Here is a 72089-nt window from a genome sequence, read left to right on the forward strand (position 1 = left end):
CCTAGATGCACCCAGAAGTAACCTTTAGCCAGCTCTGGTTAACTGGGCTCCTTGGGGCCACTGCTGTTGGCACACATGATCGCCCGTCACCGCATGGCTCACCTGCTTCCAGGGTGTGCCTCCCTTAAAGGCGTGATGGAATCATTGGCTGGTGAAGTCATGAACTGTAAGCTACCTGTGAGGAGGAATTTAGCACTTTATCTTCACAAAGCCCTTTACAAGTAACGGCATGCCCCTCCCTGGGACTCCCCGGTGAATCCACACACACCTGGATTCAGTTCAGACCAAGCTAAATTTGCCCTGAGTGAAAATTGACTGGAGGCTGGCCTCCCCAGGCATGGGACTCTTATTTGTCTAGCATTGTTTTCATGAAAAAGAAATCTTACAGAAGTCCCTCTGTACTTGGAGAGCTCTTTGAGAAACCTGCCTGGAAACCGGACGTGGTGGCGCAGGCTTGTAATCCCAACATTTGGGAGACTGAGACTGGAGGATCGCGGTTTGCAGACAGCCTCAGCAACATAGTGAGGCCTTCTGTAACTTAGCGAAACCCTGTTTCAAAATAAAGAATAGAAAACAGGGCAGGGGGTGTAGCTCAGAGGTCGAATGCCTCTGGATTTCATCCCCAGACCCATAAGAAAAAAAAAAAAGAAAGCAAGTAATCTTCCCGGAAGACCAGGGATGCTGACAAGCGCCATCTTGGTCTAGTACAGAGAGCCTGAAGGAGGCACAGCCTGGGTCCTTTGTGCTTGTAGAACAGAATACATATCTTTCTCAAATCAGGCTGCCAGCTGAGAAGCTTGGAGAAAATGGGAAAGAGTTATTGGCAACTTTGGTTTAAAACAAAAATCACTTCCCCATGCAGGGGTGTACACATATAATCCCAGTACTTGGGAAGCAGAGACAGGGGAAATCACAGTTTGAAGGCCAGCCTCAGCAACTTATCAAGGCCCTCTACAATTTAGTGAGACCTTATTTCAAAAATAAATAAATAAAACAGGGTTAGAATGCCTCCGAGTTCAAACCTCAGTACCATACATACATAAATACATAAATAAAATAAAAACGTTAAAAATCAGGTTTTTCTCAGCTGTCTACATATGCTGTCTACGATATTCTGTCTACATTATAATATATTTTTGGGGTCAATAGGATTAGAAACTAGGTTTTGAAGCCAGGCGTGGTGGCACACACTTGTAATCCCAGTACTTGGGAGGTTGACACAGGAGGATTGCAGGTTCGTAACCAGCCTCAGCAATTGAGTGAGGCACTCTGCAACTTAGCGAGGCCCTGTTTCAAAATAAAAGAATAAAATAGGGCTTTGGGTGAATCTCAGGGGTAGAATGCTCCTGGGTTCCAACACCAGTACTACAAAACAAACAAAAAACCAAAAAAACCTAGATTTTTAGTTTATCAACGGGCAATAAATTAGAGATGGGCGCTTCTATTTATAGAGATCTCATTGTGTCCAGGCAGTGTTATAAGCGTTTTTTTTTTAAAGGGGAAAAAAAAAGCTGGGCGTGGTGGCTCACGCTTGTAATCCCAGCATTCGGGTGGCTAAGACAGGAGGATCGAGGTTCGTGAATAGCCTCAGCTACTCAGGGAGGCCCTTTGCAACTTAGTGAGACCCTGTTTCAAAATAAAGAATAAAAAAATAGGGCTGGGGGTGTAGCTCAGAGGTAGAATGTCCCTGGGTTCCATCCCCAGTACCGCAAAAAAAAAAAAAAAAAAAAACCCAGAACCTAGCAATAATCCCAATCTCTGAGTGCACGCTGGCAACAGACTTACTTAGCTCTGTGATTGAAGGTATTTCCTTCACAGACCACCAGGCACTTAGCTGCTGGGGGAGTGAGAATTCAAACAAGGAGAATTCGTTTTGCTCAAGGAGTCTCCTCCTTACGGTTGAGGCAGGCCTCACAGCCTGTCTCTTGTCTCTGGATAACTGACGTCAGTGATTAGAATCGAGGCTCCTGCCCTGCCCTGGCTGACGTCACACGAGCACATTCTTAGTCTGGGTCTCTCCTTTTGCTAGAAGCCTCCTCTGGTGCTGTGCGCCCATGGTTTCCTTCTCTGGTGGTTGTGTGGGGCGGATGCGTCACGCAGCTTGGGTGCAGGACGTTTAACCGCAGGGGTATGGCTGGGCGAGTTCTAACACGGCAAACTGGAACCATCCCAGCCTCTTGCTTAGGTTGCCATTATGCAGGTTCTCACTGGCCGCACACAATTGTGACTGGACCTAGCAGAGCCGAGGGGGACAGACGGAGCTGTGGGCGTGGAGCCGGGGACACAGAGGCTTTGTCTGGGTGGCTGGCAGCCCCGCCGCCGTGTCACACTCCTCTGTTTACCATTGAAAGTGGGAGCCGTGGGGCTGCAAATCCTAAGGGCAAGGTTAAGGGCCCCAAGCGGACAGACTGACACTGGAAGTAAAGGTTGACGCGCAAAGGAGGAGCGATTCAGACTCGCTTTTGGCAGATATGGTAAAAAAAATAAAAAACAAAAAGCAATTCATTCTTATTTACCTTCCAATAATTAAAAATGGTTTCATAGTGGTTGTGAAGCACAACACTCGGTTTTATTATATCTACATGGCAAAATAGCACTGTTGCTGAAAATCTCTGGCCTAACTTTATGTTATTGTACCAGGGATTGCGCTCAGTAGCCCTCTATCTCTTAGCTACACCCAGCCTGTTTCTTTTTCTTTTCAAATTTTGAAACAGAGTCTTACCAAGTTGCTGAGGGGCTTACTAAGTAGACTCAAGCCTGTAGTTCTTCTAGCTCAACCTACCGAGTAATGGGACTGCGTGCATGCTCCCTTCCTATCTCTCTATCTCTGTTTCTCCCTCTCCTCTCCTCTCCTCTCCTCTCCTCTCCTCTCCTCTCCTCTCCTCTCCTCTCCTCTCCTCTCCTCTCCTCTCCTCTCCTCTCCTCTCCCCTCCTCTCTCCTCTCCTCCTCTCCTCTCCTCCTCTCCTCTCCTCTCCTCTCCTCTCCTCTCCTCTCCTCTCCTCTCCTCTCCTCTCCTCTCCTCCTCTCCTCTCCTCTCCTCCTCTCTCCTCCTCTCCTCTCCTCTCCTCTCCTCTCCTCTCCCCTCCTCTCCTCTCCTCTCCTCTCCTCTCCCCTCCTCTCCCCTCCCCTCCCCTCCCCTCCTCTCATCTTCTCTTTCCTCCTTTCCTTCTTTCCTGGAAGTTGAACCCAGGGCGCTCTACCACTGTGCCCTTTTTATTTAACAGGGTCTCCTTAAGTTGTCCAAGCTTGCCTGGAACTGAGGCTCCTCCAGCCTCAGCCTTCCGGGGCACTGAGATTATAGGTGTGCACTGCTGCGCCCGGCTCCACAGAAGTTATTTTGATAAATATAAGAACAAAAGGCCGGGCGTGGTGGCACACGCTTGTAATCCCCACTCTTGGGAGGTGGAGACAGGAGGATAGTGCAGGTTCGAAGCCAGCCGTGCTGGCTTAAGAGACCCTGTTTCCACATATAAAAAATATAAAATAGGTCTGGGAGTGTAGCCCGTGGGAGTGTAGCTGGAGGTAGAAGGGCTTCCAGGAACCCCAGTATCACCAAAAATAAAAAATAAAAACAAATGAAAATAGTACCTGTTGGTATTTGTGGTGGTTTGATTGCTAGCGCCGCTCTAACAAATACAAGTCAGGTGGCTAAAACAACAGGAATGTATTTTCTCACAGTTCTTCAAGTTTGAAGTCTGAGATCGGGTTTTCAGCAGAACTGCTTCCTTCCTTCCTTCCTTCCTTCCTTCCCTTCTTTCTTTCTCTTTTTCCTTCATATTGAACCCAGAGGCATTTTATCTCCAAGCCACATCCCCAACCTAATTTATTTCTTATTTGGAAACAGGGTCTCACTAGGTTGCTGCGAGCCTCCCTCAGTTGCCTAGGCTGGACTTGAGCCTGTGATCCACCTGTCTCAGCCTCCCAAGTAGTGGGATTACAAGAATGCACTACCATGCCTGTATAGCAGGATTGGCTCTTTGGGAGGCCTGCAGGAAGCTTCTGTCCCAGGCTTCTCTCCTTGGCTACTAGATGACCAGCTTCTTTTTTCTTCTTCTTCTTCTTCTTCTTCTTCTTCTTCTTCTTCTTCTTCTTCTTCTTCTTCTTCTTCTTCTTCTTCATTTATTTATTTATTTAATTTATTTTGTGGTACTAAGGATTGAACCCAGGGGCATTCTACCTCTGAACTACACCCCCAGCCCTGTTTTCTATTCTTTATTTTGAAACTAGGTCTCACTGAGTTGCAAAGGACCTCACTAAGTAGCAGAGGCTGTCCTCGAATCGCGATCCTCCTGTCTCAGCTTCCCAGATGCCGGGGTGACAAGCGTGCCCACCACGCCCGGCTTAGATGGCCATTCTCTTCTCTCTTCAGACTATCTTCCCCTATGTGGCCTCAGTGTGCAAATTACTCCGTTGTATACAGACAGGCTTCAGATTATGGCCCACCTTAATGATACATTTTTAAAAATTAGTTAATTAATGTTTGCGGTGCTGAGGATGGAACCCAGAGGTGTTCTACCTCTGTGCTACAACCCCAGCCTTGTTTTATTTCTTTTATTTTGAAACAGGGTTTCACTAAGTTACTGAGGGCCTCACTAAGTTGCCGAGGCTGGTCTCAAATGTGCAAACCTCCTGTCTTGTCCTCCCATGTCCTGGGGCTGCAGGCATGTACCACCACCCCCGGCTAGTGATGTATTTTAACTTGACCTCCATAAAGACTCTCCGTTGGTAAGGTCACCGACGTGGGGGCCCTGGGGTTAGGTCTCACTCAGCAATTTAGAGACCAAAAGGACACGACCCAACCTTAGCCTGTGGACTGTCAGCTGTAGTCAAAGTCTCCGTGAGGACATACTTAGTAATGTCAGCAATTTGCAGCACTTACTTTTGGCTAAGTCCACCTGGAGTCCTGGGGAGTCTTCTCTTTGTGGAGTAAAAGGCTGCCATTTCAACAGGAGTGACCTGGACCCAGATGTGGCTTCTCAAGCCATCTTTCTGGGGCCAAGAAAGCTGGTGCATGAAGGGCAGACACTGAAATTAGATTGGAACAAAGAGAGATGCACAAACCGGGCGCGGTGGGCACAAGCCGGGCGCGGTGGGCACAAACCGGGCGCGGTGGGCACAAGCCGGGCGCGGTGGGCACGCTTGTCATCCCAGCATTCGGGAGGCTGAGACCGGAGGATCGCGGTTTGTGGACAGCCTCCGCTACTTGGCGAGGCCCTTTGCAACTCAGTGAGACCCGGTTTCAAATATAAGGAATAAGAAATAGGGCTGGGGGTGTAGCTCAGAGGCAGAATGCCCCTGGGTTCCATCCCCAGACCCGCAAAAAAAAAAAAAAAAAAAAAGGACCTTTGTTGGAAAGGTTTGGTTGCAGAGGTTGCATATCACCTCATATATTATGGAGGTCAAAGATGGGGATTCACAAATATTTTCCATTTAAGGACCTTTGTTGGGAAGCTTTGGGAAGCAGAGGGGTCCTTTAGTAAAGATCCATCTTTGCAGTCTCCCCACAGATGTCGCATTTTAAAAATGCTCCTCAGTTGTTTTGTGAACAGAAAGCAAATCTTCGCAAGTGTCCGTCAGCCTGTTTGGGAGCCTCTCAAGGGTGGAGCCACAGGAGCTTACTAATACAGCGCTCACTGCGAGCAAGGCGTCTCCAACTAGCGTAACCTCTGAACTGATTCAGTCTTCCCTGTGCGCCTGTAGGTGGGTCCTGTGATGGCCCCAGCAGGCAGGGCCTCTCAAGTCCATGCTCTGAACCTTATTCTGTTCCCATACGTCAGCCACATTCCCCCCAGCACAAGCAAGACGCCAGCCCCAGAGCAGGGGAGAATCAATCAGTATGCGTGTAATTCACTGCTCAGAGAAAGATGTGTAATTAGCCATGAAGTCGGTGCACCATAGCATTTGTATTGAGTGTTTGCCGTCTCCTTGGGTTGCCTTTGAAAAGTTCTCTGGATGATCCTTTTTTTGCATATACTAAGAGTCTAATAGGAAATTTGGTGACAACATTGACATGTGTGTTTCATTGTTTTGCAGGGAATTCTGGGACTTCAAAAGGCAAGGCTGCTGCTGTTGGTTGGATTGGTTTTAGAAGTGTTCTTTTATACTTCAGATCATTAGTGGGCAGTCCTACATATGTAAAATAAAATTTAAATCTGGGCATGGTAGCTCATGCTTGTAATCCTAGTACTTGGGAGGCTGAGACAGGGAGATCACAGGTTTGAGGACAGCCCCAGCGTGTAGTGAGACTCTCATCGACCTAGTGAGACCCTGTTTCAAAATAAAAATTAAATAGATCCGGGGGTGTAGCTCAGAGAGAGGATGGCCCTTTTTTTACAACTCTTAGTACCACAAAAACAAACAAACCAACAAACAAATAACAAAATTTAGCAGAAACATAGAAAACCATGAAATTTAACAGAGGTCGAATGCACGTGTGTGTGAGTGTGTGCACATGGTGTGGCCGCAGCTCAGCCTGGCTTTTGTTTAGATTTTTCTTTTGCCCTTGTTTTTGTCCTTGTTTTGCCCTTTGTTTGGGCCTTTGTTTTGCCCTTTGTTCAAGCTTTCTTTGGCTTTTGTTGGGTTTTTCTTTAGCCTTTTGTCCAAACTGTTGTGTGGCTTTTTTGTAGTCTTTGTGAAGCTTTTGTTTTAAAGTGGATCTTGGCTGAGCACCCATCAAAAACACCTGTGTAATAAAAACCCCAGATATATAATCTCTCGCTATATATTCTGCACGCATTGAGGCGGCCTCCAACCCGTCTGGACCTTGGTGTAGACGAGGAGGAACCCGTCAGCACACCTACTGGTAGAAGGTAAGAAGGTTCCGCCGGCTTTCAACTGACTTCACTTTGTATTTTCTTGTCAAACGGCCAGTGTATGAGTCGAGAGCGCATGTTTGACGGGCCGTTCTGCCATCCTGGGCTGTAACAGCAGTCGAGGTTGGCCGAACGTAAGAGCACGGAGAAGATGAGAGGAAGGGCAGCCAGTTGTTCTGATGTGGGCCGAGGGGCCCCCTGGAATGCTCCTGCTAATTTGGGGGATTTTTCGGAGCCTGGGGAGAGATTCCAAAGCCTCTGACATTTTCTCAGGTTTCAGGGAGGTGCTCCCTGTTTCTGGAGCACCATCAGTGTAGCTACGGGCTTCCCCCCTCCCTCCCCCATTTTCTTCTTTTATCTTGTGCCATGATTTGAAAATGGCTTTTTTCTTCTTATCTGGGAACCGTTGGATTTGGGATACTGGGGATGGAACCCAGGGGAATTCTACCTCTGTTGGATTTGGGATACATTGCATGCGGGACACTCGTGGAACAAGAGGCCAAACCTCAGCACTCTGCTCCCTGTTGCCCAGCAAGCTGAAGTGGGAAGACATTAGAGCTTTGTCTTATGTAGGATCTCTCAGAATCACTGGGAGTTTTCAGTTCTGTGGCTGACCGAAAAGGAAAAGAAAACATTATTTGCCAGGGGATTCAAGTTACCGTCTTCGCTAGAGTACTAAGAAGAAGATGGAAGAAATTTTGATGCTCTGTGAATAAGACAGGGAGGCAGAAACCAGACTGCAGCCAGATGTGCAGATGTGCTAGCTGATGATTATTTAGAATGGGAGGAGAATTACTGCAGGGCGGGTTTCATGGAATTGCTTCAGAATTACAGAAAATTCACAAATAGTACAAAAAATCCCAGGTGCGCACAGTTACCCACATGTTAACATTTTACCAGACTTCCTTAGTCCTTCTCTTTCTGTATCTGCATATATAATACCTATTTACTTATTATTTTTTTTTTGCAAGAAAGAATGGACAGAAGGCTAAGCACAGCCATAAAAATCTTCGCTCTGCATAGGAAAACGAGGCTGACATCTGTCAGAGTTCTCACATCCCTCTACTCAGAGCTCCGAGGCAGGACAACGTGCCTTTCATTCCTTTCTTGGAGTGACTCATTTGATTATGAATATTTGCATTTTTTAAGGGCAGATTCTAAAATTTTCTTCATTAGTGTTATAAGCAAAAAATCAGGCTTGAGGAGCTCAGATTTAGTAGGAGAAATGGAAAAGTAAAAAAAAAAAAAAATGAAAGACACTTTATTTAATGACAGTCAATTAACTGGGCAGGTGGCATTTTCCCTCCATATTGCTAGGTGAGCTTTAAAAAGTCCGCGGGCTATTTGTGATGATATTCTTCCCGCCTCCCCCACCGTGAACTCAGATAGAATTTAGATCAGACACCAGGACCCTTCCTAAGGTTGTCAGGATGAAGTTCCATGTAAGTCTCACTTGAATTAATTACAACCTACTCAAGAGCTCATTAACCAGAACACACTCTGCTGCTTCGTTTTTAGGGGGAAAAAAGAAGCAAATGATACCAAGACACGCTCACAACAGAGATCTCATCACCAGATGTGTGCGGATGAAAATACAGGTACCCGAGAACCTCCTAGACCCTTTGGACCTGCGCCTAAACCGTTGCATAATGATGAGTCGTATTCAGAATGTCACAGTAGGATGAGAATTCACAAAAGACCGAGCAATCCAGCTTTTAATATGAACTAAACGTTGTTTTTTTTTTTAAGTATATCCAGGTGTCTCATAGTGGATTTGGGGCGCAGACATATAAAAGATGTTTTTCTCTTTATCAGACAGATTCCGAGGAGCCAAGCCGCCATTTATGTTCATGCTTGGTACACTAATCTACCATGGGTGATAAAAGAGCCATTGCATCGAAATAGAAAGTGAAAAACAGATTTCCTTTCCCTGTAACCTCAAATTCTACTCAGGAGATTCCTTTCATCTCTTCGTCTTACCTGAATCTAGCCAGTCTTCTGAGACAGGGCTGCACCTGCTAGTGTCTCAACGGGGCCACTTTATACTCCAAGGCGCTCCAGGTTTGAGGGGCAGCAGTGCCCCCGACCCCCTTTTCAGGCCGCTTTGCCTTCGCTTGCTGGTTAAGTCTCTTCGTTTGAAGCCTGTGTTCCTCCGCAACTTATGGCTCTCTTCCCCAGATCTCTTGGCACCCCTCCTCCCCCAGCACAGAGTTTGGCTACGGGCTCCCTTCCTGCCCCAACTCCATCCATCAACTTGGAGGACTTTAATACTCATGTGAATGAACTGTCCACTCCTCCAGAGAATCACACTCGGCTTCATCCATCTCTCCTCATGCCGTGAGTGTTGTCAATACTCGAAACTACTGCATCCATCAAATAGCGTGAACATCTAGCTCCTCTTTCCCAGCCTTCCTCTCTTTCAAATTGCTCTAATAGCCCACTACACCCATTCTCCCACTCGGTGCTTCTAATCGACTTGCCATCCGGCTCCCCGTCCATTGATTCATCACTGTCCATTCACCCATCACCCTTTTAGTCCATTGATTCATCACCGTCCATTCACCCATCACCCTTTATACCTTCTATGCTCTTCATGTTACTGAGAGAGTCAAAGAGCCTTTGTCTCAATTATCCTCTTGCAAATTCAGTGGCACATCTCGCCCCTGGGTGAAACTCTCCGTCTTCTCCATGTTTATGGCCAAGCTGCACAGAACAGTTGGTGAAAATGCAAAGGGGCGGATTGGTCCCGCTGCAAATGAATGGCTCTGATCTCATCTGTAATATTAAACCATTTTTAAAAATTGTCTGGTGTGCTGGAGGTTGAACCCAGGCGCTCTGTGTGCTGGGCCATTGCTCTAGCACTGAGCCAACCCCTACACTGACTTTATCTAGACCCTCAAGACTGCCCGATAGTGTGGTCTTCAGATTCCTACCAAATCTCTTTCTACCATTCTTCTCTCAAATCTCCACCTCTATTATTCTCGGCTGTTACCCTTCAGTCCTCAAACCTGTGATCTCCCTGTCTCAGCCTCCCAAGTACTAGGATTACAAGCATGAGCTACCATGCCCAGATTTAAATTTTATTTTACATATGTAGGACTGCCCACTAATGATCTGAAGTATAAAAGAACACTTCTAAAACCAATCCAACCAACAGCCAGGCGTCTCTGAGCTGTCACGTGACGTCTCCATCAGGATGCCTTAAACCACCTCTGATGGCCCCTTCCACCTGCTGAACTTGTAGCAATTTATGGGATTATTCATTCACATACAATGCCAACAGAAATCCAGGTGCTCATAAGTTAAAACCAGATGCCCCGTAATTTTAGATATAAGAAAACAAAGGCTGTCACATGATCTGTATAACATTTGGAAGATTACTCGAGTTCTTGTATATCTATCTGGCTCCGCTGCAATACCTGGGTGTGTGTGTGTGTGTGTGTGTGTGTGTTTGGTACTAGGGATGGAACCCAGGGGCACTGTACCTCCAAGCTACACCCCAGCCTTATTTTTTATTCTTTATTTTGAAACAGGGTCTCACTAAGTTGCAGAGGGTCTCATGAAGTAGCTGAGGCTGGCTGTAAACCTGTGATCCTTCTGTATCAGCCTCCCTCCAGGTACTGGGATTACAAGCATGCACTACCATGCCTGGCTAATACCTGGATTTTTACTCCTTAAAACATTTACTAGCTGGGCGTGGTGGCGCATGCTTGTAATCCCTGCGCTTGGGAGGCGGAGATAGGAGGATCTCGCAGGTTTGAAGCCCCTTGCTGGCTTAACAGACCTTGTTTCCAAATAAAAATATTAAATAGGTCTGGGAGTGTAGCCGGGAGGTAGAAGGGTTCCATCACCAGTAACACACACACACACACACACACACAAAAACAAAACAAAACAAAACAAAAAAAACACTTACTAAACAGATTTTGTGTGCTTGAGATACCAATCTTGGATCTGCTGTTCCATTCTCTAGAATAGCCAGGGTCAGGCAGGTGTTGTTCAACAGAAAAGGCTCCTGCCAGCTCCGTGAGGTCCTTGTCTGTGGGCAGTGGGTCCTTGGACCACTTCACTCTGTCCTTGTTGCCTAGAACGAAACAACGTGAGCACCCAACACACATTTTTTGGGTTTTGTCCCCAAATGGGCAACTACCCCCAAATAACGAGAGCCCTCATTATTCCATTATTCTTCATAGCCTTGGCAGGGCCCCATACCACTCTTGGACTTGGCATCTTGCTGTTCTAGCTGAAAAACCACCCTGCTTCAAATTAAATGTTTGCATGAATTTTTCCAATACGGGGCCCTGTCTTCTCACCAAGGGTCTACAGTTCAGTTTCGCTGAAGGGTCTACTGTTCAGTTTCGCTGTGCTAGTTTGTAAACATAACCATTGCCAACGAGACAAGAGGATAAACAAAGACAAAGAGAATTACCTTTAGGGAACCGGGCGTGGTGGCACATGCTTGTAATCCCAGCATTTGGGAGGCTGAGACAGGAGGATCGTGGTTCGCAGACAGCCTCAGCTACTACTTAGTGAGGCCCTTTGCAACTCAGTGAGACCCTGTTTCAAAATAAAAATAAATAAATAAATAAATAAATAAATAAATAAATAAATAAATAAAGCTAGGTGTGGTGACTCACACTTGTAATCCCAGCATTCGGGAGGCTGAGACAGGAGGATCGAGGTTCGTGGACAGCCTCAGCTACTTAGGCCCTCTGCAACTCAGTGAGACCCTGTTTCAAAATAAAGAATTAAAAAAAAAAATAGGGCCGGGGGTGTAGCTCGGAAGTAGAATGCCCCTGAGTTTCATCCCCATTACTGAAGAAGAAGAAAAAAAGTTCCCTTTACGGATTCAGAACCGTGTTCATGTCCTGCATTTCTGCTACTGTGGACTGATTAACACAGAACCACTGTCTCTGCTGGGTTAGTCTGCACGCAGACAGATTAGCCTGATTTTAGCAAGAACCTGAGAACTTCAACGGAGCTGGCTAGCGAAAGCTCAAAACTCGGCTTTTTGAGCCGGGTGTTGGGGCTGTGGGGTGGGGCGGGGCGACGCTTGCCCCTCTCCAGCGCCTCTGATTGGCTGCTCTTTCCCCTCCTTTGTTGCCAATCAGGAAGCACACAAAATGACTTTTCCCTGCCGCCTGCTGTCTTTTGGATATCTCTGAGTTAGGCACATCTGTATATGAATACTAGCTATTAAAGGTTCCTCTTTTTCATTATTTGCCTGTTTTTTTGTTTTTGATTTGTAGTTGTTTTTGACTTAAACATCCTGATTACTAAGTTGGAATATTTTCTTCTAAAGCCGGGCGTGGTGGTGCACGCTTGTAATCCCAGCATTTGGGAGGCTGAGACCTGAGGATCGCAGTTCGCAGACAGCCTCAGCTACTTAGTGAGGCCCTCTGCAACTCAGTGAGACCCGGTTTCAAAATAAAGAATTAAAAAAAAAAAAATAGGGCAGGAGGTGTATGTAGCTCAGAGGTTGAATGCCCTGGGTTCCACCCCCAGGCCCGCATTAAAATAAATAAATAAATAAAAATTAAAAAAAAATATATATATATATATTTTTCTGTACCAGTACAGACCTTTTAGCTTGTAACTTCAAGTTATTGCATAAAACAATAACTTTATTCTATAAGTAATGTTGATGGTTTTCTTTTCATGTTTACTGTGCTAGATGGTGTCAAGGTTAGGAATCGGCTCTAGTCTGCCTTGGTTGGGGTTCTGGGGCCCCGCTTCCTGGTTTTATACTCTCAGGGAAGTTTTCTGACTTCCTTGTCTCTTATTTGCAAAATGGGGCTATTGTGAGATTATGTTGTCCCATGTCTCTTTTTGGGGGGCAGGGTATTGGAATGGAACCCAGAGGCATTTTACCTCTGAGCTACATGCCCAGCCCTATTTTTTTTATTCTTTTTAATTTGAAACAAGGTCTCACTAAGTTGCAGAGGGCCTCACTAAGTAGCTGAGGTTGGCCGTGAACCCACAATCCTCCTGTTTTGGCCTCTCAAGTGCTGGGATGACGAGTGTGCGCCACCCCGCCCGGCTTTTCTCACCTTTTGCTGGTATCATTAACTTAGTATGACTATACTAAAATCTTTGGTATAATTTCACTTTGTCTTTCTTTTAAGTAGTTTATCCATTTTCCCACTTTTTAAAAATTGAGACAGGCATGGAGGCACAATCGTGTAATCCCTTTACTCGGGAGACTGAGACAAGAGGATTGCAGGTTCAAAGCCAGCCTCAGTAACGTAATGACGCCCATAGCAACTCAGTGACATGCTGTCTCAAAATAAAAAAATCAAAAGCTCAGAGGTAGAATGTGCCTGGGTTCAATTCTCAGTACTGAAAAAAAAAGATACCTCTATTATGAAACATGGTATTATGCTTTATACGCACGTGGGTCTCTCTCTGAGCTCTCTATCCTGTGCCATTGATCAGCTGGTCTTATTCCAAGCCACTACGCTACTATTTTAGTTATGCCTTGATACTTGGTAGGACAAGAATCTCTTGTTATTCAATATTGCTTCTGGCAATCTGGCCTTTCATCCTCCCATAAGAACCCTGAGATTGTCCTTTCAGCTATGTGAAAATCTGATATTACTTGAAATTACATCAAACGTGTAGATTTGCTTGGAGTTATCCAGCATACTTATGGTTTTGAATATTTCTTTTTTATCCTTCAAAAAGACTGTAAATTTCTTTATGAAGGCTTTGCATTTTTTATTTTTAATCTGCTGAATTCGTACTGGTGGGCGTCTGTCACTTTATGAATAAGTGTGAATGGCCCTTTTTATTTTTATTTTCTAATCAGTTCTTCCTGATCTTTGAAAATGTTTTTTATTTTTTGTGTGTGTCTGTGTGGTACTGGGGATGGAACCCAGGGGCATCCTACCACCAAGCTGCACCCCAGCCCTATTTTTTTCATTCTTTAGTTTCATACAGGGTCTCACTGAGTTGCAAAGGGCCTTGCTAAGTAGCTGAGGTTGTCCTCAGCTCATCCTGTCTCAGCCTCCCAAATGCTGGGATTACAAGTGTGTACCATAATGCCCGGCAATTTTTTTTAACTATTTTTTTAATTTATTTTTATTTTTTTTACTTATTTATTTATTTTTTTTTTTTTGGTGGTACTGGGGTTCCTGGAAGCCCTTCTATCTCCGGGCTACACTCCCAGACCTATTTTTACATTTTTATTTGGAAACAGGGTCTCCTAAACCAGCGTGCGCGGCTAGCTTCGAACCTGCGCGGTCCTCCTGTCTCTGCCTCCCAAGCGCGGGGATTACAAGCGTGCGCCACCACGCCCGGCCATGCCCGGCAATTTTTAAAAATATTTATCTCGCCGGGCATGGTGGCGCACGCTTGTAATCCCCGCGTTTGGGAGGCAGAGACAGGAGGATCGCTCAGGTTCGAAGCCAGCCGCGTGCGCTGGCTTAGGAGACCCTGTTTCCAAATAAAAATGTAAAAAATAGGTCTGGGAGTGTAGCCCGGAGGTAGAAGGGCTTCCAGGAACCCCAGTACCACCAAAAAAAAAAAAAAAAAAAAAAAAAAAAAAAAAAAAAAAAAAAATTATCTCAGTCCAGAAATCTTGTGGGACTCTTTCTTTGAATTCCAGTGGTTTGTAGAATTCCAGTGTGTGTGTGTGTGTGTGTGTGTGTTGGCTAGGATTTCAGGTACAATATTGACTACTAGTACTGAGAGATGGTTTGCTTGTTGAGTTTCCGATTTGGATGACATCATTTTTCTCGGTCTTGACCAGCAGAAAACTTTCCCTTCCTCTTACGCTGAGTGTTCATCATAAATGGATATTGAGTTTCATCAAATGCCCTTTTAGTAGCTACTTAGGATCATATTTTTCTTCTCATTTATTAATATTCTCATTATATCAATATGGTAAATTATGCTTATAGACTTCAAACTGAAGCCATTCTGAGACCTCTCAACACCCCAATGCGCCTCCCCTTAGCTTCACCCCTTACCTCACCCTTAGCTCACCTTCAAGGCCTGGCACGTTCTTGTTCATAACTCGCCTCCAGCTCCCCTGCCCGGGATTCTCCAGCACATCTAGGCTCGGGGGCTTTGTCTGGCACCCTCTCCTCCCCCACATACGAATGGCTCCTACCTCTTCCGTGGATCTCAAATTAAATGTCACTTCTTTGAGAACCCTTCCGTAGCCCCTTGATCTAAATTTGCACTCTCCTGTGTTTTTCTGGACCCCAGTTTCTGTCTTGCAGTGTGCTAAATATATTTCAGTCATACACGCAAAACATTAGTCATAAGAGTTGAGCTGTTGTCTCTCCTTTTTGATACTCTACGGTCCAGGAGTACAGAATTCGGCGCCGAGACGTCCTCAATACATCTTCTGACCAACGGCCGGGTGTTAGTACTGTATTTGTCTGCATTGACTTTCAGCCATTTTACGTGAATATACTTTACCTACGTAGTTGATGTCATCTGGCCTTTGCTCTCGGTGGGGTCCATTGTGGTCATAAGTACATTGTCCCAATAGCTTCTACCTACAGCTCCAAGGACACCCCCCCCCAGCCTTAAAATCAGCACCGAGAACTGCAATCCTCGGCACTAACATCTCTGTTCAAGGCAGTATGTGGGTAAGAATGCCAATATTTAAATCAAGGTCAAATCCTTACTGACTACATTACATTTTTATAAAATTGAAAATATTCCCTCATTCATTATCTCTTCTTTTTTTTTTTTTTTTGGTGGTACTGGGGTTCCTGGAAGCCCTTCTACCTCCGGGCTACACTCCCAGACCTGTTTTTACATTTTTATTTGGAAACAGGGTCTCCTAAGCCAGCGCATGGCTGGCTTCGAACCTGCGCGATCCTCCTGTCTCTGCCTTTCAAGCGCGGGTCTGACAAGGGTGCGCCACCACGCCCAGCCATTATCTCTTCTTTAATAAACCAGGGTTGACTTTAGAAAAAGGAATAGCCAGGCGTGGAGGCGCACGCTTGTAATCCCCGCGCTTGGGAGGCAGAGACAGGAGGATCGCACAGGTTCGAAGCCAGAGACCCTGTTTCCAAATAAAAATATAATATAGGTCTGGGAGTGTAGCCCAGACATAGAAGGGCTTCCAGGAACCCCAGTACCACCAAAAAAAGAAAAAAGAAAAAAAAAGAAAAGATAAGGAATGATTAAAAAAAAAAAAAAACCTTCCTTTTTCTGTTCTGCCAATTTCTTTATCACCTCTGTCTCTGGGGGAATAGGAAGCTTGGAATTTCCCTACCAGCCTCCCCACGTCCCCATCAGTAAGTATAATTCCACTTACTATTTCCCATGCATATTCTTTCATGATTACTGGAAGGATATTTTATTTTCATGTCCCTTTGAAAAATGAAAGGTTAAAGGATTTTATTGCTTTCAAGGGCATTGATTTTTTTCAGAAAGTAAGTATTACATTGCAAAGTGGAGACAAGGTTTACTAAAAATTCATTTGAAATTTATTAATACTTTAAGCACTTGAAATTAATTCTGCACACTTTGAAATGGTTTGGCATTTTAGTCTTTTTTTTAATGTGTGTGTGTGGCACTGGGGGATAGAACCCAGGGGCTTTTCTACCTCCGGGCTATCCTCTCAGACCTAGTTTTATACTTTATTTGGAAACACTAAGTTGTTGAGAGCCTCACTAAGTAGCTGAGGCTGGCTTTGAACCTGTGCGATCCTCCTGTCTCAGCCTCCCAAGTGCAGGGATTACAAGCGTGCACCACCACGTCCGGCTTGGTTTGGTATTTTAAACATAGGCAGCAGATGGGCGTGGTGGTGCACGCTTGCAATCTCTGTATTTGGGAGGCTCAGAGGAGGATCGTAGGTTTGAGGACAGCCTCAGCAAGTAGCGAGACTCTCCTCAACTTAGCAAGACTATGTTTCCAAATAAGAAATAAAATCAGGCTGGGGACGTAGCTTGAAGGTAGAATGCCTCTGGGTTCAATCCCCAGTACAACACACACAAAAACAAACAAACAAACAAAACCTCATAGAGATCAGCGTGTTCCTGAAACCAGTTGTGAAGATTGCTGTCCTTGGTTTCTTCCCAATCGTGTGAAGAACTCAGAGGGTGGTGATGTGGGCTTTCAAGAGAAGTCTCAGCTCCGTACAGGAAAGGGAAGAGAAGGACTAGGAAGAACAAGATCCCGTCTGCTCAAGTTTTACCAACCTCGTGCATTTCTGGGGGGCTCTGTTTACTGTGGACACATTTTCAGGCTGTTGGCAGGAGCTCCTTCCCATCTGTCCTTAGCATGGAGACAAAGGTGGAATCCGGGCAGAGCATTTCTCAGCACCGTCTTCACCTGCAGTACTGGGTTCTGTGCGGCTGCCTCCATCTGGACTCTGGATGGCCGGCTGAGGATGCCACCGGGGCCCCTCTGCCCTGCACGATTGGGGCGTCTCCATCAGTGCAGATGCCTGGTCTCACTGACCCCCCCCATGAGTGGTGCAGCTCTGATTTTCCTGTCTTCTCTGGGCCCCAGACTCCTCATCTGTCAAATAAGGATAAATGTCAACCTATCAACCTCCAAGGACTATTTTGAGGGTTAAATGGATTAATAAATGTCACTCACAGAGAAGAATGGCTGACTCACAGTGAGCTGTCAATCAATAGTGCTATTATTAGCCGCTATTAGTAACTCCTGTTCGCCAATGGGTGTGATTTAGGGAATGTTAAAAATAAAGGATTTTTTCGTGTATGGCATTTGGGGATTGACCCCAGGAACATTCTACCTCTGAGCTACATCCCCAGTCCTATTGTTTACTTTTTATTTTGAGATAGGGTCTTACTAAGTTGCAGAGGGCCTAAGTAGCTGAGGTTGGCCATGAACCTGTGATCCTCCTGTCTCAGCCTCCCAAGTACCGGATAGTGGGCTCTTTTTGTTTGGTTGTTTTTGGTTGTTTTTGTTTATTATCCTTAGTTCCAAATAGCCTGAGAGCTCTCATACCAAGAATCCTGTCAAACAACCCGAGTCATAGTTTCCATCGGGGTGTATATGGAGAAGGGTACACGTATTATTTCCTTCCGCTAGGAAAGCTGGGCCTTAGGTTTGTTGCCCTTGGGTACACAAAGGATAGGGTAGAGAAGAGTTTCTGGCAGTGAGAAGGGGGTAGTGGAAATATCCTTCTAGGCCAGAGGAGAGTGAGAAGGAGGAGCTTAAGGAGGCTGACATGCACCTTCTCTTTTCCCTCTATACAAAACCTTAAAACCATAGTTTTACTTATTTTATTTTATTTTTGTGGTACTGAGGATTGAACCCAGGGACATTCTACCTCTGAGCTACACCCACAGGCTATTTTATTTTTTATTTTAAAACAGGATCTGGCTAAGTTGTGGAGGATCTTGATAAGTATCTGAGGCTGGCCATGAACCTGTGATTCTCTGTGTCTCGGTCTCCTAAATACTGTGATTACAAGTGTGCATCATTAAACACGCACAAACCACAGTTCAGCAATTTATGCATGGGTGTCCATAATCTATGCATGTATCTGGTTATCTTGGATCATGGCTTAACTTTACAGATGAAGGAAAAATTTCCCCTCGAGTATTAAAACCTTAAAACCGTGCAGTATGGTGTGCTATGGGGCCGATAGCCGCCTCTTCTAGAGGCTTGCAACCTGCTCCTGCTATTCCGTCAAAACAGATGGGTTTGAAATCGTGCGTATGTGTGTGTGAAGGGTAGTGACACTCTTTAGTGGAATAGCAGGGGCAGGCTTCAAACTCCACCCAGCACGCCCAAGAATGAGTGCACAGCTTGGCTGGGTGCTTCCTTGCCAGTGCCCCCAAGATAGGGTTCCCGATTCCCTACAAACAGTGAATGGCATGCGGTGGAACCAGAAGTCTCCTAGTGGAATGCAGAGGAGCCTAAAGAATAGCTGGATCAGAGCGGGAAGCTGCTGAGCAGAAAGCTATTGGCCAGTGGCGTTGGTCAGGTCCAGGGTCAGCAAGATGTATTATTTATGCCAAGGAGCCAGTGAGACAAGATGAGGCAGCCACGAAAGAGAAAGATACCAACCAGACCAGCCATCCTTTCTCTTGTTGACATGGGAATCCCAGCAATCTTCAGACTCTTGCATTTTGAGAAGGAGTGAAGAGAGGTGAGAGATGGGCCTACTAGGAAACAGAGGTCTAACCAACTACTTACTAGGAAGAGATGGTTTAAACCAGCAGTGACCAAGGTGCTGAAAATTCACAGACCCAGGTGATCTGGGTCTTTTCTTTTTCCCTTTCTTTTTCCACAGAACATAAGCATTTTACTTAGGGAAGAGGAAAAGAACTCTTTTAAGAGCTGGGTGAAGCCAGGTGTGGTGGTGCACACTTGTTATCCCAGTATGTGGGAGGCTAAGACAGGAAGATTGTGGCTCAAATAAAGAATAAAAAATAGAGCTGGGGTGTAGCTCAGAGGTAGAACGCCCCTGGGTTTAATCCCCATTTCTATACACACATACACAAAAAGCTGGGCAAAATTTCACCTGGTTGTCCTAGGACAATAGCAGGGAGGGTTCTTCCAGGTAAGAAGAATTACTTTGTGCGTGAGGATTCTGCATTGGTGGATGGTAAGAGGAGGGGCTGCCTCCTTCTGGACATGTGGGTAGTGCAGGGATGAAGGACATCCTGGAGTAAGAGATGGAGTACATATCCCTGATATGAAAGAAGAGATGATATAGTGGGCCTAGACATCATCTCAGCTGGGAACTGAGCCTTCAACCGGAGCAGGAATCTGGAATTCCTCTTCTCCTACACCAGTCATTTCCCAGAAAGTTGGAACCAGTCCTAGATCCTCTGTTTTGTGCCAAGTGCCTGAGCCATTTGGGAAAAGGTCACTCCAGGAAGGCTGGGAGGATTGAGGACGCCTGGGTGGCCCACGACAAGCAGTGGTATAGTCTCCCTGGTGCCTGAGGAAATCCCTCCCGCTGTTGGACGGGAAGTGTTTGATGTCGGCAATTCCGTGGGCAATTGAGCTCAACTCTGTAGCATGTGTAGGATTTGGGGAGGTGTTTGATGACCTCTGGGGTCTTCACCATGCTTCAGACTCTGCAAACCAGCTATTGTTTTGCGCTGATCTATCTATAAATACATGTGTGGGTAAAGAGCTTTCTGGATATTGCCCGTTAGCTCCTCTACCTGCAAACGTGGAGATTTCTGTCTGAGAGGTTGTTACTCATCCTGCCTCTCTGATTCCCCCTGCAGCTCCTGATTCCTTGGCTCCTCTCCCCACATTTCGATGGCTGACTCATTGCTCCCCCAGGGAGCCTTCCCTTGCCTGTCTTCTCACTCTATCTGGCATCTAATTCCCCCCAATGTCGTGCCTCCTTCCATGGGGTGATTAACCCTCTAGATGAGAGCTCTACCTCTGGAGTTTGGGATGCCCACTTCCTTGCGCACATCCTGGGCACCTTACGATCAGGGTGGCCCAGACCGATGAGATGATGTTCCTTCCTCTCCGCTGTTTATCCCTCTAGCTAGCTGATGGCACGAACATGCCACCGTCACTGGGGCCAGACACTTCATAGTGACAGGCGAGTCCGGTTCTCCCTCCTCGCTGCATCGTGGCCCCACTCCGCACTGGAAGCGGAGTGAGACTCTCAAAGGCATGGTAGTTCCCCCTGAGTCTCTTTGCTGAAGTATCAGCCATTCCCATCCCCGTACAAGCTCTTATCGCCGGCTTGCCAAATCTTCAGATAAAATAAATACTTCTTTCTGGGAAGTTATATCTGATTCCCCAGTCCAACATACTGCCCCTAGCTTGTGCACATTTTATCAGCATGATCCCATGTTTGGGAGCTGTCTTGTATTGGAGAAACATGTGACATGTTTCTCCATCAACGTTGTGAGTTCGTTGTGAGCAGGCTGTTCCTCTCGGTGACCTGTGTATATTTGGGCTCAGGAAATAGGCTTGTGGCCCTCAGCACTCTATGGGTTTCTCAGACACATACGTATCTGTCTCTCCAGCTGGGGGGGAAGTTGCTCGAGGGCTGGGCTAGGTTTGACCTAATGACCCGAGCGTGAGTCTGCTGTATCAACTGAGCACTCTCCCTGGCACACCTAAGGATAGTATGAAGGGCGCTCCACTAATAATTGAGTATTTATTGTACCTTGAAGAATCGGAACACTCAAAGTTTTGGTAAGGTAGGTGAGTCTATCAGAGACAGTGAGGAGGAGGGGCTGGGAGAGGGAATGTAGAAGAATGTGTGTTTTAGTCAGTCTTGTCATCCTCGTGATCAAAATGCTAACAAGCACAACTCAGAGGAAGAAAGACTTATTGGAGTTTATGGTTTCAGAGGTTTTGCTCCATGTCAGCTGGCTTCAAGGCAGAATGGCGGTAGCAGGGTGTGTGGCTAAAGAAAGTGGCTCTCGGTCCTGGTTATGGGCAGCAGAGAAAGGAGAGGACTGAGGACAGTTATAGTTCCTCTTCTAGCCATGCCCCACTTCTGAACCTTCCTGCACTGGAGGCCATGCCTTCAACACATGAGCTTTCAGGAGAGCATTCTAAACACAAACCCTAACGTGTAGTGCCACAAGAAAGGGAAGGGTCTACCTAGAGAGGGGCCCGAGTAAGAAGACAGCTGGCTTAGCAGCATGCAGGTCTCTGCACAAGCATGCAGGTCTTGGAGAGCCACTTTTCTTTGGGATGGATCAGAAGCCAGATCGGTGTGCACTGAGAAGTGAATGAGCCCTAGAGAGGTCTCTGATGGGCGATTTGTGAAGAAAAGAAGCATCGATAAGTTTCAAGAACTATGCCTACTGAGGGGAAGAACCACAGGAAAGAAAATTGTTGTGGGAATTGGGTCCAGAGATAGCCCAAGCTTATAATCCCAGTACTTGGAAGGCTGAGACAGGAGGATGGCAGGTTTGCAGCAGCCTCAGCTACCCAGGGAGGCCATCTGCAGCTTAGACTCTGTTTCAATATATATATAATAAAACAGTAAACAGTGCTGGGGGTGTAGCTTAGAAGTAGAATTCCCTGGGTTCAATTGGCATTCAGTAGTCACACACACACACACACACACACACACACACACACACACACACACACAGGGATTATATGTATGTTCTTAAAGGCTTAGAGAGGAAAGACTTTTCTATGAGAAATATAAGACCCTGAATAAGAACTAGGAAATTTAATTATATAAAGTTAATTATTTTTCAGGGTAAAGAGCTTTCACAACACTCCCAACAGATGCTTGTAATACTGGGATTACAAGCGTGCGCTACCACGCCCGGCTTCCGTCTGACTTCTTTTGAACATCACTATACCAGTGAGATTCAAACGTCACATGAGGACTGTAGCATGCCCTTTTTCATTGGTTTTCATAACAAATCATTCTTTGCTTTTTAGAGAAAATAACTTTTCCAAGTCTAGAATATTATTTATCTCAAGCTATGTTCGGTTTTGTAACATTTTCCTATCCTATACAGAGCCCTAAAACATATGGAATGAACAAGTCCCATAGTCCGCTCTCTTTTAGAAAACATGACTTAAAAATATAGATTAAGCTGGGTGTGGTGGCGCAGGCTTGTAATCCCAGCATTTGAGAGAGTGAGACAGGAGAATCGCGGTTTGCGCCCAGCCTCAGCTACTACTTAGTGAGGCCCTTTGCAACTCAGTGAGACCCTGTTTCAAAATAAAGAATAAAAAGTAAGGCTGGAGATAGAATGGAGATAGCTTGGAGATAGAATGCCCCTGGGTTTCATCCCCAGTAACACACACACACACACACACACACACACACACACACACGATTAAAAACTTAAAAAAGCCTTACATAGTTTCCTTCTGCAGAGTGGCCAGGACATGAAGATTCTAGACTCTTGTCCTGCAGGGCAAACCCCGAATGGTAACTGGGACCGAGGGCCACAGGGAGGGGTCCCCTGCAGCGGGAAGCTCCCTTGCCTGATATGGTGTTTTCCATCTCTCCATCTCTCCCACAATGATGGCTTCCAGTGAGATGAGTCAGAAAACAAGTAAGGAGGGTCCCAGACTCTCCAAGAACCAGAAGTTCTCGGAGCACTTCAGCATCCACTGCTGCCCGCCTTTCACCTTCCTCAACTCCAAGCGCGAGATCGTGGACCGCAAGTACAGCCTCTGTAGGAGTGGCTGCTTCTACCAGAAGAAGGAGGAGGACTGGATCTGCTGTGCCTGCCAGAAGACCAGGTGAGCGCTGGTGGTGGCCCTGGGCGCGGCTGTGATGCTGGCCCTGGGCTCTGCAGACCACTCTCCCCCACTCCTGACATAGTTCCCTGCTAGGTTCCGACACTGGAAGGCGTTCAGGGCGAGTGGAAGGTGGGAGGGGGAGCAGGGCCTGCCCTGTTCTCAGCTCCTGCGGCCTTCTTAAGCAGCGGGGCTCCCCAGCTCCAGCCTCCAGCTTCTTTTGGCCCTCTCAGAACCAGCCGCCGCTCCACGTCCCCTCAGAGGCCCAAGCAACAGCCAGCGGCGCCCCCCGCGGTGGTCAGAGCACCGGCCAAGCCACGGTCCCCTCCAGTCAAGCCACGGTCCCCTCCGGCCAAGCCAAGGTCCCCTCCAAGGTCTGAGCGCCAGCCACGTCCCCGCCCAGAGGTCCGGCCATCACCAGCCAAGCAGCGCCCCCCTCAGAAGTCCAAGCAACCGACACGCAGCAGCCCGCTCAGAGGGCCAGGCGCCAGCCGTGGGGGGTCTCCCGTCAAAGCCTCTAGGTTCTGGTAACACCATCTTCCCTTTTGCCCCCCCAGCCGTAAGGTTAGTAGCTGTTTCCTGCATTTACTAACACGCGGGCTCTCTTTCAGCCTTCCCGAATCTGTGTACGAAATATTCTGCATTAAGTCCCTCTGTTGAAATACCCAATGTGGCTTCTGTTTTCCCTCCTGGACACTGTTGGTCCACACTTCAGGTGGCCATGTCTATTGCTTTCTTTGTCTAATAGAACTGGAGGTCATTACTGACCACAGCAACAGATTGAATAAATGCCCCCCCCCATTCCTGTGTGCCAGAGAGAGGAGGGGCTAATTTCTGTGACTTAAGTGGAAAATCTATGTGTGTGTAAGATAGGAGGCTCGGCATTTCCTTCTCCCATCCTCTCGGCACACTGAATCCGATGTTCTCCCGATTGCAATACCACTCCTTCAGTCGTTTCTGCTGTGGTGGGGGAGGAAGGATGGTAGTGAATAGGCATGCGGCTTGTGATTTGTTAGGACCCAGTAAGAAAAGAATTGGGCACCGTGTACAGCATTCATGCTCCAGTAACCCTACAATCAGGATATGAATTGGACCACGGCAGCCCTGAGCAGGGAAGTATTGGCTCTGCCACGGGAATCTGGGGCTTTGCAGAGGTAACTGGGCTAGGATGAGTAGGGGGCTAGAGGGAGGCAATCCACGAGGAGAGAAAAAGGAAAGGGTGGAGGCACATGTTCACCTGCACCATCTTTGTGGGCCAGCCTTTTCTTTTCTAAATAGACTTTAATTACAGTTACGTGTGGTAGTGCACACTTGTAATCCCAGTATCTGGGAGGCTGAGACAGGAGGATCACAGGTTTGAGGACACTCCTCAGCAAGTAGTGAGACTCTCATTAATCTAGCAAAACCCTGTTTTAAAATAAAAATAAGATAGAGCTGAGGAGGTAGGTCAGAAGTAGAATGTCTCTGGGTTTAATCCTCAGTACCAAGATAGATAAATAAGTCAGTAAATAAATAGATAGATAGACATGACTTCTTAGAGCAGTTTTAGGTTCACAGTAGAATTGAGAAGAAGACAGGTTTCCTTCGTATCCTGGCTCATATCCAGGGCTGGCCAACTTTGGAGCCCTTTTAATATTGGGAAATTAATTAATTAAAATGAATCTCTTTTGTAAGCTAATAGTGGGTGCTAATTGTATTTGACATTCTCATATCTATCCTGATATCCAGCACCTGTATGGCACATTACCACGTGTGGAGAGGTCACAGGATGTTTACTGATTCCATAGGGAGAAGAATCAGTTGGGGAGCGTGTTAAAGGTGGAGAATCTTATCCACTGGGTCACCCACGAGGCCTGGGGATCTGTGGTTTCCATAAGCATCCCTTCCCCAGAGCAAGTAACCCAAGAGGTACCCAGACTACACAGTGAACACCCTGTGTAAATCACCCACAAATAATTCACCCATATAAAAACAATACAATCTGTCATATATAGTAAAAAAAAAAATGAGTGGGAAGTGCCAAATTTATGGTCCCCAAAGCAAAAGCATTAAAAAAAAAAGTGTAAGATCAGGCAAGCTTAAGTTACAAAGCAAGAGACATACACTGGTCATTAAGAATTCAGTAGCAAGTTAGATGCACCTTATCTAGTCATTAATCTGGTTCCTCCAAGGGACTATATTGGAGTAAAAGAGGAGAGGCCAGGTGAATATTGATATACAGAATTACTAAACTGGTTAAAAATGTGGGGAAGGCTTAATTAATTTTATAAGAGTCATGCCATCTATGGTGAGTGGAGTGGTAGCTTTGTGGGTGGCTAGAGTTCGGGCAGGATGTGGACAAGGGATACAGACTATGAAAGCAGATGCCAGCTCGGCCACACATCTGCCTGGACCCAGCCTTGCTTGCTGTGTGCATCTGACCCCAGACAGCCTGGTGTTGACATGTCTGGACTCCTTTAGTTAACCTGTCCCAGTGGGTGCCAGAGAAGGCATCTTAATGGGCCACTGTCGTTTCCCCTGCTTTATATTCATTGCCCTTTACATGGGCACAGAGCCCCCACAAGGCTACCTTCATAAGGCCCACCTGAGATACTGATTTTTTCTTCTCAGAACCTCAGAGGTTCTAAGGTAATATATTAGAGCTGTTTTGTTACCATATTGTCTATTTCCTTTATTGATACCAATGAAATGTTCCAAATTAAAGGAGCAGGAGGCAGGTTAATGGAAAAAAGTTACTCTTAAGCAAAGCTACTAAGTCATGTGTTGCCGACTAATCTCAGTTGGGTCGTTATTGTCAGCTCCCGGTCAAATCCTCAGAAAGATGGGGCAAAAGGCAGGTGGAGTTCTGCAGAAGGCTATCTGCAGCAATTCTTTCCCCTCTATGAATTCCCTAAGTTTTTAGGTACGGCGCTTGGGAAAGAATTTGAGGTGGACAAAGGCTTCTTGAGCCAATGACAATTTATTACAGGAACCCAGAGAAATTTATACCCTTCACCAGTGAGATTAATAATAGGAGAAAAAGGAAAGGGAAGGGGGGCAATCACAGCAAAACAAGAGTAAATTACATATAAACAAAGTAAATGGCTAGTCCAGCATTTAGGAGATTAACTCCTCCGATATCGCAGCAGGGCAGGTCCAAAGGTAAATTCCAAAGGCAATACAGGCACGCCCAAGGCCCAGGGCTTGGAGAATACGCCTTCTCATGGAATCTTCTTTTGCTTTCTTTTTTGAAGTTTCCATCTATATCCAAATGACAAGCATGGGGAGATGTGGCGTCCAGGGAGATGCGATGGGCGTCTCTCAGATCTCATCCGCCTTGCCTTCTGAAGTCTGAAAGCTTACAAAAACTCACAACACAGCTTGGCAAATAAGACACCACAAATAACACTGTGAAGTTCTTGGATTTAGTTGTCAGATGTATTTCCTTGACTGCTGAACACTCTTTTTTAGACAAAAAGCCTATTAAAGGCCTATTGGTCTCTAATAATCCATTTCCTTATCACAAATCCTCTGCAACCTGCTTCTAACTTTCTAATTCCTTTCTTTCCCAGTCGGGACGTTCTTATGATAAGCTCTTCTTCATGAAAAAGTGCTTTCTTACTCTTACGGTATTTCCTTTCCTTCATACATATATATTTAGAATATCTGTCCTTTATTTTGTCATTTTCATTTCTAGCCATGCGGCATTCTCCCTGTTTTGGGGAACGCTCACACTGGGCGTGAAGGTCAACAATCTTTCTCCTTGGCTCTATTGTATTTTGGCAATTAAGCTGTCCTTCAGTCAAATTGCTTTGAAGTCACACCCAAAGTTTCTAGGCAGGGTCTCAAGGGTAAACAAAGTTTCCTTAAACTGAGCTATCGGTTACCGAGTTAATAGCTTAACCTAGTGATAGGAGTGAGGATCGGAGACCCTTTGTGATTGCTGCAGCTGGAATGCTTATCACAGCATCTGAGTTCTGGCCAGTTTTTTCCTTACTATTGAGCAAAGCCAAGGACGTTTATTTCCACGGACTCAATTTCTGATCTCACATCATCAGAGCAATTCGTGTAGAGAGTTAAAAGAATACCAAGAGAATAATAGTTATGAAGGATATCTAAAGTGGGGGATATTTTTTGCCAGAGACGATACCTCTTTCTCGGGGCTTTTTGCCGAGTTTTACTATGTGGAGTGGGGTCTTCAACACATAGATGCCGAGGCAGCAGGATGTCTTGGCATTTCCCCTTTCTTTATTTTTAGAATAAGGGCATAGGTTTCACTTTGAATGGTAGAGATAGAACGGCAGATTAGGCGAAAGACAATTGGAAATATGAGAAGTATGAAAAATAAAATTGCTCCAATGACTGCAAAGCCAATTATATTATGTGTCCAATTGAAAGGATTAAGTTCTTTTAAACCTGTCAATAAAGAATCAGCCAAAGTTTTAATATTTTTCACATCCAGATGCGCTTTGCTCATAGTAGTGATTTCAGACCGTAAAAGCTGCAAATTATGTGTAATATCTGTATCCTTCCAAATACCTAACAGATGATTTCTAGTATTATTCCAATCAAGTGAAGAATTGTATGGCATAGGGGTAACACAAATATACTTAAAACTGGCATGGCAGCGTGTGGACAATAAGATTTTTATATTCTGTATTTCCTGTCCCAGCCCGAGAACCGCTTGTTCCAGAGCATCGACTTTTGTTTCTAGTTTCCTATCAATAATCTCTTGCTGTGCTAAGGCTAGAGAGACATTCTTATTTAAGTCATTTACATAATTGGCAGTTTGTACTTCCTGAACTAAAGCCACTGTTGACATTGCTAATGATGTTAAAATCATGATCAAAGCACTCACACCTAAAAATACAGCAGTGACAAAACGTTTAGGTCGCAATAAATATTGCAGTTCTTTAAGTGTCTGTAAAGCTGGATTCTCAAACCAAGGATCATCCTTTAAATCCACTGGTAGCATTACATATTGTGGTCTTTTAAGAATCATAATTACAGAGTACTGCTTATTTAATTCTGATGTTAAACAGTTTGTAAATATACAATTTTTGCATGAAATATGATAAGATCTTTCAAATCTATTTATGGCTAAACTTTCTGGTTTACTGACTAAAATTCCCATAGGATATTCTATGCATGTTTTGACTCCAATTGGAGCAGAATTAGTTTCTTTAGGCTTCTTTAAAAGAATCATGTTTGAGGCCGCAAAGAGACGAAACAATTCAGGTTGAATGACTGTCTTATTGTAAATGGGAGAGTAGCTTATAAACACCGGTGCCACCCAGCCTGGAGTAAACCATCTCCGCAGTGGCTCCCCTAGAGTATGTGGCTGATAATTATTGAATTTTTTAGAATTATTCCTTAAGTACTGAGTATAATCATAAGATGGATTTGACACTGAGAAATCTAGAATTTGATCTTGTGATTTCTTGGTTATGAAAACGGCGGCCTTATTAAAGCTACATTGAAGCCATTTTGGTCTAGTATTAAGAGCATTCCAGAACTGATCTGGATCTTTATAAGTGTGCGCACAGTTGGGTAAGTGCGATTTCCTTTCCAAATATTTGTCATTAAAGTTATGATGTCCTAACGTCATCATTTCCAGTTCCCAAATTAGACGCTTTGTCCGCTCCTTATCAGCATAATCAGGAGCATCAGTCAAAAATGTTCTATAATTTAAGGGAAGGCACCCTGCAGGCGACCTTCCTGACATGGTGACACAAATTGGAGTAGTATCAGACATTCCTTCATAATTTATTATTTCTGATACCAGTGGGATAGAATTATCCTCTACACCTCCTAAGATATAACTATTATTAGTTGTAACCTTTATAATATCACTGTCTCCCCATCCCACAGGATGTAGGATAGGGGGATCGGGTACATATGTCCAGTAGCTGACTCCTTCCACATTAGGTACCTGCAGATAAATTATTGTTAACATTGCTAAAAACATATTTTCCACTGTAACAACCTTTCCTGCCGAAATTACGGCTTCTTCTGCTCTCTTAGTGAGAGTCTGAAGTTGACCCCAGGTGGGGGGGATGTGCCTCCTTTGTAGCTCTTGCCTGGGTAGGGGAAAGTTTGAACTGTTTGAATGTCAGCATCATCCTCCTTTGCTGTCTCCTTCTCTCGCTGTCGCTCTCATCTGGAAAGGCTTCGTGAGCCAGTCTGGAATCCAGATGGGTGATTCTGCATTCTGTGGAAAAAACACACGCACATCCTTCTCCCCGAGGTTATCAGGCCTTTTCCAGGCCCCATGGAGGTCTTTTAAAGCACTTGTGGCTGTTTAGCCAAAAGACATTTCCTCCCAATGTCTCTGCATGGGAGTGTGATTTTGATAATATGCCAATCTTCCAAAATCAGGTACATGGGTTACATCCATCTGCCAAACCATTCGAGGCTTTAAGCCCCTTGGGTTGACTCCCATTTTCTGCACCTTATGAGTAAGTGGACATTGTTCACAGACTTTAACAATTTGTCTAGCCTGTTCTCTGGTAATACGAAACATTCTTTTTAGAGCTAAAGCATTTTGATGATGCAATGCATGGCTTCGTTGTGCCTGCTCTATGACATTATTTATTGAGATTTCCCTGGTAAGCAAATCAGCCATAGCGTTTCCATGAGCTAATGGCCCAGGTAAATTGGAATGTCCAGCAATATGCGATATAAAAATTTTATTTTTACGCCCTTGAATGATTTTTTGTAATTGTTCCAACAAGGTAATAATTTTTGAATGTCCAGACAATAAAGCTGTTTCTATAGCAGGAAATATTGAAACCACATACTTTGAATCTGTATACAAATTAATATTTTGTTTCCAATGTGTTAAAGCTAATATTACAGCATAAATTTCTGCTTGCTGAGCAGAAAACTCTGCACTATAATGAATTATGGGTGGGTGGTCTGGTGTATATGCCACAGACCTTCCATTTGAAGATCCATCAGTAAATACAGTAACAGCCTCACTTAAAGGTTCCACAGATATAGTGTTTGGAAAAATAAATGCATTTCTCTTCCAAACATTTCTCTTGATCTATTTCTGGCTTTAATAATTAATTGACTACACAACAAAACATAAGAAGCCACCATTCTTACTTGTCCATTCTAGCACACCTTCCTGCCACAAACACCCCGTAGGAGTATAAGTGGTAGGGAATATCAAAAAATCCCATTGCTTTTCATAATTTATTTGCTTGACTTTAGCTTCCTGCAACCTCTCTTCTACCAAGGCCAATGCCTGTAACATTTCTGGAGTTAATTTCTACAAATCTTTTGCACAAGGTCGGAGAATTTTACATTTCTCGTGGCAGAACATTTCACTGAAATTATTTCATAGGCTAAACATTATTTAAAAGAGGGAAGAATAAAAACAAATCTTTGACAAACTTTGAGGAGATACAATTTTTAAGATCAATTATAAAAATTTTCTAATCTTGGAGTATAATGCCTTCATGAGTCTAAAATCTTAGTAACATTTCTTAGATTAATTAACATTTTCTATTATTTATTTATTTACTGTTTAAGGAATTTTTATTAAAGCAAGAATTTTATAATCCAAATTATGTTATTAATTTTATTACTTGGAACAAAACTGATATTCTGAGCTATTTCTCAGTAAGGTTATAAAATTAAAGAAAGAAATGCTTTAAATTTCTGTATTTTGCTTTAAAATCTTTTCTCCAGGGTCTATAAGACATTAATTTGTTTTTATATTTCACTATTTTTATGGGTTTTTGTTATTTTTGGTGGGAAAGATTAGCAATTAAGTGATATTTTTCTTTATCTTTATACTATTGGAAACATATCATGACAGAAATTACTTTTTGTTGCTGCTACAACCAGAGTTTAACCCTACAGTATTTTTTGGAATAAGGCCCACATTTTTAGGATTATTAATAACTGATAATTGTTGAGAATGAGGAGCTGGTAAATCTATAGCAGCACTCCCTTGCCTGGACACAGTGAGTGTCGGTTTGTCTGACAAAGTTGCAGGAGAGGACTATATTTCTTTAAACTCCTGTTTTAGAAAATTATCTCTCATCTTACTTATGGCTGAGAGAACACTCGCCTATTAGTTTTTCTGATTTTTGTAATTTGCTTTCGTCCTTACCAAATTTAGATCACATTTATTTTTTATTCATATATTTATTCAAATATTTCCCCAATTTATGACTAGGGCTTATTCTAGGGAGTGACTGTTTTTTCTCCCTTCTGTCCATCTTATTTTATTTGCATTTCTTTTATTGAACTTTATATATTTTATATATCTTAGCTTCCCATAATTAGAACACTTTTGTTTATACCATAATTAGAACACTTTTGTTTATTCATGCGAATAGTTTTGCATACCTTTCTTATTTTAATCACGCCTGTCTAGGCATTATGTCTTACTACTTCTATGTTGTTTCATACTTTCATATAATTTAAATTTCTGCTTTTATTAATAAGCTGAATAGTCACTTGACAATATTTATTAATGTTATTGAAAACTAGTTGTCTAACATTTCTGACAATTTTGCATTCTTTTTTAGTTTTTTATTTTGTTTTGCTCTTTTTATTTATTTTTTATTTATAATAGAATCTTGCAGTTTCTAATTAAAAGAACTATATTCTTCAGTGGGTCTCTGTAAAATTTTTGTAGACGGCTTTCCTGTTTCTATCTCAGTTATTTTGCCAATTCATAACAGCAGCTTCTCGAATCCAATACGGCTGCTGCAGTTGTACATTTCTGACCTGAGTCTCTATGTTTAATTAGACTCCAATTTCAGTAAAATAATTTATTTTGCCTTCTTACTGAGGCACATTTGCCATTGCAAATATTGTTGTCCTGTAAGGACCTGTTGCTGTACAGAAATCACAAAGGATCCATTTCTCTGCTCAAGAGTGTAAGAATTCAGTGCAGTAATTAGAAATAAGCCCATGAAGCATGCATGTCTTTTTTGAAAGAAGAAATAGTATCAAAGTTAGACCCTCTCCAAAGAGTTTGCTGCAGCAGATCAGGATTAAAAGCAATAGGAAAGGTGAAAGCTAGTCCCAAGATTTAGAAAAGACCAAAGTTTTGGCAGGACTGGATCCACTCTTTGTTCAAAAGGTTGTATGGTTATTTTTTATATTTTTTCTTTCTGCCACAGGGGCAAAAGTTGGAAGTGAGCGCTGGCGCCACGGCACTCATCCCAATTTCATTTCCTGGGCTTTTTGATGCAAATATAGCTTTCTGATTTTTAGCATGATCTAGATTTTCCTCTGACAATTTATATACATGAAGCAATTTTTCGGTTTCACTTTCCTATATCAAAATTCGTGCCGTCAATTTGTTGAATGGTAATTCTAATTAAAGACTAAATGACCCACTACTAGGGGGAGGTGTTTCCCCTCTTGCCAACAGGCTTTCATAATAGATATGTATGTTCCATATTTCTTTCTTTAGAGTTCCTTCCTCTGGAATCCAGAGAATGCATATTATTGATACTTTATAGCAATTTTGTAGTTCTTTTGATGACATCTTTATCTTATATTGCTTTAAAAGATGATACACTAATTTTGTAAAAGGATTCTTACTCACTTGATTTCCCATACTGTTTACTGTTGCTTTCTTAGCACTACTCCTATTAGCTTTTATACATGAATTAAATGTTCGACCCTTCATGACTACAGCATATGTCATTTCCTGAATGACTGCTGGTGAGACATTTTTTATGAATGTCTCATGTTTTTGTGAATGCCCCATAATTTTCTTTCTAACTTTCTGGTCTTTTTCTACTCGTACTTAACCGATGTCCTTTATCGGCGAGTCTGCACCACTCTGACGAGGACCTATCCTTTTGCCTGAAATTTTTAAAGAAATAAAGAGGAGAGATAGCTTACCTTTCTGGGTGAGACCTTAAAATCCGCGAGAATCCACGTTGGGGGCCACTTGTTGCCGACTAATCTCAGTTGGGTCGTTATTGTCAGCTCCCGGTCAAATCCTCAGAAAGATGGGGCAAAAGGCAGGTGGAGTTCTGCAGAAGGCTATCTGCAGCAATTCTTTCCCCTCTATGAATTCCCTAAGTTTTTAGGTACGGCGCTTGGGAAAGAATTTGAGGTGGACAAAGGCTTCTTGAGCCAATGACAATTTATTACAGGAACCCAGAGAAATTTATACCCTTCACCAGTGAGATTAATAATAGGAGAAAAAGGAAAGGGAAGGGGGGCAATCACAGCAAAACAAGAGTAAATTACATATAAACAAAGTAAATGGCTAGTCCAGCATTTAGGAGATTAACTCCTCCGATATCGCAGCAGGGCAGGTCCAAAGGTAAATTCCAAAGGCAATACAGGCACGCCCAAGGCCCAGGGCTTGGAGAATACGCCTTCTCATGGAATCTTCTTTTGCTTTCTTTTTTGAAGTTTCCATCTATATCCAAATGACAAGCATGGGGAGATGTGGCGTCCAGGGAGATGCGATGGGCGTCTCTCAGATCTCATCCGCCTTGCCTTCTGAAGTCTGAAAGCTTACAAAAACTCACAACACAGCTTGGCAAATAAGACACCACAAATAACACTGTGAAGTTCTTGGATTTAGTTGTCAGATGTATTTCCTTGACTGCTGAACACTCTTTTTTAGACAAAAAGCCTATTAAAGGCCTATTGGTCTCTAATAATCCATTTCCTTATCACAAATCCTCTGCAACCTGCTTCTAACTTTCTAATTCCTTTCTTTCCCAGTCGGGACGTTCTTATGATAAGCTCTTCTTCATGAAAAAGTGCTTTCTTACTCTTACGGTATTTCCTTTCCTTCATACATATATATTTAGAATATCTGTCCTTTATTTTGTCATTTTCATTTCTAGCCATGCGGCATTCTCCCTGTTTTGGGGAACGCTCACACTGGGCGTGAAGGTCAACAATCTTTCTCCTTGGCTCTATTGTATTTTGGCAATTAAGCTGTCCTTCAGTCAAATTGCTTTGAAGTCACACCCAAAGTTTCTAGGCAGGGTCTCAAGGGTAAACAAAGTTTCCTTAAACTGAGCTATCGGTTACCGGAGTTAATAGCTTAACCTAGTGATAGGAGTGAGGATCGGAGACCCTTTGTGATTGCTGCAGCTGGAATGCTTATCACAGCATCTGAGTTCTGGCCAGTTTTTTCCTTACTATTGAGCAAAGCCAAGGACGTTTATTTCCACGGACTCAATTTCTGATCTCACATCATCAGAGCAATTCGTGTAGAGAGTTAAAAGAATACCAAGAGAATAATAGTTATGAAGGATATCTAAAGTGGGGGATATTTTTTGCCAGAGACGATACCTCTTTCTCGGGGCTTTTTGCCGAGTTTTACTATGTGGAGTGGGGTCTTCAACACATAGATGCCGAGGCAGCAGGATGTCTTGGCAGTCATGTTTTTAAAAACATCAAGAAGCCAGGTATGGTGGTGCATGCCTATAATCCCAGTTTTGGGGATGCTGAGTCAGGAATCACAGGCTCTTGGGTAGCCTTAGCTACGTAGCAAGACCAGAGCAACTTAGTGAGACCCTGTTTCCAAATGAGAAGGACTGAGGGTGGAGCTCAGAGGTAGAATGCTCCTGGATTCGGTCCTCAGTGCCAAACAACCAAACAAACCAACCACCCAAAACAAAAACCAAGAGAAGGTTTTATGAACCTGACTTTCTTTCTGAAATACTGCCATCCCTAGGGTTTTGCCTCGAGAAGTAAAACAATTCTGACAGAGACTTTTTGGGTCTGTAAAAACTCCCTTGGATAGGTGTTTTTAAAAACCCAGGCATAATTTAATCTTAGAAACCAACAGGAATGATCCCAGCATCCTGGTTGAATATGGTAGTAGCAGGTTCATATTTGATAAGAGGACACCCTGGCATTTCTATGTAGCGTATCTGCTCTCTCAGTTCTTTAAGGAAAGTTTTAAAACCTCACAAGGGTAAGACTGCCCTTGCCTGTGGGGTCAATGTATTTCCTGGGCTGAGCCACTCGTTTCCCCAGGGAGCTGGGGGATCTTTGAAAACCACCATGACTACAAATGATGACATACTGGGCGGTGCTGTGTGCCTGAGACGCTCCCTGTCACAGTCTGTCTCATGGTGCGCCAAGCTGTCCCTTGCACACTGAGGCCTGGTATCTCTGCATACTTATCAAGCCCGTTCCTCTTAACCATGTGCATAGAATGGCAGCCGGCTCTGGGAATCAAGGGAAATGAAGCAGGTGCTGGGGCCGGAGCTGCTCAAAGGATACTATGAATGGCCCATCCCCCACGGATGCTGAGGATGCCCCCATGCTCGGCCTATACCCAGCGAGTTTATCTCCGTGGTCTTTCTCCTATAGTGGCTTATTCATTTCCTCATCTTGCTCTATCAGATGATAAAGGCAAATCCCAGGCAAGGTAACTGTTGGAAGGAAAGAAAAGTAGCTTCAGGTTTCCCATCAGATTTGTTCTGCTCTAGTGCTGGGTCTCCAACTGATACAAGCCCAGGGTTGGTGACTGTCGGCCGCCCACCATCCTGAGCCAGGCACGGCAGCACAGCGCTTCTGAGGTTCAGGACCAGCACCTGCAGCGGAATACTTCCACGCAGGCTACTTAGCACTCGAGTGGAAGCCACTCCACTGTCCTTCTGCAGCAGTAGAAGGAAAGATTCATGTATGTACAAGAGTGTATAGGGCATGATCAGGTGCTCCAACAGAGAGTGAAATTATACGTGGTTTATAATTGTTGATTATAGTTGACAAACTAGAAGTTACTTCAGAAGAATGTTGACACTGAGCACTTACTGTTCAGCGCCCAAGCGTGTGTGCTGGGAGTACCAGGCAGCAGTACGGGGGAGGGGTGGGAGGGGAGGACTGAGGCTTTTGCTCTCTGTCCAGGGCTTTCCCACCCTGCCTCCCCAGGCTGCATTATTGCTTTTATGAGCTCTTGGGTCCGGCTTTACCTAAGCCATGTGATCTTCCCGTGGGGAGCTGGCCTTTCTGCATCCGAGTGGTCTCTAAAACCCAGTGTCTCTGAGAAGCGGGAGCTGGTGCCGAGGCTTGGATAGCCAGGGAACCTTTCTGTCCCAGCAGACAGACCTGACTGGTCTAGCCCACGTGGTCAACCCCTTCCTTCTCATAGCCTTTACTCTCTTCTTCCCCACCCTCCCATAACACTCACTCCTAAATTCTCAGTTCTAGAGCAAGCTCACCGCCACCCATACTCTCTGATCTCCCAGAGCACAACTATGTTTGCACAGAGCTGCTGAGCAGAGCTGAGAAAGCTGGAAGGCTCCAAGGGTTGGTACCACGATAGATGGGTGAGCCCCAGCCTCGGGCTCACCCTGCTCCACCAGACCCCGCACATTTATCAGGTGATATGCCCTTTAAGATCCTTCCTCTCAGTCTCAGAGGTTGAAGCATTTGTTCTCTGATAATCAGGCCAGGTACCCTTCTTGTCCCTCACATACCTGTGATCTTTTCCCCCTATTCCTGTCCCTTGCAGGGTCTCAGCCCTTGTGTTTTCAGCCTTTTAATATTGTCTATTTCCATTCAACCTTTAAGTATATTTAGTGGTCTTCTAGTGACTATGAGTTCCCTTTTAGCTTCCTCCCAGATGTTTTTTTTTTTTTCTCTTCTCTGACAAACTTAAAAAAAAAAAAATAACATAGCTGGGAGTGGTGGCCCATACCCGTAATCCTAACACTTGGCAGGCTGAGACAGGAGGATTACAGGTTCAAGGCCAGCCTCAGCAACTTAGCAAGACTATTTCAAAATAAAAAATAAAAAGGGCTGGGAGTGTAGCTCAGAGGTAGAATGTCCCTTAGTTCAATCTGAGTATCAAAATCAAAATCAAAATAATAATGTAAACTTATCATTATTACTTCCTCAAATTCCATGTACTCTTCAATTGACTGTGCTCTGAGATATTCCCATAGTCCTACTTGCAGGAATTTCTCCTGTGGAGACTTCTCTAGAAGTTTCTATACATGGGAAGCAGTTTGTTTGGGAGGTGAATCAAATGCAGGAGGACCTGGGGCGTAAGATAAAGAAAGAAAGCCAATTAGAAAAGCACTGCTCCCCTGGCTGCCTCTCTAGGAAGCTGAGAGTCTTTTAATGAGCCTGTAAGTCGTCTACCAAGGACACTTATTTACTGGTTTGCTAAAATAGTTTTACATTTTAAAAACTGGGTCATCATTTTTAAATTATTGTTTTTGGACAGGCTTAAAAAAGACAAGTCTTTTATGTTAAAAAGTAATGCTTTTCAAATATATTCTCTAAGCCTGTGACTTCCATTTTCAACTTCTTAAGAGTGTTTAAGAAAGAAGCAAAGTTTTAAGTTTTGACAAAGATACATGAAATTCTTTCACTTTTTGTACTGTAAGTAAAAGATGTTTCCCTAACCCAGGGTCAGATAGGTTTTATCCTATGTTTTGTTATAGAGATTTAAAATTTTATGTGTTGCATTTACATTGTTAACCATTTGGAGTTAAGTTTTTTTTGTTTTTTGTAAATGGTGTGAGGTAGGGATTAAGGTGCATTTTTTTTTGCATCTGTTTATCTAGTTCTTCCAGCATTATTTGTTAAAAAATTCTCCACTGAATTATCTTTGTAACTGCCAAAAATCAGTTGATTGCCAGTGTGGGTTTATTTCTGGACTTTCTATTCTGTTAATTTATGTATCTTTGCTGTTGTTACCAATGATGCACTTAATTACCATTACTAAGTAATATTCAAATCAGTCAGTATAAATTTCCAAGATTGTTCTTAATTTTTAAAGATGTTTTGGCTAAGCTGGGTATATCTGTAATCTTAGTACTTGGAAGACTGAGACAGGAGGATTTCAGGTTCAAAGCAAGCCTCAGCAACTTAGTGAGGCTATCATTTTGAGTCTTTTTTTTTTTTTAAGTTTTTCTGTCCTTTGCTTGTTTCTACAACTTTTCACTATGTTGAATATATAAATAGATATATAGATATATCCTGGTAGGATTTTGAAAGGGATTATGCTGAGTTTACGATCACTCTAAAGAGAACTGTAGCAATACTGTCTTGCAACCTATGAATGTGGCATTTCCATTTCTTTAGGTATTTTTAGGTTTTATAGTTTTTAGCGTACAGATGTCACACATATTTTGCTTGATTTTTAATACTATTAAAATAGTAACATTTGCCGGGCGTGGTGGCGCACGCTTGTAATCCCCGCGCTTGGGAGGCTGAGACAGGAGGATCGCACAGGTTCGAAGCCAGCCTCAGCTGCTTAGTGAGGCTCTCGGCAACTTAGCGAGACCCTGTTTCCAAATAAAATATAAAAAAAAGGTCTGGGAGTATAGCCAGGAGGTAAAAAGCCTCTGGGTTCTACCCCCAGTACCACCAAAAATAAAAAATAAAAATAAATAAATAAATAAAATAGTAACATTTAAAAAATTTAATTTCCCACTGTTCTTTTTTAGCGTATAAAACATAATTTAGTTTTATATAGTGATTTTGTATTCTGTGATTTTGATAAAGTCAGTTATTCTAGCTTTTTTTTCTTTTGATAGAATCTGGAGTTTTCTACATTGACAATCATGTTGTCTTTGAATGGAGACCATTTTAGATTTAGTTTTTCAATCTGTATCCCAATGTTTTGTGTATGCTTTAAACTGGTATTTGCTTAAACCATTTACATTTTAGAGAAATATTTTAACAAGATTAAGTCTTTGCCAAATTGGCTTTGTGCATTAAAAGAGATTAGACATGAGCCTAACCAGCTTACGTACAGGGGTGTACATAAATCAGGGTCAGGGAATCTTACGCTCAGATCCCTAAGGCCCGACTCAGGGCTAGGCTGATGTTATTGACTGAACAAGGCTCGTAAATACACCTAGCAGTCAGGCTAGAACAGCGGAAAGGATGAGGGCTCTGGGCTCTGGCATCCTATCTGATCTAAGCTTTGCTGCCTGCGGAGTCCCTCTGTCCAAGTTACTTATTCTTTCAAAGATGCATGTTTCTAAATCTGCAAAATAAGAATATTATCTGCCTTATTAGTTAGCACGGCTACCTGCATGTTACAGTACTAGGTAAGTGGATGTTATCAGAACTGTTACTTAACGGGTACAGTGTGCCACTTACTTAGCTCCTAGAAGATTCCTAGATCAGCCTCCCTGGCTGATCTGGCATCTAGGGGCTGTTGCTACAATGGGCCACCCTGTTGCTATCCATGTGGCTGCCTTACCGGTGAAGTGCCGACTCAGTCAGACAGTCAGAGTTTATATTCAGCATATGGGTTTATATTCATTCAGCAGGATCCTTGGGGAGTTCTAATACACACAGGCTGCCCCATGTTCAGAGGTCATAGAGGAAATCCAGAAAATATTGATACTTGAATTAATTAATTATTTATTTAATTAATTTTATAGTACTGGGGATTGAACCCAGGGGCTCTTTGTTACTGAACTACATCCCTAGCCCCTTTCATTTTTTTCTCTTTTATTTTGAGACAGGATCTCACTAAGTTGCCCAAGCTGGCCTTGATCCTGCCATCTTCTTGCCTCAGCCTCCTGGGTAGCTGGGATTATAAGCATATGCCACCCTGAACAGCTAATTTTATTTCTGATTTTTAAAACCTTCCAGTGGAAAAGAAAAGCTGTAATCTTATAAGTATGGCTCTAGAATAAAAGTGTGCTACCCTTACCATGCAGCGTCCTTGGTTTTCATTGGTTTGATTTTTAAATCAAGAGCTTTGAAAATGTTCTGCAGACATTGCCCATGGCCTCATATCAAAGGCAGGCACACAGTTCTGTTGTCTAACACAACCCTTGCGTCTATGAGCTTGGGAGCCGTGCTTGTCTGTGGTCACATAATTAGAGTGAATTTATTGGAAGCTGTTTGTCTCTGTCTTGAACACAGTCTGTTTCCATCAAATTAGGAGCATGTCATTATGGTCACGGTTGTATAATATGCGCGCATATCCTGTGTGCTTGTACATTCACATTTCCACGTCAATGGATAGCACACAAAATTTTTTTTTCGGATTTGGGATGTACATGAACCCCCTCCCCCTTGTGTTTTTCTGTGTTTCAAAACGATCTGCAATGCGTAACCAGAAAAGCAACAATTAAAATACATAAAAAATGAACTTTTATATTTATATTTCCTTTTTTTTTTTTGCGGTACCGGGATGGAACCCGGGGGCATTCTACTCTGAGCTACACCCCCCAGCCCTATTTTTTATTCTTTTATTTTGAAACAAGGTCTCACTGAGTTGCAAAGGGCCGCACTAAGTAGTAGCTGAGGCTATCCACGAACCCTGATCCTCCTGGGATTATAAGCGTGCACCACCACGCCTGGCTTTAAATGAACTTTTAAATAATACCTTTCCTTGGCTCAGTCCAGGATAAAAAAAAATTATCACATTAATTTTGACAAGACACTACAGGAGTTGAGGGAATTCAAAGGCTGGATTTCCCGGGGGAAGGGGGAAGGGGAAGAATCTCAAAAAATGTCTCCAAATTCAAAGTCACATTAACTTAGTACACAGAGAGAAGGCGGATACCATCTGCCAATGTGGTGAATTTTTCCTTTCCTCTTTGTAAACCAGATTGAAAAGGAGGAGCAAGGCAGCCCCACGGAAGAAGTGAGGAAGGAAGGAGGAGACTCAAGTGAATGGATGGCCACTGCCCCCGGACCCGTGGCTTCCCAACCCACCTGTACCTGGACCAGCTACCTGGCTTCCAGCATGATGCAGGGGCGGACACCTGGCGATGCCGTAGTTCCCAAGGCCCTGGGTTCCTGTGGCGTGGGAGACTCGGAGCTGCCTGCCTGGAGGTGAGAAGGGCCATCTCTGCGCCTTGTGCCCCGGTTAGTGGGTTCCAGCAGTGCCCTTAGGGCTCCAGAGCTCTGTCACGGGTCTTTGGGTTTCCAAAAAAGATGGGATATCCCTGTAGACTTCCCCTCTGCACCCGGCATCTTCTTGCCCAGCCTGACTCTCTTCCTCAGTCCTCGTTTGTTAATTAGTTCTCTGTCTGGGTGTCTTGCTCCTCCTTTACCATCCATTCCCTGTGGTCTCTTGATCAGTCTCCTGCGCCAGCCCGTGGTCAGGGCCACAGCTGGCTCTGCGGAAGACTCAAGTTGTTTTCAGAGTAAGATATTAGGCTGCCGTAGAATCCAGAAATGCAAAGAAATCCAGAGAGGTTAGGAGCCATCTAAATTCACCGGCCACACGTAGCTAGCCTGGGGAGACAGAAGCAGAGAAACAAGGCCTGGGAAAGTAGCCCCTCCGCTCCTCGGGCCCTCGTCTGCAGCCTTGGGTAGGGCTGTGCAAGCATCTCCTCGTGGGTCCGCTCTGGCAGAGGACACCATGCGAAGGCTCTGCCTGTGGACCTTGGCCAGTCCACCCGGGCAGTCACACCTTACCCAGACAATTTCAGCTATAAAATCAACTGTTTTCAAACCATGAACCCTGGGGAAAGTTGTCTGGCTTTAACCAGGCAGCCCCAGGCCCACCCTCTCCTGCTTTCCTCCTCCTCCCAACTTTAGGACACTCTCACAGGACTAGAGAGGGCACGCAGAGAGTTCTCCTTCCGGGTCACAACCCCCCACACTCCTAGGGAGAGCTGAGGCCTGGTTCTTTGGTGTTTTCTCTCCACATCCGTGTCTCGTGGTGTAGAGGACTAAGAAAACTAGGAGAGGGGCATAGCTTCAGGGCAGAGGAGAACAGGCCGGGGGAGGGGAGCTAGGGGAGGTACAGCTGCCCACGTTTCCCTCCCCACGTAGGAGGCCACTGTGTGATGTGAGGAGGGGCTGAACTCAACTGTGGTGGGGCAAAGCTGGGGTTGACTTCGGTCTCTCCATCCTGTTTTCCTCGTGTACTCTGTAGTTCCACACTCTTGGGAAAGACTTTGATTAAGTATGAGCTCTTGAGCGGCCCCTGAGAGCTAACCCTTACCCTCACTGCATCTGATTCTTCTATATCCCCTGCTTATAAACACCTGCTATGAGGGAGGAGGGAGTTGTTCCCCGACTCAACTTAGATCATCTTGTGCTCGTGTGTGTGTGTGTGTGTGTGTGTGTGTGTGTGTGTGTGTTGGGGAACTTAGCTTTGGGAGAATATCTTTGAGCTTTCATTTTCTTTCTCAAGCGCAAATACTGAAGACCTCTTCCAAGTTCCCTGCCAGTTCCTGCCCCCTGAGGACCCTCACCATTAACACTCATCATGAGAAGACCCCCAACAGCACCATGAGGGGTCTGGCCTTTATTTAGGGCTCCACTGTGTGGAACCCAAGATGGTCTGCTTTTCCTTGTCAGCTCGAGTGGGGGATGGATGAGGAGAGGTGGGCGTGGGTCAGCCTCCATTTCGCCTCTCTCTGGCTCTGCTCCAGAGCCCATTCCAGCTTGCTCTGAGCCCAAATGGAGGTGATTTGCTCATTGGCTCTGAAAGTTGGGACTGAAGGATGATATAGCTGGTAGCAGGGAAGGTTTCCTGCCGTTTGACCCCAGCCTCCCCCAACACTTTTCTATTTAGGAGGCCAGCGGAGGGGAAAGAGGACAGGGTCTAGCCCATAAGGGTGCAAGGATCTTGGCTCTTCTGAGTTGGCTCATCCCGCGTAAGGCTCGGAGGCCCTCCCCGACCTGGTGAGGTCATGCCTTCCAGTTTGTTCTTCCGCTCGTTTTGTGCACGGGAACAATATGTGTACTTGGTACCCGTCCCATCTCAGGGCTCGGTCCTTGCTGTTCATTCTGTCTGTGTCTCTTCAGCCCTTAGTCTTACACAGGTGCCTTCAGCTCAAATATCATCTCAGAGATGCTTCCCTTAAAAACACAGCACCATGTCCAGAGTAACCCTGTTCCCTCGCGCTCAGGAGTGTTTGTCTTCAAGGTGCTTACCACCCTCTGAACTGACCTCCTTGTTTCCTCGCTGAATGCTCCATGCTCTTCCCCACCTAATGTAAACCCGGTGATCCCCAGTGCCTTTCCCGCCATACTCAGATCTGTGCACTAGGCAGAACTCAATAAATCTGTGTTGACTGCATGGATGTTTGCTTGTTGTTTTTTATAGGGATAATTTTTCAAACATATAGGCACTTTTGAGAAGTCAAAGGTACCTCTTGTATTTAGCAACAGAGAACTCAGAGGGCACTTTCTGTGTGGTGTAAGTGGAGGTAAGAAGGAGAACTGGTGAATGCAGACAGAATGCCTTCCACCTGGCTTGGCCGTGAAGGGAAGCAGCGGGCTGGGGCGATGGCCGGGGTGTTAACCCAGGAGACCTAGGGCATTTAAAATGCTGCAGGGAGCCGGGCGTGGCGGCTCACGCTTGTCATCCCAGCATTTGGGAGGCTGAGACAGGAGGATCATGGTTCAAGGACAGCCTCAGCTACTTAGGGAGGCCCTTTGCAACTGTTTTGAAATAAAGAATTAAAAAATAGGGCTGGGCGTGCAGCTTGGAGGTAGACTGCCCCTGGGTTCCACCTCCCAGTACTGCAAAATAAATAAATAAATAAGTAAATAATAATGGTAAATAAAATAAGTACATAAGTAAGTAAGTAAATAAATAAAATGCTGCAGGGGAGGAGGCGGCAGGGTGGAGGTATGAAGAAGGGGAGATGGCTGATGGAGTGAAGAGCTTAGGAGATGGGAAGGGGACGCGGGAGCACAGGTGAGGGGGTCGGGCATGAAGCAGGAGTCCCTCTTCACTGGAGAAGCGGGCAGGACAGTGAGGGTCTGGTGGGTGTTCAGGGCCGGTGGCAGGACATTGAGGTGGTTTCTGCCTGTGGCTTTAATTTTCTCTGTCAAATAGGAGATGTGGTGAGCTATCCACAGTGGTGGGGATGTTGGCGCAGTAGTTAGGTTTTATATTGACTAAAATATACTTTTATTTTGGCACTGGGGGTTGAGATCAGGGGCGTTCTACTCCAGAGTTATGTTCCCAGCCCACTAAGTTGCTGAGAGTCTGGCTAAACTGCCAAGGCTGGCCTCGAAACTGGGATCCTCCTGTCTCAAGTATTGGAATTATAGGCACGCACCACTATGCCTACGATCCAAAATTCCTATTGGACTTTTAAATACGTGAACTGTCCCAAGAGTCCATTCATCATCCGAGGCTGGAAGACGGGACACCCGTTGGTAGTCTCCAGGGAGATTGGCTGTTTTCTTCTTTAGAACCCAACAGCCATAAGGATTTTGTAGAGACAAAGGCACAGAACCCTAAGGAATTAAGGTCCAGAAAGAAGGTGTGCTCTTGTGGCAAGAGGGTCGAAGTCTCTAAGTTCCTTTAGCACCTTTGTCTGCCCACCGTTGGAAGTGTAAAATCACCAGGAAGGAACAGAGGGAAAGAGTCCCCCAGTCCCTGTTTGGCGAGGTGATGGCGGTGGAATTCTTTCTGTAGTGAGTTAAGGACCGATATGTCTGCTGAAGATGAGAGGTTACTTAGGTTGACATTAACCAAACCTGCCCTCAATGCAGAACAAGCTCCTCGGGCCATTACTTCGTTACTAATGAAGCCATACTAGGGTCAATATTAGAGGCAGATATTTTATGAGATATTGAAAATACTTTCTTGGTTCAGCCCATACACAGCCCAGGCTGACCTTCAGGTATGCCTTGTGATCCCGAGGAGGCTGAGACGAGAGGATTGCAGGTTTGAGGTTTAGCTAGCCCTTGGCAACTTAGTGAGACTCTGTTTCAAATTACAAAGATTAAAAAAAAAAAAATAGGGCTACGGATGTAGCCGAGAGGTAGAATTCCCTTGGGGTCAGTCTTCAGTAACACACACACACACACACACACACACACACACACACACACACACACACAGATAACATGGAGGTAGCCTGTTGTATCTATCATCAAGATGGGTTGGGTAGTCTATCATTCAGAGGCTGTGGGATTCAATGAGAGATTTTGGCAAGGTTTTGCCAATTAAGTCATGTTTGTAGGCAGATCAGAGGACCAATTTCCCCCCAAAGCCCCAGGTGTCTGTCTCCTCTCAGATGGAAGTCCATCTGCAACTAAACACACCTGGGCAGGCCTCTTCCCTACAAGAAGACAGGAAACGACCCTAGCGGGGAGCTGAGCATCTCGGCATTCAGGTGGAGTGTCCCAAAGGAGACAGCTGGCTTGCAAGGCCCCTTCCTAGTGGCGGTTGTCTAAAGGACTTCCTGGGTTTGGTTGTACTTCTCTGGTTCCTGAATCACATCCATCTTTGGGTTTGATACTTGTAACTTCTGTCTCGGGAAGGCAGCATCTCTTTTTCTTCTCTCCAGGAAGACATTCTGATGCATCAAAAAGAAAAAGTCTGGCGTCCCGGAGGTGTTTTTGTTCTCGTGGAGATCCAGCAGATGTTTGCATAACCAGTTTTTCCTTTCTCTCACTACCCATTTCTGGAATTCCTGCAGACCTTCTCTTTTCCCTGGGCCGTCAGCTTCTGGTCTTCCTTTTCTGGTGTATGAAGTTCCTGAGTCAGATCCTTTAGCAGGGCTTTAGTTTTCTGCTGATGAAGATCATTAAGGAGCTGAACAGCCAGCTGCAGATTTTGGCATTTCTTTTCAACTAGAATTTGGCTGCAAACAGTAAAAAAAAAAAAAAAAAAAAAAAAAAAAAAAAAAATTAGAAAAAATTAAAAAAAAAAAATCTTCTGCCCTGCTGGCATGTCATGCATTGGTTCACAGTATGGATGGCCTCTCTGTTCTCTTCAGCCCTTGCTAATGTGGATTTTGGTATCACTTGACTTCCCTGACTTTTTGTCTTCTACTATGGTAAGCTGTCCACTAGCTCTTCATTTTTAAAATGGTCTTGCCCATGTCCTTCCCAATAATTTCTTTTCCCTCTGACTCACGTATCCATAGCAAGCAGTTTCGGTTACATAAGACGCCTATTCAGAGTGTCAACTCCGTGATTGTCCTGAGACTTGAGATCTTACCTGACTTGCTCAGAGATTGCTGTAGGTGAGATGGGGACAGGAGGAGCTAGGGACAGAAAGAGAGCCCAGCCTTCGCCCCGGGCTCCGCTCAGTCAATCCATACGGCCACCCCACCCCGTCTTCTTCTCCCAGCTCCGTCTTCCTTCTGTCCCTTGCCCTCACTCATCATCCCAACACTTGTCTCTGGCCACAGTGTCTGTTTTTCTACAACTTAAATTCACAGAACACCTTGGTTTAAAGATTTCCAGCAGACCTACTCACAGCTTTTCTACAGTTTTATGACTCTGGACTTTAGACTCATGTCTTCTCTCTCCAGGTCTTGTTGCTTGTTGTGGAGTTTAACAGCCACAGCCCTGTTGTGCTCAAGCAGCAAGATAGGTTTCTGAGAGACGAAAGAAGACACCTGGAGATGGGAAATAAGATACTAGGTGTGAGAAATGCTTAGAGGGGAGATCCAGTGGCGATAGGCTGGACAGGTGATTTGCCGGAATGTCCAACAACAAGGGACTGGGCAGATGACCTATCAGGATGTCCAGCAGTGCTGGGCTGGACAGGTGCACCTCCATTCCGCCATGATTCCCTGTCCAGGGGCAGCCATCTGGATGAGCACTTCCTGTCCAGGTGCTCTGATCTGCACCCGTTACCGCAGGGAGGGGGTTACAGGCTGGTTACAGCAGCAGCGTTGACTGAGCCTTTGTCTCCTTGTGTGACCAGCAGCCCACAGAACTTGCTGTGCCCTGCTTCCCAGCACTCATGAGAAAGAGCCAGTGACCTTCAAGATAACGTGTACCTGGACATTTTGCTCTGGGCTCGTTATTTCCTTAACTTGGTTAGATTTTGGGGAAGGAAATGGGCATTTTAGAGACATGGTGTTTTACTGTTCTCCTAAGGATGACACACTGAGATTCTGCCCAAACCAGCATCACCCTGACTCCTGCAGTTCTTCACTACCTGCTGATGTACCAGGCAACTAACAGTGATCCCCCATAGGAGTGCTGACCCATCACCCCATCTCTCCAACCCACAGAGGTCTGGTGCCACCACCATCCCATCATGCCTTGCAGGTTACCTTAGGATGGTCCCAACACTACTGAATCCACCTCCTTAATTTTTACCTACACTTTTGCTTTGGTTTTTGTGGTACTGGGGGTTGAACCCACGGGTGTTCTACCTTTAAGATACACCCCCAACCCTATTTTATTTTGAAACAGGGTCTCACTAAGTTGCTGAGGCTGGCCTTGAACCTCTGATGCTCTTGTCTCAGCTTTTCAAGTACTGGGATTACAAGCATAGACCACCACACCTGGCTCACCTAGAGCTTTTTAAAAAATATTTAACATTGACACATAATAATTTTAGATATTTATAGGAAATAATGTGATAATTTGACATATATATATATATATCTATCAGTAATCAAATCGGAGTAATTGTTATTTCTAATTTTTTTTTTGGCAGTACTTGGGATGGAACCTAAGGGCATTATACCTCCTAGTTACATCCCAGCTCTAGTTTTTAGTCTTTTTAAAAAATTTTTGAGGCCGGGCGTGGTGGCGCACGCTTGTAATCCCCGCACTTGTGAGGCAGAGACAGGAGGATTGCGCAGGCACGCAGGTTTGAAGCCAGCCGCGCACGTTGGCTTAGAAGACCCTGTTTCCAAATAAAAATGTAAAAATAGGTCTGGGAGTGTAGCCCGGAGGTAGAAGGGCTTCCAGGAACCTCAGTACCACCAAAAAAAATTTTTTTTTTTTGAAACAGGGTCTCACTGAGTTGTGAAGGGCCTTGCTAAGTAGCTGAGGCTGTCTGCGAACTGTGATCCTCAGGTCTTTGCCTCCTGAAAGCTGGGATAACAAGTGTGCGCCACCATGCCCAGGTGGTATTTCTAATTTCTATCTTCTTATACACACACACACACACACACACACACACACACACACACACTGCATGTGTGTCTTTGGAACCTACCAATTCCTCTTTGCTAGTTCTTTATCAAATGTATAATAAGTTGTTGTAGACGGGCGTGGTGGCGCACCTTGTAATCCCCGCACTTGGGAGGCTGAGACAGGAGGGTCGCACAGGTTCGAAGCCAGCCTCAGCTACTTAGTGAGGCTCTCAGCAACTTAGTGAGACCCTGTTTCCAAATAAAGTATAAAATAGGGCTGGGAGTATAGACTGGAGGTAGAAAGCCCCTGGGTTCCACCCCCAGTACCACACACACACACACACACACACACACACACACACACAAATAATGTTTTAAACTAGAGTCGACATGCTCTGCTGAAGAACACTAGAGACCATTCCTATTGTCTTTCTTTTTTCTTTCTCTTTTTTTTGTGATACTGGGGATGGAACCCAGGGGCATTCTACCTCCAAGCTCCACCTCCAGCCCTATTTTATTTTTATTTGGGAACAGGGTTTAACTAGGATAATGCAAGTCTCACTGCTGTTGAGGCTGTCCTCAACCCTGCAATCTTCCTATCTCAGCCTCCCAAGCACTGGGATTACAGGTGTACACTACCATGCCTGGCTCGGATTTCATTCTTTTTTTATGATTGAATAGTATACCATTGCATATATGCCACATTTAAAAAAATTTCATTAATCTGTGATGGACACCCTTGTTGAGTCTATGTCTTGGTTTAAGTCTTTGAAAGTCCTTAGTCAGTACTTGAACCCAGATTTCATGTGACATCTTTTCTCTTCTGCTGGTCTGTTTCTTTTCAGTGAGCTCTTGGGATTCAAATGAGAGCATCTTGGAAGTTCAGAGAAAGAGATGGGGACATGTGGCATGAAATGTGTGTGTGTGTGTGTGTGTGTGTGTGTGTGTGTGTGTGTGTGTGAGAGAGAGAGAGAGAGAGAGAGAGAGAGAGAGAGAGAGAGAGAGAGAGATAATGGCCTCTTTCTGCTGCCTCAAGTGCTCTGAAAGAGGTAGATCCCCTCCCCTATGTTTCCTGTTTCCCCAGTAGGACATCACTGCCACAAGAAGAGGTTTGGCTGGCAATTTATTCCAAATCCTTCCCCTTTTCTGAAGTGTGAAACTCAAGTATCTATGAAAATGAAAAAAAAAATAGTGTACATATATCATCCACCAAAGCTCTGTGATGCTGTTTCTTAGGGCAGCTCTATTTTCTGAACACTTTAAACCTCTACTGGGATAGGGCTGATTTACAGCAATGCTATGGTGACTTCCTCATGTAGGGAATGCAGTAACCAACTTATTTAGCCCAGGATATTATGTATACAGAAAAAAACAGCAGACTTGTGTGTATGTTTTTTTCTTCCTAAATGGATGATTTATTTTGTCTCAAAATCTGAGTCCCCACGAGGCGTGGTGTCGCATGCTTGTAATGCCCACGCTTGGGAGGTGGAGACAGGAGGATCGCGCAGGTTCGAAGCCAGCCGTGCTGGCTTAAGAGACCCTGTTTCTTCTTTTTTTTTTTTAACAATTTTTTTTCTTGAACATAAATAGTATACATTTAAACTATATTTGGTGCCCTCTCCCCCTGCCCCTGTTTTCCCTTCCCCCCTCCCACCAATGGTTGTCCAGGTTAACCATGTCTTATTCATAATTTTACACATGTTCAGATGTAGACCCTCATTAATCAAGATCAGCCTTCCTCCTCTCCTATCTTTCCATTCAAACTTTGCTGGTATTTCCCCTCCATTATCTGGAGTCCCACTGGTATCCTTTGTGTTTCCTAGTTTGGGCATATTAGAGGAAACATGTACCTTCTCCTTCTGTGCTTGGCTGATCTCACTTAACATAATGTTCTCCAGAAGAGACCCTGTTTCTAAATAAAAAAAATATAAAATAGGTCTGGGAGTGTAGCCCGGAGGCAGAAGAGTTTCCAGGAACCCCAGTACCACACACAAAAAAACCCCACATCTGAGTCCCCATTTTACAGTCTTTCAGGGAACTAACTTTTGCTCTCTGCTTAGATTTTTTTAGGAGCCTATCTTTCATGGGACACTGGAGTACTAAGCACTTCTATACTTATATCTAAAAGACAAAAGTAAAGATTTAGAAGTGAAAATTCAAACTCTCAGGCAGAAGGCTTACAGTTTTGGACTCACAAGCTCATGCCCATATTTTGGAGGCTAGCTGAGCACACCTAAGTGTATCCTGCCAACCCCTCCTCTTAAGCTGAGCACACCTAAGTGTATCCTGCCAACCCCTCCTCTTAAAATGCCATCTCTTCCACTCATAAAGGCTCCATGCTAAGAATTACCAGGTGCATAGGGCCTGCCCTGGGTCGACCTGTGCCCACTGTAATTAGCTAATGGTCACATTGTGAATGGGTGTAGGCTTGCGTACAAACCAGAGGATAGGGTCTTCCACTACAAAAGAAAGGTTTTAGGATAACAGTTTTACATAAAATTCAAAAACTTCCTAGTAGAGGGGAGATGGAGAGAGGGGAGGAAGAAGAAAGTTCCAGTAGATATTCAGCAGTTAGAAAGTGCCTACAATAGGCAAAGCATGATTCTAGGTATATTAGCAAAGTCGTTCCAAAAATTTAGTTTATGTGGGTGCAGAGATAGTGTGTCAAGGTTGCAGAAGTGATTCAGAGGTTAGGAGATCCAGGATCTATCCCTGGATCTGTCACCAGCTGGTGACGTCATCCAAACAGCTCGTCCTGTGGTCTTTGATTGACGGGTCTATACAACAAAGCAGTTGGATTCAAGGGCCTTGAAGAAATTTTCCAATTCTGGAATTCTGTGACTTACACAGATCATGTTGGCTTTAGTTTGAACACAGATGTGCAACGTACAGTACTCAGACCCACATGGTCTCTGTACTTGCGGTGGGAGTGTACGCAAAGAAATTGAGTTGTTCTTTGTTCTGAACCGGAGAGCTGGTGGTAGGTGGGTCTATAAAAGTTCCTCTTCTGGTGGTAAATGCTCCCACCTGTTGATGTTTGCTGCTGCCTGTCTCTTATCTTTCACAGTGGTTGAACTACACACCTTCCCTGCCCTCTCACCCCTATGACTCTAGTAAAAATACGAGCTCTGATGAAATCCCGTTAAATTGCCTTCTTAGCTCTCATTTTCTGAGTCTCATTTGATTCCCCTTCCTTCTCCTCCTCCTCATTTTTATTCTTCATCTTCTTGTTCTTGTTTTTCCTTTTTCTCTCTTCCTCCTCCTCCTTCTTTTTGTTTTTCTAGTTCTTGTTGTTCTTCCTGTGTTTTTTTTTTTTTGTTGTTGTTGTTGTTCTTCATCTCCTCCTCCTCCTTTGTCATTTCAGGAAACACTCCCTCTCAAGACTCCCAGATACAAGGGACAGAAGCAGAGGTGTGTCTCTAAGGCATGGAGAGAGCAGGGTTGCGCTGTCTTGGGGATAACAGCGTCCAGAGCTCATTTGTCTATCCTTGTTTCTGACTCCCATTCTTTGGATTATTCATACGACCTGGGGCGTAAGGTTCTAGGGTTTGCCTAGCTTCAGATCAAAGCGCAATGTTTATTAATGTCTATTTTTATGTCTATGTTTAAGAAGATGGAGAAGCTAATTGGGAATGCACAGGTACTAACACTAGGAGAATAATTGGGAGTTGAGTAGCTGCTTATAAAATTCTGGTCTGACAGTGTTTTCCCTCCTTAGCACTTTGACGATCTCATCCCATCGCCTTCCTCTGTAATTGCCAATGAGAAATCTGCCGTCAATCTCCTTGTCCTTTCATTGTAAGTAAATTGTGTTTTCCCTTTGTTGTTTTTTAAGATTCTTTGATTTCTTTGTCTTTTGTGTTCTGAAGTTCTGTTATGGTGGCACTAAATATGGATTTATTTTTACTTATTTTGTTCAGGACTCAAGCTTCTTCAATCTGAAGATTTATGACTTTCTTCAGGGATGTACAAAAAAAAGCTAATGTTACACAACCACCAAAATGGCAAAAATAAAACATTATCAAGAGCTGGCAAGGATGTGAGGAAAATTCTCACGAGCTCCTTATGAAATTTTATAAAATAATACTTTTGGGAGGTGCAACCTGGGGGTCCTAGCAAGGCAGAATACTGTATAACCTATAATCAAATAATTATGATTTTAGGAATCCATCCTAGAGGAAACTCATACTTTTAGAGAAAAGATATACATAAATCTGTTCATTGAATCATCATTTGCAATTGAAAAGAGAAAGAGACTAGCCAAAATTTCCAGTGATAGGAGAACGAACAAATAAACAATTGTGGGATATACACAAAATCTTAAACAGCAATGAAAACTTACAAATCAGTTATATCAGACACAGAAATTTGGAAAAGAGAATGAGGAATATAAATAGCAAACAGTAGATGATAAATGCACTATCATGCCCTATCTATAAATTTTAACAAACCACAATACTAGATTGCATATTGCCCAATTAGCAGAAGTTATAAAGTCTCACATTTTTTTTCTAGAGTACAATAGAATAAAAGTGACAATAATATAAAATATTTAAAAGTTTATCGTCCTGGAAATAAAAAGGAAGATTAGAAATAATTCCCGATTTGAAGAAATAACAGAAACTAAAAGCTACGTAGAAATAGTTAACACTGTTAGCCAGACACACACCTGTCGGGAGAGAGGAGCGGGAGGTGGATGAAAAGCCTGGGGTGTTTCCAAGATTATGTCCTAGAAAACAAAACTATCTGTATTGAATCAATTTTGGATCTGGTCTTGTGATTGTAGTTTGTGATGCTTTCTGATATGGAGGATAAAAGAGAAAGAGTTGAAACGTGGCTCTCTCCATAGACCGTCCTCTAGTGATGGGTAGGAAGCACAGTAGAAGACAACAGAAAGTTGCAGAGCGAGGAGGAATGTAAATGCTCAGTGTTGGGGTAAAGGGATGCTCAGAGTGTGGAGGGAGAAGGGCATCCGGAGCAGTCTTGTGCTAGAATCAGGTGTGGCCAAGCTCAGGCAGTTACCCAAAAGGCCCCAGCTCTGCGTCCTCCAGAGAGCATAGCCAGACCTGGTCAAGAGCAAATGTGGCGGCCACATCAGAGGAAGTCTTGTGCAGGGCTGGGGTGAGAGGGAATGCCGGGGCTCAGGGAGGAAGAGTGGTGGACTTGGGTGAGATGTAGCTCAAAATGTCATGGCCCCAGAAAGGAGCAGGGCCAAGTTCTGTCCCAGGGCAGCTGGAGGATGAGGCTGGAAGGTCCTGGCTCCCCCACTTGGGTTACCAGCTTCTTTGAAAATACCAATGAAAAGGCAGAGAATTGCACTCCACAGAACCATCGGGTACAAATGTTCCTCTTGCCTAAACTCAGGTGCTAAATGAGCAGCAAAATGACAACCTTGACTATCAGTGATGATACATCCGAGGCTGTTAACCATCCCGGACACAAGAAGATTGGGCGGCAAGAGGATGGGGTGGGTACATGTGGCTGACCACTGGTAACCGAGATGCACTCCTGGTCCAGGCCCACCCAGACACAAATAGGAAACCTATCCTGTTAGCCTGTTTTGGTTTTGTCAGAGCTGGACCCTGTTCTCAGGGCTCTATCTGGGGTCTACCTCCTTGCCAACACAAAATTACTACCCAGTGATTGGGGAGGGGCGAGCATAGTGTGTATTAACTCATGCAAAAAGTTGGATATTCACCCAGTAATGTTAATAACCAAAAATTATTGAATTCTCTGTTTGTTGTGAAAATAAAGCCTTCTGGGGATGGAGCAAACCTATCTGGAAGTTACTTGAAACTGGCAGGCAACTAAATGTAATGTGGCTTAGATATAAAAACTGAGTTGTAACCCAATGATTATATATATATATATATAGTCTCTTAAGAGTCAATCCAGGGGGGACTACCCGGTACCTATTGAAGAAATTGTACAAAGCTCTAAAAGCTATTCTACGTCAGTCTCTTGAGTGGGAATTCAGAACCCAAACAGTCTGGCCTATGACTGGGAATTTGTGATGTGTTACTGATTTTATGTTCTGACATTTTGAATGGCTGTGGGGAAACTGAGGTGTGTCCTCAGAGATATCCTGGTAAATGTTTAACAGTGGGGTCTCCAGATCAAAAGCCCTGACTTACAGTGTCTGCTCGTTTCCATGCTGTACTTATTTCCATGGTGCTGATTGCAAGCTATGAACGTGATGCTCCTGAATGCAGAACTAGAAAGACTTGTCACAGGCTGGGGCCAGGGAGCCACTTTATATACTCACTGGGATCTTTGAGAGCAGAATTTCCTTTTGGAAAGCATGCTCCATAAATACACAAAGGCACTAGTGAAAGAAAAAATGTAAGGGAACTATAAAATAAATTCAAATCGGGGAACTCAAGTGGAGAAAAAGAGGTTGTCTTAAAACTCTGAGAAGTGGTATTCGTCTTTCTTCTACATTTTATTATTGTTATGTTTAAGCAATCTGGGTATTTATGGATGATATTGAGTGTTCTCAACTCTTGGTTTCCTTGGGGTTCCTGAGAGGGAGGCTGGGACTGCTTTCCTTTCAGACATTGGTACTAAGAAGATGTCATTAAAGGGTTGATAAGACTCACACTGTGAAGCCAGTTCTAGAATGGCTGACCTGATGACCAAGAAAGAAAAGATATGGACTCTCCTAAATTTGGGGAGAGGCCACACTGAAATTTACACCTGTGACTTGGTATGGCAATATGTAGCTTTTTTATTTGAACTGGAAATTGAACACAGAGGCATTTTACCTCCAACGTATACCCCTAGCCCTATTTTACTTATTTATTTTGAAGCAGGGTCTAGCTAGGTTGATAAGAATCTCACTACTTGCTGAGGCTGTCCTTGAACCTGAGACCCTCCTGTTTTAGCCTCCCAAATACTGGGACTACAGGCATCCGCCACCATACCCAGCTAATATATAGCTTTTTATGGTTGTTAACATTTATGAAAAGATAAAAAGTAGTCGTTAAAAAGTTAGAAAATAAGCCGGGCGTCGTGACGCACTCTTGTCATCCCAGCAATCGGGAGGCTGAGACCGGAGGATCAAGATTTGCAGACAGCCTCAGCTACTACTTAGTGAAGCCCTCTGCAACTTAGTGAGACCCTGTTTCAAAATAAAGAATAAAAAAATAGGGCAGGGAGGTTCAGAGGTCAAATGCCCCTGGGTTTCATCCCCAGACCCGCCAAAAAAAAAAAGTTCAAAAATGGCACTGACGGTGGAGCCCGCTGCGGACAGAACCAGTGAGCAGTGCTGCCGGCCTGTCCAGGCAGGAGGAGCATGGTTGGTGGGGCCCAGTGAATCAGAGGGGGAACCAGGAAGGAGGGGTTGGTGTTTCCCGAGCCTGGGGGGACCTTTAGAGACCCGAGCACCGTGGTGGTCAGCATCCGTCACTCAGGGCTCGCAGCCTGGCCTCCTTAGTCTCTGCGGATCCCTCTGGTGTCATTGTGAGACGTTGCCTGGGGCTTACAAACTGACCTGGATTTCTTGTGATCAAGACATCCCAGTGCTCCAAATAACTGTCCTTGTTCCTAACATCTGTGAAGGGGCTGCCCTGGAGAGAGGAGGAACAGGAGGCTGTCCACCCAGGAGCAGCCTTCCCTTACTGGCTCTTTAAGCCACTGAACATGATTTGTGGGGGTTTGGGAGATCCTGCTCTGGACGCAGCCAAATACCTACTGCAGGGATATAAGAAAAACAATTCCAGAAGTGTCTATGTCTACATCTTCAGTAAGCAGGAGACACAGGGGCTGTGGTCTTACAGAAGAGAAAAGAAATAAGGTTTAGAGACCTGCCTAAAAGTCACACGGCTGATACTTACAGGAGCGGAGATTCCTACACCTGTGTAAGCTCTAGTTCTTGGCCTTCATTTCCCATGGATAGGCTCAAACGTCCATCTCGTCCAGAAACATTTTCTTTCTTTTTTCTTTTTCTTTTTGCAGGTCTGGGGATGGACCCAGGGGCATTCGATCTACGAGCTACATCCCCTGTCCTATTTTTTATTCTTTATTTTGAAACAGGGTCTCATTAAGTTGCAGAAGGTCTCACTAAATAGCTGAGGCTGTCTGCAAACTGCGATCCTCTGGTCTCAGCCTCCCGAATGCTGGGATGACAAGCGTGCGCCACCACGCCCGGCTCAGAAACATTTTCCACAGCAGAACGTTTGACTAATAATCCAGGCACCCTGCGATCCAGTTAAAGGGACACAAAGAATTAACCATGACATCTAGCAAGTTTTATTTTACTTATACTCATAAGATTTTTCAGAGGTGGGACTATCAGAATTTTCAGAACCCGTAGACTGAGTCGGAGACACATGATCTAGCTGTGAAGAAAAATAATGAGAGTCTTTAAAAATAATCATTAATACATGGTCCTCCAAGTGAACGTGTGTATTTCACTTTCCAAAGATTTCACTGTCCAAATAAACAGCCATTAGAGGGAGCTCCTGTTGCAGCTTAAGAATAAAATTATTCTCTGTGACTTGATAACGTGAACTTGGAACTGCAAATGTCCAGGGTTTTCATAGAGACCCAGATAATGGTTTTAGGAAAGGATATCCAGTATTGCTCAGTTTTAAATATATGCAAGTATACAATATATATCTGTATATATTTACATTATATAGTTATATGTGATATATATTAGGTGGTACTGGGGTTCCTGGAAGCCCTTCTACCTCCGGGCTACACTCCCAGACCTATTTTTATATTTTATTTGGAAACAGGGTCTTAAGCCAGCGAGGCTGGTTTCGAACCTGCGCGATCCTCCTGTCTCTGCCTTCCGAGCGCGGGGATTATAAGCGTGCACCACCACGCCCGGCTTGTAAAATGTATATTTAAATACATGTTATGGGAGGCTGAGACCAGAGGATAGTGGTTCGTGGACAGCCCCAGCTACTTAGCAAGGCCCTCTGCAACTCAGTGAGACCCTGTTTCAAAATGAAGAATAAAAAATAGGGCTGGGGGTGTAGCTCAGCGGTAGAATGCCCCTGGGTTCCATCCCCAGTACTGCAATAAATAAATAAATAAATAATAAATAAATAAAGTTAATATTAGTAAATATAGTTTAAATTGAGTAATACTAAATAAATATCCCTGCTGGGTATAGTGGTCCTCCTGTCTCAGTGGGTATAGTGGTCCTCCTGTCTCAGTCTTCCAAGTGCCTTGGAAGACTGAGACAGAAGGACCGCAGCCTCCACAACTTAGTGAGACCCTGTTTCAAAATGAAAGAATAAAATCAGGCCGGAAAAGTAGCTCAGCGGTAGGATGCCCCTGGGTCCGATCCCCAGCACCACAAAGTCAATAAATAAATAGATCCGTATGCAGATGAACATTCTGGAGCAGCGTCCTCTGTCTACCCGGACGAGGCCAGGCAGAACTTACCCCTGAGCAGCACAGACAGCAGACTCGAGTTCTCATCACATCGGCCTCTGCAGACGTTTCCAAGAGATTGGCGGGATATAGGAGAATTTAAATTTTTTTCTTTTTTCAAAAGACAACCATCTTAGCTGGGTGTGATAATCCCAGTGCTTGGGAGGCTGAGATAGGAGGATCACAGGTTCATGGCCAGCCTCAGCAAGTAGTGAGACTCTCATCAACCTAGTGAGGCCCTGTTTTAAATTAAAAATAAGACAGAGCTGGGGGTGTAGCTCAGAGGTAGAATGCCTCTGTGTTCAATCTTTAGTAACACACACACACACACACACACACACACACAACCATTTCAAACATGTTACGTTTTCTTTCTTTCTTTCTTTCTTTCTTTCTTTCTTTCTTTTTTTTTTTTTGGTGGTACTGGGGTTCCTGGGAGCCCTTCTACCTCTGGGCTACACTCCCAGACCTATTTTATATTTTTATTTGGAAACAGGGCCTCTTAAGCCAGCGCGCTGGCTTCGAACCTACACGATCTTCCTGTCTCTGCTTCCCAAGTGTGGGGATTACAAGAGTGCGCCACCACGCCCGGCCCACATTACATTCTTAAAGGACAATGGTCTGAAAGGTTTATTTCCACCATACTGTCAGTCTTATGGATCAAAAGCAGCTCCCTCCACGAGGTTTCGGGTTGTTTAGACATTCATGTTGACAGTTATGCTGGCCCCGAGTGACCCCTGTCTCGAGGTTGACAGCTCTGAACTTCTCACAGGTTGCCGTGTCTTTCTGGATGACAGTTAGGTTGGTGTGATCACAGTGCACTTGTAACTACCATCGTACTCAAGTTATGAAGACGCATTTCCCAGTTACTTGGGAAGCCGAGGCAGGAGGATCACAGGTTCGAGGGCAGACTCAGCAAGGGGTGAGACTCTCATCAACTTGCTAGATCCTGCTTCAAAATAAAAATAAAATAGGGCTGGAGGTGCAGCTTGGAGGCAGAATGACTTTGGGTTCAATCTTCAGTCATGCACACACACACACACACACACACACACACACACACACTCATTTCCTCTTCAGCAGGGATAATATGCATTTGGAAGCACCATCACAGAATAAGGCTGTAGCCTCCTGAGGTGTTTTACAAACTGAGATTCTGATCTGACATAATGAAAATTACTGTAGAAGAGGAATGCACTTGCTACTTTTATTTCTTCAGCTAATAAGAAGAGGGCAGCCGAGCGTGGCGCATGCTTGTCATCCCAGCATTCGGGAGGCTGAGACAGGAGGATCATGGTTCACAGGCAGCCTCAGCTAGTGAGGCCTTTTGCAACTCAGTGAGACCTTGTTTCAAAATAAAGAGTAAAAAATAGAGCTGGGAGTGTAGCTTAGACACAGAATGCCCTGGCTTCCATTCCCAGTACAAGAAGGAGGAGGAGGAGGAGGAGGAGGAGGAGGAGGAGGAGGAGGAGGAGGAGGAGGAGGAGACGGCAGAATCACAGAATCACAGTGCATAACTAACGCTCCTCAACAGCAAAGGTGTCAGGCAGGACAACACAGCGTGCTGAGTCAGCCACCAATGACAGAGGTTTGGAAAGAGAAGCAGGTGGAAGAGGGGCCTCACCCAGGTGATAGGCCAAACTCAAAAGCCCTAGGATTAAACTCAGGATAGTAAAGGGCTCATCCTCTTTTATTTATTTATTTATTTATTTATTTATTTATTTATTTATTTATTTTTGTGGTACTGGGGTGGAACCCAGAGGCTTTTCTACCTCCGGGCTATACTCCCAGACCTATTTTATACTTTATTTTGGAAACAGGGTCTCACTAAGTTGCTGAGAGCCTCACTAAGTAGCTGAGGCTGGCTTCGAACCTGCGCGATCCTCCTATCTCAGCCTCCCAAGCGCGGGGATTACAATGGTGCACCACCACGCCCAGCTGGGCTCATCCTCTTTTATGTGCTACCAGCACCAAGCAGCTTCGATCATTAGCTGTGAAGATTTTCACTCTTTGGGACTGCGCAGTTTCATTGATTGGTTCGTTACAATAACAGATCATTGTCAAATGAAAAATAGCAATGACTCAGCCTCCTCCAAAATACAAATAAAATAGGCCAGTTAGGAAACAGAACCAAGCCCAGAAACTAATCTTTCTTTTTAAGAAACCAGCCTCAGTGTTTTAACGTCAGCAAAACAGTGTGGGCCATTACATTAAGGCGTGTTAATTTGAATTGAAGCAGTTTTGTAGTTGAGCTCCTGGGCAATTAGCCTGAAAGGACATGGTGTAAAGGGAAGATAGTTAATCAGGCGTCTGCTTTTGCTGCTTCTGCTTTGTCTTCTGGAAGCTCGTGGCGCGGCCTCAGGAGCCCTTGCTCTGTGATCTCAGGACTCCTCCTCATCTTGCACAGCTCTGGGACAGTGAGGTCGAAGGGAAGAGTAAGAACTGGGGTCAGCAGAAAAGTGCTGGCAAGAATCGTCCGTTTGCAGATCCCCGGGAAGGATGCCGTGCTCTCGGCACTCTGGGTTTTCTTGCCCAACCGTGTGATTCCACCGACGACAGCTGAAGGCGTTGTGCCGACAAACAGAACTTGCAGCTCCTTTGGCGAGCTTGGCCCTAACTCCACAAGCCGTGACTCACAGACGGAGGTCAAGAGGCTGTGTAGGAAAAGTGTGAGGCACACGTTGCAATGAGAGAAAGGGCTTTGCAGGCCTCCCTCCCGTTTCTCAAGTGTAGGAATGCTTGAGACCGAAAGGGAGAGGATGAGAGTAGGGGCCACGGTTTGTCAGGATTTCATGTTTTGGCTACACCTGAAGCCCTAATTTTATTCTGAAGTTGCAGAGGGCCTTGCTAAGTTGCTGAGGCTGGCTTCGAACCTGCCCTCCTCCTATCTCAGCCTCCCAAGTACTGCTAATACAGGCATGCACCACCATGCTTGGCTGTGAAGTGTCCTTTACGTTTTAGGAGGAGTTTCTCTGTCCTGTTCACTGCCTTCAGTCCTTCCCATTATTAACCCTGTTGAAAATCTTTATATTGAACTTTCGATCAGAGGCGATTAATCTCATCAAGAGATGCTAACAGTGGTCTAGATTCACACCTGGCAGGCCTGTAGCAACAGGCTCTGCCCAGCCCCTGCCTATGGAATCATTATGTCCATTTTTAATTGTTCAACATATTAATATAAGAGAGAAAATTATGTGTTAATATTTTTGATGAAGGCATTAGATGGAAAGTGATTGTCACAAGGTTTAAAATCTATGATGTTGGATTTTGCTTTAATGATATGTAATACATGTATAAATTACATTAGTAAAAATTCAAATATTATTTAAACACATAGAATAAAAGTTAAAAATACCTCTTTGCCTTAATCATCTTGGTCTCCCCACCATCCATTTGTTGAATTCATCTATCTATTGGTAAGTCTATATAAATGAAAATATCTGTTTGTTTGTTTGCTTATTTATTTTTGCAGTGCTGGGGATGGAACCCAGGGGCATTCTACAACCTAGCTACACTCCAGCCATATTTTTTATTCTTTATTTTGAAACAGGGTCTCACTAAGTTGCAGAGGGCCTCACTAAGTAGCTGAGACTGGCCGTGAACCTGCAATCCTCCTGTCTCGGCCTCCCAAATACTGGAATTACAAACATTGGTAGCCACCACGCCCAGCTAGTTATTTTTTTAAAGAATATCTATCTTAAGCCGGGCGTGGTGGCGCATGCTTGTAATCCCTGCGCTTGGGAGGCGGAGACAGGAGGATCGCGCAGGTTCAAAGCCAGCCGTGCTGGCGTAAGAGACCCTGTTTCAAAAATATAAAATAGGTCTGGGAGTGTAGCCCAGAGGTAGAAGGGCTTCCAGGAACCCCAGTACCACACACACACACAAAAGAATATCTATCTTAGCAAGATATCTGGCCGACTAGCATGGGTGTTAATGTTCAAGTTCAAACCTACTATATGGTGATACAGATTTTACAGCTCTATCATTAACTTTTGAAAAGAGAAGAAAAAACCATTTGTTTAAGAGCATACCATCTTATCCAAGCAGTGCAATGGAGAGCGTTCATTTTCTTAAAAGGACACAAGGTCGACCATCTTATGGATGTCAATGGGTTTGCATGGAGGGGATTCCAGATCCCTGATCCCTGAACACTGCCTCTACAAAAGCCACATTTCCAAGCTCATTTGCTCTTCACACATTTTTCTGTGAAATCAGTAAAGCTCCATTTATGGGTTAGGAAATGGACCCCTACAGAGCACAGGTAAGGAGCTCAAGCCCTCACGCCGTGGTCAGTGCCAAGATGGGAACTTGAATCCCAGGATGTACGCTCCAGTCCAGCCCTCCTCCGACCAGGGAACAGACTCAGAAATCCTCCCCAGGGAGGGCGAAGGCAGAGGATGCCCCTGCCTGCTTCCGACTTCAGGAAGCAGGAGTTACAGACTCAAAAGAGAAGTTTGTCCCCGAGTCCCTCGGGGCAAAGGCAGGAGTTTGTAGGGCTGAGCTGATGAGGGACAGGGCCCGCGAGGCAGGCGCCTGGTCTGCGCACGGGAATAAAGCAGATTCATCTCTGTCACAGGAGGCGGGCCTAGCATAACGCATGCTAAGATATTAAAAGCCTTTAGAACTTTGGAGAAGCAATCCATTGCTATTTTGGAATTCCACTAATATACAAGGGACCTAGAAAAATAAGACTTTGGGCTTTTGGTTGACAAAAACACATTTAAGAGGCCCATTTATCTCTATTCTCCTCTGATGCCCCAGTAAAATAACTGTAAAGAAAGAATAAATAAAATGAGTGTAAATGTCAGGACTCCTGTGTTTAGGGAAATATCTGAATGCTAAAGGCAGAGCTATGGGACCTAACGTTTGCCCTGCTGGGTTTTGGTCTTTTGGGGTTACTTTGTGTTTTATACTACTGTTAAAATTCCTATGTTACAGTCAACTGCTGTGTCTCTTTTCTCCTCTCATCATGAAGTCTTAGAAGAGACTACTGGACTCTGTATCTCTATGTATAATGGGTCTTTGTGACTGAATGGCTCCATCCACTCCCCTGTTTATGTCGAGGCTTTCCAAGTCAAACTGCTGAGCTCAGCCCTCTTATCAATTCCTGACTCAGTTGTCTAGCATCTCTTATTTGATGTCCTCCAGGACTTCCATCTCAATGTGACCCAACTTGAACTCCCCCCTTTTGCCTGACATCCTCCTCTTTCAGCCTCCCCACCTCTGTGTTTATCCTCATTATCTGGCCATTGTTTAATCCAGAAAGAGAGAGTTACCCTTGGCCTGGCTCTCTCTCTCTCTCTCTCTCACCAACATTTTTGTCAGGCTAACTTTCATAACTGTAACAAAATACCTGAGGCTGGATAACTTTATACAGAAAGGAGGTTTGGTATGGCTCACAGTTCTAGAGGTGCAAGGTTGTGGGGCTACATCTGGCGGTGGTCTTCTTGAGCACAGAATCCTGAAATGGCCCATCACATGGCAAGAGACAGAGTTCACAAGGACTTCACAAGGACACGGGCATCTTCTCTTGTCTCTCCCCCTCTTCTTATCAAGGCTCCAGGATTCAATCATGGGTGCTTCACCCTAATAACCTCACCTGATCCTGGTCACTTCCCGAGAGCCCCACCTCGAAATGCCATAATTGACTTACGTCTCCACCTTCAGAATACCCCACAATGGGGATAAACTTCAACACACAAAACCCCAGGGACACATTCAAATCCTATTGCAATTCCTCAAACTCTCCAGACAATCTCATCTCTTACTTATTTCCCGAACATCAATGGCATCCGTGTGCATATCTCAGGGCACCCACCTCTCTTTTCTGGATTCTAGAAGTCACATCCTTGGGCGTCTCCCTGCCTTCAGACCTTCCTCCAACACCTAGAAAAGTCCTTGACACTCAGTAAACATGTGCTTAGTAGGTAACTCGGAGACAGTACTGACCTGGTTCATTTCTGGCTCAGCCATGTAAAGAGGAATCTAGTCTGTTTGAATATGCCCACCCCCTTCCTAGTCCAAGGAGCCAGGGAACAACTTTAAAGATATTTCTCTTGACCTGCAGTCTGGAATAACTTCTTAGCATGGGAAGTGCCCGGCAGCTTTCGACACATCTGTTTCTCAGCCATGTCACATCTGCCTCACATTCTCTAGGAGAGAGACACCCTGGGAGTCCTTTTATGGCAGCTGAATCTCTTCTTTGTGGGCTTAGAGAGACGAGGTGAGTGTCCTAGGGTGGCCAGGGTGTTCAGGAGCAGAGGCGGGGCTCAGGTCAAAGCCTGTAGACTCCAAAGCCTTGCTTAGCTTGGACTCATGCCCAGTGGAGCAGGTTTGGTCCTCTTGATCTGTGGACGTCTTGCTCCTCAGAATCCACTAGACAGCAGCTGTGACAAGCGGGTGGTGTAGGCTAAGACCTGAGTCCACATCTCTAAACTCTCCTGGCCCGAGGCCTGACGTCTCACCTGCATGGTCCAGGAGCCCAGGAAAAGGGGAGCGAAGGAGAGCCGGAACAGTTTGTCTCATTATCATCAGTAGTCATGGCTGCCTCTCCCAGATTGCTGTCCTTAGTTTGCATTTTGCAAGCCAAAACTGCTAGAAATACAGAAACACAGTTGATGAGATCCACTTGGTTGGGGCAAAAAATTCAGAACTGTGAGTAATCACAGGAAGCAAGAGGAAGAATTGCTGCCGTCAGCTTTGATGCCAGGAAATGGGCTGTCGATGCGAACAGAACGTGGAAGAAAAAAATGGGAATGTGTCCCAAATGGTACCGCAGGTGGCCTGGGCTCTGGAGCAGGCTCATGGCTTATTTTGTTGACCATGGGGAATGGTGTTGACAGGGGATGGCAGGGGCAAAGAGACTTCACTAGCATGGGGTCTTAGTTTATTTTTTGCTACTATAACAGAATACCGGAGGTTGGGTAATTTATAAAGGACCATGAGGTGAGCATCTTTGCCCCACCACGTGCTCTCCACCACGATGCTCTGGCTCACTGCAGAGAGAGAAACAATGGAGCTAAGTGACCATGACTGGAACTATTAGATGAATAAACCTTTCCTCTCATAAGCTAATTTTCCTCAGGCATTTTGCCACAGCAATGGAAAGCCAACACACTTATCATTTAGTGAACCTGTTTATTAGGTTCTAGCAATCCACTACCTATCAAATTCTGGTTTCAGGTGGTGGTGAGTTTTCAAATTTGGGGGATATTTTTAGGTTGGGAGACTATCAAGTATTTCTAAATAGATTTATTTATAAATGGAACTCCCAGTCCTACAGCGTAGTCTGAGGCTGGTAGTTTCTATACATAACACAGATGAACGAAGGGTATTGTTACTATTCTGGCTTCTATTTGCTTTACACGTGAATTTAGACAAATGAAGCTTTGGACATTCAGCTCCGATTGCTGGACTTTTGACTAGAATATGTGAAATGACTTCATGAATGAGTGCTCCGAAATGTCAGTGTTCACCTTGGCATCTTCCTCAAGAGCCTGTTGACCGTAAAATTGACTTTTTGAACTTCAGAAACAGGTCAAGTTTAAGAGGACCTTCATAATTCCAAAGCTCATGTGTGCAACGGGAAATGAAGACTAAAAATATTAAGAGTAAATACCTTGGGGACAGTGTTCTCAATAGGGAAGTCGAGTCATTTTTAAGAGATTTCTTCCTCTTGGTGGTACTAGGGATTGAAGTCAAGACACCATGCATACTAGGCAAGCATCCTACCGCCAGGCCAATCCCCAATCCTCTTAAAGGAATTTGTGTTTCTGGCTTTCTGTCTAGGTTCTTTCAGATTGTAATATGCCAGGAAGCAAATGAGCTGAGCACTGATCAAGCCGCGTATCTGATCCAACGAAGGAAGGGAGCTTAGACACATTGACAAAGTGATTTTATTTCTCTTTGAACTTTGCTTAACAGTAAAAGTGTGGGTGATGATGTCAGGACTCAGAGACGTGTGAAAGACTAATGTCCTCTTCTCACAGCGCCTCTGTCTCCTTTTCCTGTAATCGCTTCCATTCTTTGATTCTTTCAGAATCATCGCATCTCATCTTCCTCCAGTGATGCCCTTTGGACTCACTTGGAACCTCCTCATAATCCCAGAGAAGAGGAGTTCCATATTTGAGGATTGGTTGTCTTGAACATCAATATCGTGTATTCCAAACAAAAACTGTGTTGCTTAGACATGTGATGGGTTAAATAGGATTTTTAGCCAGCCTTCTGTTTCTGAGATAAAATACTTGAGAAAAATAACTTTGAGGAGGAAAGACTTTTTTTTTTTTTTTTTGGTACTGGAAGTTAAACTCAAGGGCATTCTACACTCCCAATCCTGTGGGTTTTATTGTATTTAGTTTTTTATTGGTGCATTATAGTCATACTTCTTAATGGGGTACAAGATGCTAGAGTCATGCATGCACACATCACTCATTTAGCCTTTCCCCAATTTTTACCCCATTCCCTCCCCAGTCCTGTTTTATTTTTACTTTTAAACAAGATATTGCTAGGTTAGTGAGAATCTCACTACTTGCTGAGACTGTCCCTGAACCTGTGATCCTCTTGTCTCAGCCTCCCGACTGCTGGGATTACAAGTGTGCCACCATGCCCAGCTTTTTTTTTTTTTTTTTTTTGGTCCTTTTGGAACTGGGGCTTAAACCCAGGGCACTGTACTCGCAAGGCAAGCACTTTGCCAATGAGCTATATCCCAGCTCCAAAAGACTCATTTTGACTCATGGTTTAGAGGTCTCAGTGAATAGATGGCTGGTGTATGGCAGAAACATCATGGCAGAAGGTCTTGGTGGGACAAAGTTGCTCTCTTCATGGTATCCGAGAGAGAGAGAGAGAGAGAGAGAGAGAGAGAGAGAGAGAGAGAGAGAGAGAGAGAGAGAGAGAAGAAGAAGAAGAAGAAGAAGAAGAAGAGAGGAGGAGGAGGAGGAGGAGGAGGAGGAGGAGGAGGAGGAGGAGGAGGAGGGAGGAGTTCCTTTATTTGAGCATAGGAGAGGAGAGAAGAGGCCCTAGACAAGATGTACCCTTCCAGGGCATGTCTCCAGTGACCCTACTTCCTCCAGCTACGTCCCACTTCCTAATGGTGACGTCAGGTTAGGAATCTGTCAATTCCTAGGACAGGAGCCAATCTCTTCCTCAAATCCCCACCTCTGAACCTTGTCACACCGGGGACCAAGCTTTCAACACATGAGTCTTTGGGATGACATGGTTTATCCAGATCATAACGGGGACCAAATTCAGCATTTGTGCTTCCAGACTACAAGATGAACCCTTACAGTGTGGACGTTCTGTATCCACCTCTGTAATGTGACTTTAATCTCCTCTGAAATATATTCTTATCTGTCACCATGTGTACTTTGACCCTCCAGACCACTTTGGGAAGTAATTTGATCCCTTTTTGCCACAGAGAAAATGGAGTCTCTTGGGCACAGTGTTAGTGTCTTGTCTGTAGAACCCCAGGCTCTCCAGGGCTGGATAGGACTGGAAACCCATTAAATGCTGTGCCACTTTCGGTAAGTACTTACACATAGTCCTGCATGAATCCTGTTAATATCAATGTTATGAACAACCATGAATCTATTATAAGGTACTCCAAGGTACCAGTCTTCCCACATACATTATTTTAAGGTTCTTTAATCATTTATAATATGCAGCCAATAACTATTTCATTATAAGTGGATTAGTGAGCACAGTTTGAACCACTGCTGCTGTAGTTACCACCCTTGGGAATCCTTTATTCCCAGCCGCTTTAAGAGCTTCAAAATTCCTAACACAACATAAATTAAATCAAATTAGTTAAGAATGGTGCTTTATTGTAGTTCCTAGCTGCAACTGTGTTTTGTTATTTATGAGCCCTTTGAATATTACTATACACTAATGATAAATAGAGATATATCAGTCAAGCCTTAGAATCAAGAATTGTAGTCAACTTACCCTACATGAGTTCATAAAGCAATATCACCCTCTAACTCAAGGATAAAGTGATTTAAAATCTACTGGCAGGTGTGTGTACGTGTTCTTGGTCTAATTCTAGTATCTCCCAAAGGGGAAAACACTGTAAGAATAGGAAACAAACTCATTATATTCAGAGAAGCATGAATAGTTTTCCCAATAGCCAAAGAATGTAATTTGGTTCACTCCTGCTTGGATTTCTGTCTGGCTTTCTATCAGGCAACGGTGAGATGGGACACATTAAATGCCTGAAGTCTGTAATATTTGCAAAGGAATGCTGGTCTGTTGATATAAAATCTTCCTGAAAAGCAACAAATTATTTGTAGGAATCAGAAAAATATGTGGCTTTGAGCAATATTTCCAGATGACAAAATATCAGTACCTTTTTACTTAATAAATGTCACAGTAAGAAAATCCAAGTTTTGGATCACATATAAAATTAAAATTCAGTTTAGCCATTAAGATTTCATGAAACTATTTTTCTGTGACATTGTAATCATTTTAAAAATTAGACTTTCATTTTTTCAGCTTTATATTATCCATCACTGATAATCTTACGCATTATTAAAAAAAAACCCTATTTTGGCTGAAATCAACAAAGCCACTGCAGCTTTATTTTAGCTAGTGTATGATATTTTTCTCTATGCTGTTATTTTTAACCTATATCTTTGTTTTATTTATTATTATTATTATTATTATTATTAGTAGTAGTAGTAGTAGTAGTAGTACTGGGGGTGGAACCCAGAGGCATTCTACTTCCGGGCCATACTCCCAGACCCATTTTATATTTTATTTGGAAACAGGGTCTCACCAAGCCGCTGAGAGCCTCACCAAGTAGCTGAGGCTGGCTTCGAACCTGTGCGATCCTCCTGTCTCAGCCTCCCAAGCACAGGGACTGCAAGAGTGCACCACCACGCCCAGCTTATATCTTTGTTTTTTTTTTTCATATTTATTTTTAATTGGTGCACTGTATTCATACATCATAGTGGGATACATACTTTTGTAGACATACATGCACACATTGCCCAGTCAGCCCCCACCCGATCCCCACCCCGTTCTCCCCCTATCCCCCCCTCCTATGCTTGGCTTAGTAGTTGACATCTAGTATTATAGCAATTTATCCAAAATTAAAAATGATAATCTCTCACAACAGTTTCATTTGTCTGATACCAAGCTTTTGATGACTTAAAGATAACATTTCAATATTTCTTTTTGCTTTCTTTCTTACCAGAGAATCTATTTTTTTCTATTTTTTAGGTGAAACTATCATATATTTATATATTTATTTTTCAGAAAAAAAAATCTATCCTAATATGGAATATGGACTCTAGGTACCCACATCGATCTTGAAAAAGAACAAAGCTAGAAGATATATATTTTCTGATTTCAAACCATATAAAGCTACAATAATTGAAACAGTGTAGTACTATTCTAAAGGCAGATATATAAACCATTGGAGTTAAATAAAAGCCTAGAGCTAAATTCTTCCCTATATTGTCAAGTTATTTTTGACAAGGTTTCCACGAACATTTGGTGGTGGAAATAATAATCTTTTAACTAAATATTGTTGAAACATAATAATTACGTGGAAAAGAATAAAATTGGACCCTTACCTAATCCCATATACAAATATTAACTCAAAATAGATAAAAGACCTAAATATAAATCTTAAGACTATAAACTTTTAGGAGAAAATCTGGGTCATAAAACCTCACAACATTGAAATTGGCAGTGATTTCTTGGTTATGATTTCAATGGCACAGGCAACAGAAGAGTATACAAACTCCCTAAAAAATAAAAAACATATTGTATATCCAAAGACAATGTAAACAGAGTTAACAGTTACTAATAGAATGGGATAAAATATTTCCAAATGCTATATCTGAAGGTATATTAATATTCCAACTAGAAATCCTAAAAATTAACAACAATAAAGGCAAACAATACTCTTTAGAGATAGGTAACAGACTAACATAAATAATGAATCTCCACAGATAACCAATCTTAGTTGTCTGTTGGATGGAAAATCTTGTTTCTCTAGTTCTGATGTGTGTTACCTATTTCTTCTTTGTAGTTAATCTCTTTGAGTATTTTCTCTAGTGCTGGTTTTGAAGACAAAAATTCCTTCAGTTTCTGTTTGTCATGGAAGCTTCTTATTTCTCCATCTAATTTGATAGAAAGTTTTGCTGGATAGGAAATTTTTGGCTGGAAGTTGTTTTCTTTCAAAATTGGGAATATGTTACTCCAAGCCCTTCTGGCTCTCATAACTTGGTTTGGGAAGTCTGGAGTGATTCTAATTGGTTTGCCTCTGAATGTCACTTGGCCCTTTGCTTTTGTTGCCTTTAAGATTCTCTGCTTGGCTTCCACAGTGGTCATTTTGACAATTATGTGGCGTGGGGATCCTCTTCTCCGATCCTGTCTAAAGGGAGTTCTATAAGTTTCCTGGACCTGCGTATCGACCTCTTGCTCTATGTCTGGAAAATTTTCTGCTATTACTTCCTTGAAGAGATTGTTGATCCCTTTAGTTTCACTTTCTTTTCCCTCCTCTATTCCAATTATTCTTAGGTTAGCTCTCTTAAAATGGGCCCATATTTCTTCAATATCAGATCCCTGCTGTTGGATATTTTTTCCTAGATTAGAAACTATGCGTTCATTTTTGGAATGATCATCTTCTAAGAGCGAGATTCTGTTCTCCATGTGTTCTAATCGGTTGTTTGTGCTTTGAATTGAGGCCTTTACTTCATTAATTGCATCCTTTATCTCTTTTTGGCTCTCTCTGAGTTCTTTTCGAAGCACCTCTATTATTTCTACAGTTATTTTCCTGATTTGATCTTCTAGAAATCTCTGATTTTCTGTTTTATCGGGTTCTGATGTTGTGGGGTTGTGAGCATTAATTGCTCCAGTATTATTCCTCTTTCCCATGATTTTGGAAGTTTGTGCCTTCTCTGGGTTCTTCCCTTGGGTCACTATGACTTCACTTAAGGTGCTCTGGATCTCGAGTCAGTAGTATCTCAGACCCCACTACTCCTTTACTGGGTTTTATCACAGAGTCTCCGACCCAGAGAGTCGATAGAGGCTGCTTTAGACCGTGGGGGGTGCCAGGTTGCACGTTCTCCTATGGTGTGATATCACTGCCACCGCCCCTCTCCCACTGGGTCAAGTCCCAGTGAGTACAGTACTGGGATTTCTCCGCTGTGGCCCGCAATTTGACTCACTGTTCTTGAGTACGCAGATGTAGCTGTAGTGAGTTCCGTGCTGCTGCCGCCGGTGGCAATATGGCGCCGCTGCTACGCCCTCGGCTGTTGGGCTGGCGTTTTTTTTTTTTTTTTTGGTTTTGATTTCCACTCTGAATCCCTGTAGCGTGTGCTGAGCTCAGACACTGGGAGCTTTAGATGTCCTCTGCGCCGAGAAATCCCGCCTGGCTGTTCCGCAGCGGCTCCCCTCGGCTTGCTGTGGCCGTCCCGTGAATTCGCCGGCAGTATGGCACTGCTGCCGCGTCTGCCGCGTCCTTGGGCGTGAGGATATCCTCTGTGGCTCTGTTCTCAGTCCGCTTTCTCTCTGGAGCCTGGTGATTTTTTTTTGTTTCTCTGGTGATGTTGTTTTCTGGCTTTGAAAGGTGCTGATTTTGTGGTAATGGATATTTGTTGTTAGCGGGGCTCTTAAGCCCCGCTTTTCTCGGTCGCCATCTTCCCGGAAGTCTTTATTCTTTATTTTTTCTATATCTTTGTTTTAAGTGAGCTTTCTTGGAAGCAGCCTATAGTTGAGTCTAGGTTTTTTTTTTTTTTTTTTTTTTTTATCCAATCTGGTAGTCTATATCTCTTAACTAGGAACTTAGACCACTTATATTTAAAGTGATTATTAATATGAGTGAATTAAAATCTACTCTTTCTGTCAATGTTCTCATTGCTGGTATCCAAACCTCTGATGCTCACACACAAAACTTAGAGGAAGATTTATTTGATTATGGAGATGGGGAGGGTGAAAGTGGGAGGAGAGAGAGAGAACGAGAGAGCGTGTGTGTGTGTGTGTGTGTGTGTGTGTGTGTGTGTGTGTGTGAGAGAGAGAGAGAGAGAGAGAGAGAGAGAGAGAGAGAGCGCAAAGAAGAAAGAAAAAAAGGAAAGGAGAAAAGGAGAAAGGAAGGTGTAGGGAAGGAAGGGAGAAGGCATGCCAAGCTAGACTTCGGCAAAGTTGGGCTGAAGCGCCGTGAACAACAAGGATACTAGTCTCCATCCTTTCTCTCTACTTCCTGCTACAACCGGAAGTCATCCGAGATGGAGCGGAAGTTCCCAAGTGCCTGATGCTCACCTGGACCAGGCTATGGCTCAGCGATTGTGTTTCATATATTCTTATCTGAACAGTCACTACACCTTTGAGTTCGAGTTCTGTGGAGCTTGTCAAGCGCTTTGCTCTTCCCTACGGTGGTGACCTTTAGAGGCGAGCTGCTGGCGGAACTCAAGAGTTGCCTCCGGCGTCCTTCTCAGTTGGGGGTTAAACTGTTTGGCTCATCATCATTACCGCGTCTCATCTTAGATTCGGTCAATTATAAGTCATTATTTTATGTGCCTCTGAAAAAAGAAAAAAAAAGTGCTGCCAATTAATCTAGGACACAGCTTCAAAAATGTTCCTGCTCAATGAATAGACTAGGGACACGAGCTTCTTGGCGCTTTGAACCGCCTTTCATCTGCTCCGAGGATTTGGCAATTTCCCTGCCTTCGGTTGCACTGTGTTAGGTGATAAGCCATCCTCGCGCATTTATCTCAGTAGCGAAATGTACCACAATTTCTTCTTGTTCTGAGTTTATACAGCACTTGGTGACTGCTTTGAAAGAAATGCTAGACTGCCATCATTCCTTCAACAACAGTTATTGGCTTCATTAATATAAAATATACACGCCAGCACGCCACTTCCATGTCTTTCTGTAAGCACAGTGACTTTTTTATTTGATTGCAAAATCATTGTGGAACCCTTCTGAAGATGTCGTCGACATCTTGCACCTCTGACTGTGCTTATAACTCAGTTGAAGTGACAACATTACCAACAGTCAGGGCCACGTTTGTTCTTGAC

The 72089-nt window shown here is 44.1% G+C and overlaps 1 protein-coding gene across 2 annotated transcripts; it reads left to right on the forward strand.

Annotated features, from left to right (window-relative positions):
- Positions 1 to 22756: 22756 nt before the first annotated feature.
- Positions 22757 to 40523, forward strand: MOBP (myelin associated oligodendrocyte basic protein; the record flags this gene model as incomplete). Of its 2 annotated transcripts, XM_080715220.1 has the most annotated exons (3): positions 22757 to 22962; positions 23193 to 23480; positions 40484 to 40523. In XM_080715220.1, the coding sequence occupies 3 exons, from the start codon at positions 22757 to 22759 to the stop codon at positions 40521 to 40523; spliced, it is 534 nt and encodes a 177-aa protein (XP_080571346.1). The 2 variants fall into 2 exon arrangements, with proteins under 2 accessions (XP_080571346.1, XP_080571347.1); XM_080715221.1 differs by lacking the exon at positions 40484 to 40523 and having other exon boundaries at positions 23199 to 23490.
- Positions 40524 to 72089: the final 31566 nt, after the last annotated feature.

The sequence above is a fragment of the Muscardinus avellanarius genome (assembly GCF_963383645.1).
Source record: "Muscardinus avellanarius genome assembly, chromosome: 18".
Taxonomy (NCBI): Eukaryota; Metazoa; Chordata; class Mammalia; order Rodentia; family Gliridae; genus Muscardinus; species Muscardinus avellanarius.